The 72,089-nt window shown below is 38.2% G+C and overlaps 1 protein-coding gene across 1 annotated transcript; it reads left to right on the top strand.

The window, feature by feature from the left end:
- Window positions 1-15,974: 15,974 nt before the first annotated feature.
- LOC127083645 (anthranilate phosphoribosyltransferase, chloroplastic) lies at window positions 15,975-19,754 on the top strand. The gene is made up of 10 exons (XM_051023969.1): window positions 15,975-16,269; window positions 16,365-16,508; window positions 16,963-17,124; window positions 17,206-17,289; window positions 17,418-17,606; window positions 18,261-18,351; window positions 18,456-18,515; window positions 18,653-18,771; window positions 19,219-19,353; window positions 19,437-19,754. The coding sequence occupies exons 1-10, from the start codon at window positions 16,075-16,077 to the stop codon at window positions 19,455-19,457; spliced, it is 1,200 nt and encodes a 399-aa protein (XP_050879926.1). The 5' UTR covers window positions 15,975-16,074; the 3' UTR covers window positions 19,458-19,754.
- Window positions 19,755-72,089: the final 52,335 nt, after the last annotated feature.

The following is a 72,089-nucleotide window of genomic DNA, read 5'->3' as shown; positions in this document are numbered from 1 at the left end:
GTCATAGCTTATGCTTCGAGACAATTGAGGGTTCATGAGAGGAACTATCCGACACACGATTTAGAGTTGGCAGCTGTGGTATTTGTTCTGAAGTTATGGAGGCATTACTTGTATGGGTCAAGATTTGAGGTTTTCAGTGACCATAAAAGTTTAAAGTATTTGTTTGATCAGAAAGAGCTGAATATGAGACAGAGGAGATGGTTAGAGTTCCTGAAGGATTATGACTTTGGTTTGAATTACCATCCGGGTAAAGCAAACGTAGTGGCTGATGCATTGAGTCGGAAATCATTACATATGTCTATGTTAATGGTTAAGGAATTGGATTTAATTGAGCAGTTTAGAGACTTGAGTTTAGTGTGTGAGAGTACTCACAATAGTGTTAAATTGGGAATGTTGAAGTTAACAAGTGGTATTCTGGATGAGATCAGAGAGGGTCAGAAATCCGATGTGCTTTTGGTTGACAAGTTGACTCTAGTGAATCAAGGTCAAGGTGGTGAATTCAGAGTGGATGAGAATGGTGTTTTGAAATTTTGTAATCGGGTGTGTATTCCGGATGTTACCGAGCTTAAGAAGAGTATTCTGGAGGAAGGACATCGTAGTGGCTTGAGCATTCATCCTGGAGCTACGAAGATGTATCATGATTTGAAAAAGCTATTTTGGTGGTCGGGAATGAAAAGAGAAATTGCGAGTTTTGTTTATTCTTGTTTGACTTGTCAGAAGTCAAAGATTGAGCATCAGAAGCCGTCTGGGCTAATGCAACCGGTTGCTATTCTAGAGTGGAAGTGGGATAGTATCAGTATGGATTTTGTTTCTGGTTTACCGAGGACAAGTAAGAATTTTGAAGCTATTTGGGTGATTGTCGACAGATTGACAAAATCGGCTCATTTCATTCCGACCAGAATGGATTATCCGTTAGAGAGATTAGCCGAGTTGTATATTGAGAAGATTGTAAGTTTGCATGGTATTCCGTCGAGTATTGTTTCGGACAGAGATCCTAGATTTACATCAAAGTTTTGGGAAGGTTTGCAGAAGGCTTTGGGAACTAAGCTGAGATTGAGTTCTGCATATCATCCGCAGACTGATGGTCAGACTGAGAGGACGATTCAGTCACTGGAGGATCTTTTGAGGGCTTGTGTTTTGGAAAAGGGAGGTGCTTGGGATTGTTATTTACCTTTGATTGAGTTTACCTACAACAATAGTTTTCATTCGAGCATTGGTATGGCACCGTTTGAAGCTTTGTATGGTAGGAGATGTCGGACACCTTTATGTTGGTATGAGTCTGGTGAGAGTGTTGTGGTTGGACCGGAGATTGTTCAACAAACTACGGAAAAGATTAAGATGATTCAGGAGAAGATGAGAATTGCTCAGAATCGTCAGAAGAGTTATCACGACAAGAGGAGGAAGTCACTTGAGTTTCAAGAAGGAGATCATGTGTTTCTCCGTGTTACTCCGATAACGGGAGTTGGTCGAGCTTTGAAGTCGAAGAAGTTGACACCTCAATTTATTGGTCCTTATCAGATTTTGGAGAGGATAGGGGAGGTAGCCTATCGTATCGCTTTACCGCCGTCACTTGCGAATTTGCATGAGGTGTTTCATGTGTCTCAGTTGAGGAGGTACATTCCTGATCCGTCGCATGTAGTCCAAATAGATGATGTACAGGTGAGAGATAACCTGACTGTTGAAACATCACCTATGAGGATCGAGGATCGAGAGTTGAAGCAGTTGCGGGGTAAAGAGGTTGCTTTGGTAAAGGTAGCTTGGGGAGGACCAGCAGGTGGCAATGTGACTTGGGAACTGGAAAGTCAGATGAAGGAGTCTTATCCGGAGTTATTCGCTGGAGGTATGTTTTCGAGGACGAAAACTCTTTTAGTGGGGGAGAGTTGTAACACCCCGATAAAAATAAGATAATTATTTAAATTAAGTTAATATTATTTTTATTAATTTAATTAAATAATTGGAATCATTGGAATATTATTATTATTATTACTGGAATAATAATTATTGGAAAATATATATAAGTTGGAAATAAGGAAAAAGAGTTCCATTTTGGTAAAAAGAGTTTTCACGTGAAAGCAGAGAAGCGGCTGAAAAGAGGAAAAGGGCAAAGAGGCAGAGCAAGAGGAAGAAGGTTGGAGACGAGAAGAGCTTGAAGCTTAAAGATTCGCCGGATTAACTCAGGTAAGGGGGGTTTATCGTCGTTTAATGGGTATTATGGGTTAACATGTAATGGGTAGTGATAAACCGTTGAATTGACCCTAATTGGGATGTTGGATGCTGAAAAATTGTGAGAATAAACTGTGTTAAAGCTGTAATTGAATCTGTAATTGGATGGGTAGTGATTTTCCGAACGTATAGCTTTTTACGGAATCGGAATCGGAGGTCCGGAAGTCCTCCTACGGCGGAAAATGCGGAGAATTCTGCATTCTGCTTCGTGTTAGCGCAGGAACAGCTTTCTGTCTTGCGTTAACCGGTTAACCCAGGGTGTTAACCGGTTAACACTGTTATGAACTGTGAGGATATTGCTGTTTTGCTTGCGTTAACCGGTTAACCCAGGGCGTTAACCGGTTAACGCTGTTGTGATTTCTGAGAAATTGTTGTTCTGTCTGCGTTAACCGGTTAACCCAGGGCGTTAACCGGTTAACACTGTTAAAATTGGCCAGGAAGCGTGTTCTGTCCTGCGTTAACCGGTTAACCTAGGGCGTTAACCGGTTAACACTGTTGGAAATTGGAAAAAATTGATATTTTAATGTTGTGAACATAATTGGTGATTGGCCTATATCGGTGTGTGATATAGTAGGGATTATTTCCCATTGTTTTGAGTAGGATAGGTATTAGTAGAGTGTGCTAATACTGCGATTAAATTATTTGGCATGACATGATATGATTATGTGATAAATATGCTGATGATGTGTGAAAATATGCATAATGTTGTGAATGTATATATTATGCATGTGTTGGTGAATGGACTGTTTTATGGCTTAGAGTGTGAGCATATGTCCATTGTGGATTGTTGTTAATGATGTTGCATTGCTAGGTGAATTAGCATGCATATTGTGGCCTTTATGGTGGTAGCTAATTCCCATGGTGAGGAATTAGTGAGTAAATCATTGTAGATTGTTGTTGATGTTTGCATGCTAGGTGATTAGCGTGCATAGCATGGCCCTTGGGGTGGTAGCTAATTCCCATGGTGAGGAATTAGTGAGTGAGTCACTAAGTCTCAAATGAGTGGGACTAGTGGGCTTGGTAGCCGTATCTGGATTTGATCGGTGAGGTTGAACTATATGTTCACGAATAGTCGGTACCGCATGCATGGAGTCTCATTGCATAATGTATGTATGGCGTATAATATGAATGGATGTATTCCAATATTATACGTGTGTTTTGTGTTGGTGTTGAGTATGATGTTTGAGTTGATGTGCCGTTACTGGATGCGTGTTATGATTTAGGTGATGAAATGTGTTAATTTACTTAACATTGCATGATATTTTATAATGCTTATTATATCGATTGAGAAACTCACCCTTACAACTATTTTTCAGGTAACGAGCAGTGATTGAGTAGAAGCTAGTGCTTGGAGTCTAGTGTAGTCTCCTTAGTGGGTCATGCTCTGGTAGATGTAACATCGGGATGGGATGTTTTAAATGTTTTATTGTTGGTTGTGAACCAGTTTACATGTAATATGCTACATGTTTTGAATGATCGATTTGATCTCTATCCGCTGCGTATTGTGCAATGCTTTATGTTTTGAATTAAATAATGAGCATGACTACATATTATGGTGAATGGTGTGAAGTGTTTGTGTGACACCCTTAATTGCACATTTACTCTGATTTATATATGTTGTTATTTTAATTAAATATTTGGGGTATTTTAGAAGGGTGTTACATCATCCCCATAAGCAGAAAGATTTTAACCTTTCTCCTTTCCCCACTGAGTTATTTCCTCGTGGATGATTAGTATTTCAGTTTCCTCCCCAGTTGATTATCTGGATGAAACCACTCCCCTTGAGTTATATCCTCATTGGGTTGGGTCTTGATTGATCGTTTCTTTCTAGATCCTACCTAGATAGATGTTTTGGGTCCCCTAAGAGTTTATTACCCAGTAACTGGTAATATTATTCTTGGTTTGCAGTTTATTACTCCTTGCCCAATACCCAGCAAAAGTACCCCTGTTTTCTCCCTAGTGGAGTCCCCAGCGGATTCATTTTATATTTCTCCAGGAAGTATATCCTTGATATGTCCATCCTAACCGATGACGGATATTTTCTTCCCCTGTTGTAAGTTTATCCTTGATATGTTCATCCTAACCGATGACGGATACTCTCATCTTTAGTATTCTACCCAGTAAAAAGGTAGTTGTAATCCCTATTTTTCTCCCCCAGATGGTTAATCCTTGATATGTTCATCCTAACCGATGACAGGTTTTCTTCTCTTTGCGGTCTTCTGCCCAGTAACCGATAGTTATAAATCCTACTTTACTCCCCTTTGTAGAGTATATCCTTGATATGTTCACTTTAACCGGTGACGAATATTTTCTCTTTGGTATTCTATCTAGTAACTGATAGATATAATTCCTATTTCTCTCCTCACAGGGTCTATCCTTGATATGTTCATCCTAACCGATGACGAATTTTCTCTTTGATGGTATTCTATCCAGCATTCGATAAATGTAATTCCTACTTTTTGTTCAGTTGGTTTATCCTTGATATGCTCATCCTAACCGATGACGGATATCCTCATTGACATCCCCAGTCAAGTCTATCTTTGATATGTTCATCTTAACTGATGACAAATTTTCTTTCCTTTGAGTCTATCCTTGATATGTTCACCTTAATCGGTGACGGATATTCTAATATTTGGTCTTCTGCCTAGTAACTGGTAGTTGTAAATCCCATTTCTGCAGTTTTCCCCAACAAGGTTATTCTTACCTAGTAACCGGTAATGAATACACCCTCTTGGTGGTTCCCAGCGAGCCATCCTTGATATGTTCATCCTAACCAATGACGAATGTCCTCTCTGTCAAATCTTTATTATCTCCTTACCCAGTAACCGGTAGCGGATGATAAATTTTTGCTCCTCCTGTGTCGAAGTCTATTTCTTCCCCCAGTTGAGTTGAGTGCGCATTTCCTTAGTGAAATCATTGTTCCTGCATTATTCAAGTATGTCAGTTTTATCCTGATCTACTCGTGTCTCCTATAGATGTTTTTGTTTCCCCGGCTGAGTCTTTCCATTTTTTTGGAATTCCTCTAGTCTCCCAGCAATTTTTAAGTCATAGCCTGGCCTATGCATAACCATTTTATTCCCCCCAGAGTCTCTGTTTCCCCGGTGAACTTTCCTTACGAAATGCATTGTGCTTCTGCGGACTTTCGGTCGCTCTGATTTCTTTTCCTTTGTGACAACATTTCCCCATAGAGAATTTGATTTTACATTCATATCATATGCATCATGAGGTATCTTAGGGACCAAAATTTGTTTCTATATGTTGTTATTTAAGCCCATTCTACTGAGTCTATATGAAGATTTAAACCTTCACCTCCTCAGTTAGAATGTCCTTAAATAGGAGCAGCTGTAAGACCCCAATTTTGACCCTAAGATCCCTCATGCAATTTCATCATATGCACTAGCATTGGGATCACAGATTAGCATCCTCCTTACCCCTCTTTCATTGGGTTTGTTTTGGGAGAGATCACCAAGCACCATGTGATTGTATCATACTTGTATATTATCATTTTACTAACCTAAATACCAAAAATATGTCTTTGCATTTGTCTAACTCTTTTGTAGGGAGGACATGATCCCCATTGATCTATCAAGTTCATATCTAGGGTTTAAGACCCTCATGGCCAAGAGCACAACCAAGGAATGATCCACAATGTCTCTGAGCATCATATATGAGTCCCAATAATCTTTGCATGTTATTTTGATCAAGATTTGTTTTCAAGAATTTGGAGTTGGTTTGCCTTAGAAACCCTAGTGTGTCTGGGTATCTTGAGTAACTTCTTCAACAAGCTTCCTCATCAATTGATCAAATTTATCAATGGACACCTCAAATTTCATCATCTTATACATATATGATCTACCATGAGCCTAAAAAGTCAAGAGAATTGCAAGCTAGCAAGTTGGTCGATGGTGGTTGGCCAGATGAATTCATCTGATCAAAATTAGGTCTCCCTAGACCCTATCTCCTATAATTTTCATCCCATGAAAATGATTCCAAGAGACAATTTACTCTAAATTACATTCCAAACAACTTTCGTGTTAAGGTCTAGAGCTATTTTTGCTTGGAAAGTTATTTTCTATGTTGAAACATTATAGGTCATTTTGTCTAAACCCTAATTTGAAAGTCAACTTCCCAAGGCCATAACTTTCTCAATTTTTATGATATGAAATATTTCCAAGTTTCATAATCAAATTAAATATGTCTACTTAAACTTTTATGTTTGTAGTGAAAGCTAAATCAAATTTTATGAGCATGTGATATGAGGATACATTATAGGTCATCTTGGACCAATACCATTGAACAAGTGATTTTCCTCAACTCCAAAAATGCATAACTCTCTCATTATAAATCCAAATGATGTCAAATTGGTGACCATTTTGAAGATCTTTGAAAGAGATACAACTTTTATGAAGACACTTTTCTCATTTGGAGCTCACATAAAAGTTAAACAAGGTGGAACATTGAAGCATATGACTTGACACTTAGAAATTCTTTCAACATGTTGAAATTCCCAAACTTCCACCTTAAAATTCATCATGATCCAAGTTCCAAATGGAAAAATGTTAAACATAAGAGTTGTTCCTCTTGATCTAATATTTCTAAGGAGTCCTAATTCATTCATTTTGGTGGAGGTTTGCTAGGGATGCGCATGGTGTTAATAGGCATGCATCAATTGGAAAAATCAAAACTTCAAATGACCATTTCACTTTGCCTTGTCATTCAAGCTTCATTCAGACTTCAACACAGTTGAATTTGGACCTTAGTGCATTGCTTCATGGGCTTGTACACACCCATGCAAGGATGAACATGACATTGCCAATTTTGGAAGAAATTTCAAGTGTGCAAATAACACTTCAATTTGCTATAAATAGAGACCATCTGAGCTCATTTCAAAAGATCCTTGCGCACCAGCTTTGCCTCCACTCTTCAAACCCTCACAATTCAAAGGAAAACCTGATAACTTTCACTTGAAAATTGAGTTGGAATCTCACCATTTAGAGATTCAAAAACTCCAGGATCCAAAGCTTTGTACCAATCCTAAACCACTTCTACAAGCTATTGGAGTAAGATCAAACGCGAACTAAAGCAAGAAAGATCAAGTTCTGCACAACATTGAAGGTATTTTTCAGATTTTTTCTTCTCTTCGATTCTCACTCAATTTTCATCAATTCTCTTGGATATTTGGTTGTTTGAAGTCCTACCAATATAGGCAAGAAGATTGAGTTTCTTTGAGGTCAAATCGAAGCAACTCAGTTGACACACCTCAAAATTTAACTCCTCATATCTTTCTATATATATTTAGAGTTAGTTAAAATTGAGGTCAGATTCATGCTCCACGCCATTTTCTCTTTCAGATCATGTCCTTTTTTTTATTTTAATCATGGTGATGATTGAACCAGTCCAACGAGGTTCGCCTGAGAAGGTGACCGGCCTTTGGCTCCGGCAGTGAGGTGGTACGGTTCATAACCATTGATCCATTTCAATTTGTTTTAATCACAAGTGTTGGTTTTGATTACCACTTGTGTGGCGCGCCGACTGAGTTCCATCATGGAACGCGCGTTTGTGTCCACTTGATTTGCCATCTCAATTAATGAGGGAGATCAAGTGGTCTACGTTTTTTTGTAATTTCTGATTTTCATTTTATTCCTTTGATTTTCATTAATTCATATTAATTTTAATATTGATCCAAAAAACATGAAAGTTTCACCAATTTTTTTTAAATAAAATCCTCTTTCATATTCTGAATTAAAATTATTTTTTTGGATCATTATTAATATTTTTCATGATTTAATTGATTTTGTGATTATTTTTAATTGTTTAAAAATACTTTTAAGTTTCCAAAAATTCTGAGCATTTTTCTCCAAGGTCCTTTGACCTTGTTTGACCTATGATAAATCTCATGGATATTTCTTTGGTGTTTTGATGAGGTTTTAGGAATTTGACCAACCATATTTAAATTAATGCATTATTTTTAGTATTTTTTTAATTTGAATAAATGTCAAATAATTGTGTTGAGCCACTTTGATTGATTTTTGTAAGTTTGACTTGTGTTGTTGGGCCTTGGTCAAGGTTGATTTGACTTTGCTAGGTTAAGATAATTGGATTTAGGGGATTGATGGAATGTACATTCCATCTCCCAAAATGAATGGATCGATGATCTTAATTTGGTAAAAGTCCTCCTTTATCCAATTTGAGTTTGATCCTTTTCCCCTTCCTTTTTATCTCATTCCCCTTCTTTATGCATTCATGTCATGGTCCTATGATATCTTATATCCTAAGACTAGTTGATTGCAAAATCAATATGAGTATGAATGAGATTAGGCTACCACTTTTGCATATTCTTTTTGTGTGTGGTATGTTTCATGAGCATAGTCCATTATACTATGTCTCTAACATGCATTAACACCAAAATTATATTGCCCGACCTCAAATAGTTGTCACTTCTGCATAAGTCCAATTACGATTGCTTAACATAACGCTAAATTTTGACACAAAAGGCATAGCATTCTAGTTAGTGAGATTGTAAGTCTCCCCTCTTTCATGGTATTATGTGGAAACTTAGCCTTTTTTCCTTCCTTTGGAAGATGTCTTGGTTCAAGGATCTATGCTTGTGATAAGTGGGTTGAGCGTTCTCCAAAGAATGACTTAAAACAAAAGCAAAAGCAATACTAACTTCTAACTCATTAACAACTACTCCCTCCGTTCCTTTTTAAGTGTCATTTTTTGGCTTTTTGCACATACCAAGAAAGCTAATCATTATTGTTACTTTTTAAACAATAATTCTCCTTTTACCTATAATACCCTTAATTATATATTACATTTATTTTACTTTTTCTCTCTCTATAATAATTACATAGGGGTAATTTTGACAAAGATACATTTAATACTACCTTGAACTTTGCAAGTGACACTTAAAAAGAAACAAAAATTTATCAAGAAAGTGACACTTAAAAAGGAACGGAGGGAGTAACATTTAATTTCAAGTCATTTACTTTAATGTACTTTATTTTTAAGTCTTATTCATTTGCCATTATTCATACCATTCTAATTGTTTATGTTAATGTCATTTTCACTTTGTCCACTTAGACCATACTTTATAATATATTTTGCTTGTGTATAATGTGTCTGTTTGTGTGGTCTTTGACCATTAATGTACATAATAAGAACAAAAATCCTAAAAAATATCTTGTGTGGATTGTTGGTTTGATCTGAGACAATTGGACTTAGAATTTAGGCAACACTCCTTATGCAAAGGACTTGGCAAATACCAACTTTCATGTAACCAAGTACTTGTAGTTTGAAACTTCATCTGATACATAATTGAAAACCCATTTGAGTTCACCTGCAACATGATCATTGTGAAACTGTTATTTTGACCCTGTGACTTATGCATTGTGAAATTCATCTGCTACATGGACAAAATTGAAGAAGATCATGGAGTTACTAAGCTTGGATGTGGCTATCTTTATTTGATGCCTTGCTCTTCAAGTTGATATTTTGTGCATTTGTTGTTGCTTGATTCTAATGTCCAAGGGAATTTGGGTTTATATATGACATTATTGTCTATTGGATTGCAGCCCATTGGTCAGATCTTTTCAACTCTTAACTTTTAAATTTATGCTTAGGATTAGTCTCTCCATCTCCTCTCCATTTCTTTAATTTCAAAATCTCTTCCTCCTTTTTAAAAATATTCTTTGCTTGTGCTTATTTTCTAAACTTAGACTATATTGCAAACTAGAAACTTTGCCCTTAAGCCATTGCATTTTCAATTTTCTTTTCTTAATCAAACTTGTAAATAGACTTAACCATACTTGACTTAAAAATTTCAAAACCCAAAAATAATTAACATATTCAAACCATTTTTAGGCCTTTGTACCTTTCAAACTTAATTTTTTTGTTAAAAGCAATGCATTCACTTTTGAAATTGATATCACGAACTACGAGGTTTTGATCCCTCATTTTTATGTTGGTACGTAGGCACAAGTCCGAAGGTCTTGTCAAACACAAAAATATAAATTAATGTATTCTTTTCTCATCCCCCCATTCTATTTGTTTGTAAACATCAATTTGTACAAAAATACATATGCACACAAGAAAGGACTCCCTAGGAGTACCTAGGACACTTTGAGTGCTAACACCTTCTCTCTGTGTAACTAACCCCCTTACCTGTAATCTCTGCCATTTTATTAGTTTTGATTTGAAAACTTCTTATTTATGGGTTTTGTTCGTACTTTTCCCTTTTCCCTTGGAAACAATAAAAGCGCGATGGTGACTCTTGTTATTTGATGTCTAGCTTATCCATAGCTTGATGATCATGAATTTACCGCTACAGCTAACACTACTAAAATAGGCCTAAGTCGAAATTCTGTGTGAAGCAACATGCTTCGACACTTCGACACATCGACACACTAACACAACTCAATATACTAGGAGGTTCGGCACTTCCTTGTTCTGTCGAGCAACCTGCTTCGATACAAGGAATTACAATTCAACAGTTACAAACTTAATTGTGCAAAGAGAATATCATATGCTAAATTTTCGACAAAGTCACCTAATTGACGAAACTTTAGCGTTTTAGCAAGATTACATAGTTTCATAATGCACTTCTGATATTTTATTTGCTTAATAATTTTAATGAAAGTCATCACTCCAATGAGAGTTTGTCTCGTTATTGCTTTAAAATTACCTTAGATTAAACAAAGAAAATATGGAAAATTTTGTGTCATCTTAAATGATACAAAAATTAGGAAATGTCATACTTTATGATCATAATTTTGATTTACTTTAATGAAAAAATATTTTTATTATTCTCAATCATCAATCATAACCATATATGTGATTCCAAATATATTTAGCATAATATCTATTAAATAACATATCTCTCAAAGAAAATCAAAATTCAAAATTTTCATAAATACTTTTCTTTAAAAAGACATAAAGATTTTATCTTGAATCAAAACTTTATCCTATAATTAGCGAGTCAAATTCAAAACTTCATTTGATGGCAACAAATTACATTTGAATCAAATCTAAAATTTGTGATATATATCACAATAAAATATTTAATTTCAAATAAAAGATTTTGCTTCTAATATATTTCTTACTTTTTATTTAAATAATATTTAAATTCAAAATATATGTTTCATAATCGCATATCCACAAAAAAATATTTGAAGTTTAGTGGACAAATCTCAATAAACTTAACATGAAGACCTGCTCTGATACCACTTGTTAGAATTAAATCAATAACAATTATATATATATATATATATATATATATATATATATATATATATATATATATTTTTTTTTTTTTTTTTTTTTTTTTTTTTTCATATTAGGTCATATACTTTAGTGCTGAATGAAATAGATAATACGAACATGTATATAATTACATGATCTACGACATGTAAGTATATGAGAGAAGAGATTGCAAGAATACTTGAATCTATTGAGAAAATTTTATTAGCGATAATCCTAAAAGTTAGAAAACAAACGACGAACATCTGGTGGTGGCATGTATGATTTTTCTTCAACCGGTACTCCTAATTTCTTGAATATTATTCAGACGAGGAGAATAGATAAATTGTTTGGGTAAGGTATATTGGGGACCATAACTTATATATAGGATGATGATCAATTAGGATTTACATTATCCCAAATAAATCATTCTTTCACTCAGTCATATTTGAGCTCATATCTAATTAATTAATTAATTAATTATTAAATAAAAATCTAAATAGCCTTTTAAATTTATTTGACCACTTAATCATTTAAGACTCTTAATTTGATAAATAGCTAATATAATTAAAAAATATATATCCATATAATAATTATTAAAATACAATAATTAAATAATATTTAAATTATAAAATATTTCAACAACTATCTCTCTCTTCATATACTATGCATCAGAGCACCTTTCAAAATTTTACATTCTTTGAACATGATCATTTATTAAATGTTTATTTTTTCAAAGGAAATTTATCTATAATTTATTAAAAAAATTACAATGCTTTGAATTTAAAATCAACATACACATTTAAAGATTTATTCTTAAATTAAAATTAAGATAAGGATCCTTACATCAAAATACATCATCTTATATTTAAAAAAAGAAAAAATAATTATAAATAATAATATTTTTTTAATTATATTAAATTCACACTCAAAATCTCTAATTTGTGTGTGGAATTCTAATAATAAACATGAGTAATAGATAGAAGATAAAAATGAAAACATATGGTCAATTAAATTCCGCTGATAAAGTAATACTTTTATTTGGTCAAGAATAAAGAAATAATTTAGTGATAGATAGCCGGACAATTAATAAATATATTGTTTTAATTAAAATCAACTTTCTGTCCATTAAAATAAATTACTATCAACTTTTAAATATATATATTTTCTCCCTTCATTTTATTTTTTCTATTTTATTTTTTAAACATAAATAAAAAAATTTGAACCTCTTTTTAATTTAATGAAGAAAAACACATAAAAATGTTTAATTCTTAAAATACAAAATTTATCTTAAATAAAATATTATTATTTTATAATTATTATATGTAAAACATATTTATAATTTATAATTATTCTTTATTTTATAATTAAGTAACACATTTGAAATTGATATGAGTATCTAAATATATTTTATACTTTATCAAATTGGATATCACTCAATAACGTTGCACACAACTAATTTTTTATTTCACGCAGGATAATATCTATTTTATTTTAATAAAAAGTTGTTTTGAGAGACAAATTTTTTATTTTAAAAAGTGATTTTTTTTTCTCCATCTCACAAGTCTCTTATTTTTATATGATTATTTAATATAATTGAGTTTATATGATTATTGTTGATTTTACAATTAAGGAACACATTATAAATTAATATGTGTATCTAAAAACATTTTATAGTGTTTCAAATTAAATATCACTCTTTAATGATGCAGACCACTAACTTTCTATTTTATGGGTGATGACAATATCTATTTCATTTTAACTAACCATTATCTTTAATTGATAAATAAATACTTTATTTTCTAATATGATTTATTTATTTATTTCAAATTCATGTATCTAGACATAGTCTATATGATAAATAAATTTAGTCATATAAGTATATTTTGTTAGTGTTATAAGGAAATAATACAACAATATAATGTTCAAGTACAATGCTGAATTAGAATAAATATTAACCAGGAAAGAACTCGTGCGATTGCACGAAATTCATTATAAATTATTATATTATTAAGTGTTTTTACAAAATAAATATAAAAAAGAATTGTTTATTAAGAACCAGTGCATGAAATAAATAATATAATTGATAATATATTAAGTGTAATTAATAAATAATATAATTAATAATATAAATAAAATGTTAGTATGAAAGTGTTAGTATGAAATAAATAATATAATTAATAATATAAATGAAATAAATAATATAATGTGTTATTAAGTGTTAGTATGAAATAAATAATATAATTAATAATTAAAAATAATTGTTTTTTCTTATGAAATACCGCTATAGTATTCATTTAATCTAAATGATTATTTATGAAGATTAAGTTTTCCAAATTTAAAGTAGATTTAATTTTTAGGAAAAAATACATGTTTAAGTATTTATATAAATCTATTTTTTTTATATTTATCCCAGTTTTTTTTACGTATTAATGATATATACGTGTTTTGTATTTTGTTATTATATTTATCAATTGAAAGTTTGTATCCCGTATTTTTTATATTAATCAATAAAATCTATTTGCCCGGTATTTTTATATTTGTTCATGATGAATATATTTTAAATATTTTTTATGTATTTTTGTGTATGAGTGATAAATCTATGTCTTGTGTTTTTTATATATTAATCAATAGAAAAAAGTTTTTCTTTTCTTTTTATAAAAAAGCAATGTCTTCTTAAACTTATAAAATGTGTCAATGTCTTGTTTTATGAATAATTATAAATATTCTTTTTTATTATTTATAAAATAGGAAAAAGTATTTTTTTTACACAAAATAGACAAAAAAAACTAAAAACATGTCATTGTAAATAGTAAAAACTTCTTAAATTACTTTCAATTCTTTAAAAAAAATGTGAAAAAAATAAAAAATATATATAGTTAGTGTAATACAATTATTATAATTATTAAATTGATATTATTTTAAAACTAAATTAATTAATTATTTTGTGCATACATTTTTTTAAGAATATTTTTATCATAAATTGTAATTAATTTTCATTTTTAGTTTAAAAAAAAAACTAAATTTAACTTTAAAAATTTATTTAGTTTATTAATTATATATTCAAACGTTTTTTAAGGGACTCACTTTTTGAAAGATAGAGTGACGAAATTAAAATTAAATAAAAATTATTATTAATATATTATAATTGTTTTTAATTAAAATAAAATATTTGTCCCGTACACATTTAAAAAAAGTTTTAAGTGATTTAGTTTTAAAAAGTATAAAAAAGAATTATTATTAATATATTATTATAATTTTTATCAAAAATAACATATTTATCCCGTACATTAAACATAAATTAAAATTAATACGCAAAATATATTATTAAATTATTTACTAACAAATATAAAGATATGTATTACATATATTTAAATAAAATTAATTAAATTATATAAATATAAAATAAATCAACTTAATTAAAAAAAATTGTAAATAGGTGTCATGTTTTTTAAAGTGTTACAGGTGATAAAGTAGTAAAAGTAATAAATTCATACACTCTGCTATATATTGTCAGAAAAAAGGTATAGACACCATTAAATCAAATAGATTGTCAGAAAAAAGGTAGACACACCATAAAAGAAATATATATGATCAGAACAAAAATAGAGATACCATAAATATGATTTTTATAGTGTTATATATTTTAGTGTAAAAGAAATTTACAAAGAAATTTTTCATAAAAGGTTCAAATAAAAATTTTGTTTGAATAGTTATTTTTAAAATATTATTTTAGATATTTTATTATTTTATCGAAAAAAAAATTGGATATCAAAATTTCAAAAAATTACTTAATTTTGAAGCTATTTCAAATAGATTTTTCTAAAAATCATTTTTGAGATATAATTTTTTAAAAAAATTGTGATTTTGACTATGTTTTGATCTTTAATGTATATTTATGTTATACAATGAACAATTTAATCTTTTAATTTACAAAAAATAAATTTAAAAAAATTTATAATATTTTAAAAAACATTTTTGTAAAATCTATTTTCAAAAATATAAAAAAAAATCCATTTATTTAAAGGTACTGGCTGATAATAATAGTAATAGTTTAAATTAATTTACAAAAATGGATGACGACAATTTGTAGTGCTTTTCGCGTTCAACGTATAAAAAAAGAATCTCACAAAAATGCATGACGACAATTTGTAGTGCTATTCACGTTCAATGTATAAAAAAAAATCTCCCACCAACTCAGTTTACTACTTTATTAATATTTTCGAAACACTATTTTAAATAACATTTTAGTTTATAATTTATAATTTATTATATTTTCTTTTATTTATATTTTTATTATTTTAATAAAAATATTATTTTATTTTTTATAATTTAATTTAATTTAATTTAATTTAAAATATATATTAAATATTTTTTATATTATTTTATATTTATAAATTAATTAAATTATTGTATATTTAATTTATTATCTATCATCAATTAATTATCAATTATAAATTCTTAGTCATCAGTTATCATAAATCATCCTTTCTTTATTAATAAACAGATACTTAATCTATTAAATATTTCACTTATTTATTCCTTAGACTCTACACTCTTTCTCGCAGAACTATCGTTACGCCATTGATTTGAAACACAGAGAATCAAAGCCCAATGGCTCAAACCGTTTTCTCGTCCTCACTCTTTTCTCCTTCCTTTCCTCATCGTCATCTCCCGAACCTCAACCTCCGAACCTCTTCCCTAACCTATCCTCTTTCTTCTCCGATTCACCGAACCACCACTTCCATTGCAGCTGCTAACGTTTCCGTTGCTCCGAGTGCCGTTAAGCCGGTTCAGTCTGTTCCGCAGGTAGGTCAATCCATCATTTGTCAGTTTTTTTTAACTCTACAAAAATTGATTATGTTGCAGTTTTTTTTATTGATTTTTTTGTTGGTATTTTGTAGCTTATTGAATCGTTGATTAATGGTGTTGATTTGACGGAAGCGGAAGCTGAATCATGTCTTCACTTACTCTTGAATGAAGCCAGTGAAGCTTTGATTAGCGCTGTTCTTGTCCTTTTGAGAGCGAAAGGAGAAACTGTTGAAGAAGTAACTTTACTCCATTTCCTTTACTATATTTTCTTTGTTAACTATTGGAGTACTCAATGTTATGGTAAATTTTTTAGTGTAGTAGAATTGAGAGTGATTCATACTGTACAAGTGGCATTACAGATATAGTAAAACCAAGGTTTTAAAAAACGGCGTGTTGCCGCGAAAATGACCGCGGCAAAATGATATCAAAAGATGCTATACTGTTATTCACAGTTTTTACTATAAAGAAAAATTGTGGTTAATTCATACTGTGCTTATCGTAATCAATGTCGCAATACCTGTATTGACCGAAATTGCGAAAGCCTTTATGCGTCCGCAACGCGACCAAGGCCGTTTTTTAAAACTTTGGTATACACCACTAATAATATGAAAAAACTAAGAGTAAATCTAATGAATCTAACCAACCATATGTGTGGATGTTAATATTTTATTTAATTTAATGCGTGGATAGGTTGCGGGGCTGGCGAAGGCTATGATGAAACATGCTACAAAGGTTGAAGGTTTAGGTGATGTGGTTGACATTGTTGGCACCGGAGGAGATGGTGCAAACACGGTTAACATTTCAACAGGAGCTTCCATTCTTGCTGCTGCTTGTGGTGTAAAAGTTGCCAAGGTGTGTTTTTTGTTATTGATTGAAAATTTGAAGAGTTCTTGTATTTGGTCTCTGATGAATTTGGTTGATTCTTTGTTGCAGCAAGGAAGCCGTTCCAGTTCTTCTGCATGTGGAAGTGCTGACGTGTTAGAAGCATTAGGAGTTGCTATCGACTTAGGTCCTCAGGTTAATGCAAATCCCTCTTTTATTTGTCCTCTTTTATTTGTCCTCTTTGTTAACTTTAGAATTTCTTAAAAAACATTGTGTGAGTGATCAATGAATTAGAGTAAAAAACTTCTGTTATTGCAAATCAGGGGATTAAAAAGTGTGTGAATGACGTGGGAATTGGGTTTATGATGTCTCCAAGGTATCACCCTGCAATGAAGGTTGTCAGGCCTATAAGAAAGAAGCTCAGAGTAAGAACTATATTTAATATCTTGGGTCCAATGTTAAATCCAGCACAAGCGCCTTTTGCAGTTGTTGGTGTATACAAAGAAGACTTGGTAAGTTCTATTACTGAAGTTATTTGATCGGTCATCTATTCGATTAAACATACTTCCTGTCAAGAACATCTAATCAAGAAAAGAGAAATATTAAAGAAATCTTTTTGTTCATAGCATTTGTTGTGTGAAGATTGATAGTTGTGAAAGCAGCCTCATATTGAAGTAACTGGTTCACATTGAATTTTTAAAAATAAGTTCAACCTTTTTTCTTGTAGTTATATCAACCTATTTTATTGTCTAGTATCGACCTATTTTCGTTATTTTTTCCGTTAAAACATTTATTGTGGCAACTGAGCTCTGACTTTGAGGTTTTGTCTATTGTTTTTTCCTTAATCATTATGTTCGTATCCTTCAAAAGAAATGTATATTACAGTATCAATTTATTGAATAATTCATCCATGTTTGTTTGTTTATGTTCAAAATAGAACTTTTAAAATGCTTTGGGTCATCTTTTTTGTTGTTGGTGTGATTGTAGCAAAATACTGAAATTGACACGATTGTCAAATCCACAAACATATGTTTTTGTTTTATTTTTTTTATCTTCTCAAAAAGAAAAGAAAAAAAAATAGTTTGAAGAGCCGAGAATCTAATTCTTGCGATTGTTCTCCATCTTTGTCATCCCTAATAAGCTATTTGTCTCGGCCTTTTCGATAGGTCTTCAAAATGGCCAAAGCGCTTAATAAATTTGGTATGAAAAGAGCTTTAGTTGTCCACTCTGAAGGCTTGGATGAAATTACTCCTATTGGTGAGATCTCTTGCTTTGTGTTACATCTTGAAATTGTTTATTTGAATTGAAATATGTTGGCGTTTTAATCTGAATTGTGTGGTACCTTATGACTTTACCTTCAGGACCTGGTCTAGTGCTTGATGTTACTCCAGAAAGGATTGAAAAATTCTCATTTGATCCCTGTAAGCATATGTTAGTTTATGGTTTTATCTATTTCTGTTATGAAGTATATTGATACAACTCATATGCTACTAATTGGGTGCCGTAATGGATTTTTTACTGGACATGCACTCTTTACTTATATTGTTTATTGGAACAGTGGAGTTTGGCATTCCTAGGTGCAATCTTGAAAACTTAAAAGGTGGTGACCCAGAATACAATGCAGAGGTTCTCAGACGTGTTCTGGGTGGAGAGAAAGGACCTATTGCAGATGCTTTTGTAAGTTTCCTAGTTCTTACAATCATATAAAAAAGCTTATAGGATGGTATTTTTGTGTAAGTGATGGGATGATGCTTCCCATGGAATGGAAAATATAATGATACTTTTAATGCAACTACGGCTAGGAGTTTATGAAATTTTGGTTAAAATGGAATATACATTCCTTTCTATATTAGTTTAACCCTGTTTGATAAAATTTTATGCAAACTATTGAGTTTAACCTCTTCATTTTGTTATTGCTCGTGGCTCTGCCTTTGTATGAAGTAATTGAATGTAACATGAAATTATGTCAATAAGTTACCCGGACATTCTTTCTGTCTCATTTTTCCTGTAAAATACTGAAATTCATTACATGTCCTGCATTATCTCTTTTTACTCGAGTCACTCTTTATATAAGCATTAGTACTGTAAACACATTTTGATCATTTTGTACAAAACAATGCCTAGATTCTCAATGCTGCGGCAGCTCTCATGGTCAGTGGCTTTGTGAGGAACCTACATGAAGGGGTTTCTTTGGCGCGTGAAACACAACAATCAGGAAAAGCTCTCAAGACTCTCAACTTGTGGAAGGATATCTCAAATGTGAGTTAAATTGGATCCCACATCAACCAATTTCATTGCATTCACATGTCACTAATTTTCTTTTGCCTCGTTTGTTGTTGCAGCAAATAAAAGATGACGCATGACGCCGCCATATAATATGCCTGAATCATATTATGTAAAATAGGTTTGAGTTTTGGAAACTGGATTCATACAGGAAGGAGTCTGATACTGTACATGTATTTCCGAATAGATATACACAGAAATTTAAATTAGTATCAGCTGTAGAAGTGTTATCGTTTCTAAAAGTAGTTATCCTTCAAAACTGTGCAAAATGTTACATTCTCCTCTAGTTTGTTGGTGAAATTATACCTAATAAGATTATGGAATGTTGTAACTGTGTTTTAATTATAAATAATAAAAATGATTATTTCATTTCAGAAGTTGATAAGTGTAGGCTTTGACACTTATCTTTTTTTTTAGAATCTTGTAAAACTTTATTGTGAGATTGCAGTTAATGACTCAAAGATGAATCATTTTTGATTTTCATCTGATTTGAGGATGTTGGTATGGTTCGATGAAACTGTTCAGTACCAAACTATTTGACCACTTGCTCATTTAGAGTGCCTTCACCAGTTGGGTTTGACACTCCAGGGTTGTGTTTGATACCAAATATCCATAAGACTAAGCTCATACTACGAAGGGATATCCGAGTGAATAGAAACAAGATAGACCAACTGCATTTCTGTTCTGCCAAACAATCGAGCTAAGGATCAACTTTTAGGATGGTGATCTGACCAAATGAACATGTGAGTCCGTTTCCCAATGGCCGAATGACATAAGGAACAAGAATGAGCCCCTCTCACTTATATAAAAAGCACGAGTTGCCCTAATTCAGGTATCTCATTTTCTTACTTTTTTACTATATCATGCTGAGACTGACTTTGGCATCAAAGTGCCGTTTGCAGGTACTTCCCCTCTGTTCAGCATCACCACTTTAGAGATCATCCCCCACCATCAACCTTCTCGAAGTTGATTGATGTTTTCAGATGAGAACATCAGTCCCACCATGGGGGCTGCTGAGTCGTCAGACTTATCCACCAAGGGATTCGTGTAATTTCTATGGATTGCGTTGGGAGAAATCTACGTGGTAAAACTTTTCCTTGGGCATACATTTCTCTTCATCGGTGAGAGATGGGATCGATCTGTTACCTCTCCCAGTAATACCTCATCCACAGCCACACATCATTTTACATTTCATCGGAAGCTTCATTCGCAGGAAGTTGCTCAGACCACCTTGACGCTGGCTAGTGAAGATGCATCAGATTCAGATTCTCCATCTCAAGCTCTTCCTGTTGAGCTGTTGATTTTCACGATTGGAACAAGTTCCCAACGACCTCTGTGTTAGAGATTTCCTTTGCCACGGAGGGAGGCAAAGAGTTAAGCTATTTTTGTTTTGAAGTTTTGTAAGAAGAATATGTAGGCCGACTCTTCTCATCCACTCAAGATATTGGATATTATGGGGTGCTTTAATTTAATGCAAGAGTATGGGCCTACAATATTGAATTTTAATTGTTAACCATTTGATCTAGGATAATATTCTGGTTTTATAATTGTCAACAAGATATGTTAGTTTAAGAAGATCAAGTGGCAAGGTAATGGCTTGATATAGAGTTCAAACTATGGTGACTTGTGTTCATTTACAACATTGGCTGGCCTCAGTTTTGTACCAATTCCTGTGCATTGTTACCATCTGAAATTTTGGAATACATTTAGATGTGTTTTTAGATTGCTGAATCAATTTTGTGTCTTGTAAAAGCGACTATTTACCTTCCATTAAGGTGGGCACTTTACATTGCTATACATGAGTATTATGATTTCTGGTTTATTTCAAATCTCATTGCTTCAACTTCCATATCTAGCATTTCTTCTTGTTTCCTCCAAATCTTGTGGAAAGCGGAGTTTTTTTTTTTTTATTTGCTTGAAAACTATGTTTCCCTCTAACTTGTTGCTTTCAGCTAATTTGTCACCTATCTATAAGTTTTAGTATAAATTAGGTCCTATATTTTCTAACTCTTGTATAAAGTCCCATCCATGAATTATTATGAGGTATATGGTTCTTGGTTGTTTGTCTTTTTGGAATGCAATGTTTGATAAATTTTCTAACTGATGAGTGAAAACCATTTGCTTTGTGGTTTTCATTGAGTACCCTTGGTTTTGTAATATTAGGCAAGCATTTCGCTAACTTTTTTCTTAAAAATGTTTCGGTTGCACTATGTAAAAATATTAAAATATTTTTCAAATTTCGAAAATGCATCTTTAAATGCATTCCAAACATACACACTTCATCATTTTTGAGTCATGTCCCAATTTTATAAGTAAATTTATTACGGAAATTCATTTATTGAAATTGATTTTCAGAACCTACTAAATCAAAAAAAAAAAGCAGAATCTTATGTCTAAATCTCATAAATTTGGTCTAATTTAATGTCAGTGTGTAACACTAACATGGAGAAATATATGTATGATGATAGACATCTATTTTTTTGTGAAATTCAAATTTTGGTGAATCTTTTTCATTTTTTATGCTTTTTTTTTGTTCAGCCGATTCCTAAAATGTATTTTTGGAAACTTTTCGGAAATGCATTTCTAGAATAAATGTGTTCATAAAATTGGAGCGTGACTCAAAAACGAATGAAATGTGTGTGTATTGGATGTGTCCGGAGATGCATTTCCGAAATCTGTAGAACATTTTAGTATTTCCGCATGGTGTGTAAGTAACATATATGGTGCATTAAGAAATTCCCTTATTCTTTTAGCCATTCCTTGTGAAATTTGGCCTCCCTTGTCTTTTTCCTGAGAATAATGGCTGATAGCAAAAGTATTACCCGAATAAAGGGAATTGATTTTCTCATCATAAGCATTGCTCTCCTACCTTAGTGAAAAATCAAAACAATTTCTAGAATCTGAAAATACTTTTCGAACGCACCCCACCCCATTCACATTCGTTATAACTTACAGAGATGCATCTCCAGACGCATTTTCATATAACTTACAGAGATGCATCTCCATATAACTGACAGAGATGCATCTCCAGACGCGTTTTTAATTAAAAACACGTCAGTCTCTTCTCCTTTCTATTTCTCTTTTACTCTTTCAAATCTCCAAACTTTCAATTTACAAACTCTCAAACTCATTCAACTCATGTCTAATTTTTTACCATCAACATCCAATCAATTAAAGAACTCAACATCAAACTCACATTTGGTAAATTTTTAATTTCTCTATACATTTTCTATTTCTCTATACATTTGTAGAAATTGAGCATTATGTTATGTAATAGGTGGTTTAAACATGTTATTTAAATGAACAATGTGTTTGATACGAATGCATTTCTGCCATTTTCATTCTTCTTTGAGTCGTAGAACATTACATAATTGCATCTTTGGTTTTTTTCAACATTTTGATTTCCAGAATTCGGAAATGCATTATGTATTTTGTCTGTCTATATTGTTTGACTTTATTTCATTGTGTTTCATCTGTATAATGCTTGTGTGATTTAATTATAGGAATTGTGTCTGATAACCAAGATAGATTGAGGCATATTAGAGTTGCGCAACATGCACTTATTTAGAGGGAAAATGCCAATCATCGTAGGCACCAGTCGGTTCTAGTTCAGTTGATGCGGATGTGTCAACTTTTAGGGCCCACGCATCTTCGTCTTTATTTCCCCGTTAGAGGCATGTGTCACCTCCTGATGCTTCGAATGCCCCACCGGTATATGTTGTGGCACCGCAGGCACCTCATGGGTTTGGAGGATACCTGTTCAACTTATCGATGTTGCCTCTAATCGGAACCATGTTACCAGACATGTGTGGGACGGAGAGATAAAATCCAACTGTATTCATTCTATGAAACACATTTGTTATTGTTGTAAAATATTTTACTGATATATTAAAAAGTGATTCTTACATGTTACATCTACATGCTTTAAATAAGAGAGAATAGAAAACCTAATGGGCCTCATTACTAATAGAAATAATTACTATTTACAATCTAATATTTACAACACTCCCCCTCAAGCTGGTGAATGGATATCTATCATTCCCAGCTTGCAAGTAAGTTGCCTGAATCTTTCTGTTGGTAAGCCTTTTGTTAACACATCTGCCAGCTGCTGCCCGGAAGGAACGTAAGATGTAGTTATCAGTCCACTATCCAACTTCTCTTTGATAAAATGTCGGTCAATCTCAATGTGTTTAGTCCTGTCATGCTGAACAGGATTATGAGCAATACTAATAGCCGATTTATTATCACAAAACAATTTCATAGGACCTTCACATTGTATCTTCAAGTCTTCTAGAATTTGTTTCATCCACAATAGCTCACAAATTCCTAGTGCCATAGCTCTAAATTCTGCCTCGGCGCTTGATCGAGCAACTACACTTTGCTTCTTACTCTTCCAAGCTACAAGGTTACCACACAGAAAAGTACAATAGCCTGACGTAGATCTTCTGTCACTCACTGATCCGGCATAATTCGCATCAGTGTAAGTCTCCATAGTTAGATTTCCACCTCTTTTAAACAAAAGTCCTCTCCCTGGAGTTGCTTTAAGATATTGTAGAACGCGGTCTACAGCCTGCAAATGTCTCACCCTGGGATCATGCATGAATTGGATCACCACACTGACTGCATATGCCAAATCTGGTCTAATGTGTGCCAAGTAAATCAATTTTCCCACTAATCTCTGATATTGACCCTTGTCAACTTTGTCACTTTCCTCCTCAAAGCTTATCCTGTGATTTTGTTTAATGGGAACACTTGCAGGTTTGCATCCAAGTTTGCCAGTTTCCTACAAAAGATCAAGCACATACTTCCTTTGAGAAATAAAGATGCCTTGCTTTGAGTAGGTTACCTCAATTCCCAAGAAATACTTGAGTTGCCCAAGGTCTTTCGTCTCAAACTCTGTTGATAATTTCTCTTTGAGGAAATGTCTCTCAATCAAATCATCTCCTGTAACAATAATATCATCAACATAAACAAGAAGTACAGTCAGTTTTCCTCCTTGTGAATGTTTAAAAAATAAAGTGTGGTCTCCTTGACTTTGCTTATAGCCCAAACACATCATTGCCTTTGTGAATCTTCCAAACCATGCCCGAGGGGACTGCTTTAGTCCATATAAGGCTTTCTTCAATTTACACACCTTGTTAGCTCCATTCGTTATGCCAACACCTGGTGGAATCTCCATATACACTTCTTCCTCTAAGTTTCCATGCAAGAACGCATTTTTAACATCAAACTGTTGCAATTCCCATCCACATGAAGCAGCAAGAGATAGTAAAATTCGAACAATATTCATCTTTGCCGCTGGGGCAAATGTCTCCTCATAATCAATACCATACGTCTGAGTATAACCTTTTGCCACTAGTCTTGCTTTGTACCGATCAAGTGTACCGCCAGATTTGTACTTTACAGTATAGATCCATCTGCATCCAACTGGACTTTTGTCTCTTTTCCTTTCAATAATCTCCCAAGTACCATTTTTTTCAAGTGCTCTCATTTCCTCATCCATAGCTTGGACCCAATTTCTATTTTGCAATGCTTCTTCAACAGATGATGGGATTTTCACAGAATCAACAGCTGCAATAAAACTTTGATATTGTGTGGAAAGATGTTTAGTGGAGACATATTGAGAGATAGGGTGTCGATATAGGGAGGGACAAGATCTTTTATCCTTCCTCAAAGCAATGGGTAAATCAACTGGATTAGTGTCACAAGTATCAGAAATGGCACAATCATCACTAAAGGAATCATTTTCAGTACTTACCTCCGGTTCAGGCGATTGAATTTGTTTCTAGAGAAGGTCAGGTTTACTTCTTCTCTGATACACTAGAGTTGGTGCTGGAGGTGCTGATTCCTGTAAAACAGAAGGCCTTGAAGGACCATAAACACTTACTGGCTCAGATTCAGGTGTTGAACTAGGGCTCAAACTCAAACTAGGTGACAACTCGGGTTCAAGAGAGGGAACACTGATAGGTGTTCTAGGGAGGCTAGGACCAAGGATCAGAAACTCGGACTCAGACTCTGACTCTGACTCTAAGTCACTTATGTTCTCCCCCTGAGACTGAGAACGAGTGAAATATGACACATTTTCATGAAAGGTGACATCTTTGGAGACAAAGAATTTTCGACTCGGAGGATGATAACATTTGTACCCTCTTTTGTTGGGTGCATAACCCAGAAAGATACATCTGACAGCACGGGGATCCAATTTGTTGCGATATTGTTTGTGAACATGAACAAAAGCAACACAACCAAAAATGCGAGACTCAAGAGTGTGTAAGATAGGAACAGATGGAAAACGTGAAAGCATAAATTGGGCAGGACTTTTATTACCTAACACTCGAGATGGGACCCGGTTAATCAGATAGGCAGCAGTAAGAACTGCCTCACCCCAATAAGAGGTAGGAACAGACATTTGAAAAAGGAGAGATGTAGCAACTTCAAGTAAATGACGAGTTTTTCTTTCTGCGACACCGTTTTGTTGTGGGGTGTCAACACATGTGAATTCATGGAGAATGCCATGTTTACTAGTGAAGTTGGAAAAGGTATGATTGACATATTCTTTACCATTGTCAGAACAAATTCTTTTTATGCCTTTCCCAAATTGCATTTGTACCATATTATAAAATTGGATAAATATTTGTGGTACTTCGGATTTAGTATTCATCAAGAAAATCCAAGTTACCCGAGTACAATCATCAATAAATGAGATAAACCATTTTGCACCAAAAATATTAGAGGTAGGGGCAGGTCCCCAAACATCAGAATGAATCAAATCAAAAGGTTCATCACTTTTATTAAAACTGGAAGGAAAAGATACACGATTGTGTTTTTCCAACTGACAAACATCACACTTAAAAGACTCAACAGAATGGTGTAAGAACAACGACGAAAACATAGACTTAATTATATAAAATGGAGGATGACTGAGACGCTTGTGCTGAAGCCAAATTTGTGAGGCTGAAGAGGAAGACTAAGACTGGAAACAGGAGGACAACACCTTTGGATGGTCATCAGAGAAGTAGTATAACCCTTCCTTTTCCTTAGCAATTCCAATCGTCTGTCCCGTGGTAAGGTCCTGAAAAACACAATGGGACATAGAAAAAATTACTTTACAATTCAGATCACGGGTAAGCTTATGGATGGAAATTAAATTGTGGGAAAGTGTGGGAACATGAAGCACAGATTGCAACTGGAATGGAGGTTGCAAGTCAATATTTCCAGTGCCAACAACACAAGCATGAGAGCCATCAGCAACAGTGATATAAGGAATACTCGAAGGTGTGGTATAAGAGCATAATAATATGGAATCAAATGTCATATGATTAGTAGCACTAGAGTCAAGAATCCATGCATTCTTAGGAATATTACCACAAACAGTAAGAGATCGGGAACACAAACTCTTACCAGTAACTGCTAGAGACCCGGAACCAGAAGGCTTACTCATGGAGTCAAGCATAGACTTCAACCGTTCCACATCATTCTGACTGAAGGAGGAATGATCAGTTCCCCTCTTTTCAAAGCTTTCAGTATCCTGGACATGTGTAGCAACATGTGCCTGATCTTGGTGCATGTTGCGAGAACCGCCACCTCGGCTAAGAATCTGCTCCCTCCCATGAAGTTTGAAACACCTATCCTTTGTATGCCCTGATCGGTTGCAATGCTCACAATAGAATTTGTCACGAACATTCTTGGATGATGATGGTGGTGGTCCTTGTCTTGTTGTTTTGCTAGCTACTAATGCTGACACATCCGGGGGATGTTCATGAAGCATAGCTTGACGACGGGTTTCCTCACTACGGACAATGTAAAAAACTTCATTAAGATCAGGAAATTTTTCCTTACCCAAAATCTGCACCCGAATAGGGTCAAATTCAGCATTAAGGCCTGCTAGGAAATCAAAGATCCTATCCCGCTCAACAACAGTATTCAAGGTGGCAGTATCCTTGCTGCACTCCATCTTCAAATTCTGATACCGATCCAACTCAATCCAAAAACCATTGAGAACTCCAAAATACTCTGTGATCGAAAGATTTCCCTGCTTAGTGTTGAAGATTTTCCTCTTTAAATCATAACAAGCAGACATATCTTATTTCATGGAATAACTGCGACAAAGATACTCCCAAACTGCCTTTGCACTTGAGAGATACATGCAATTTCTACTAATTTCTGGAGATATGGAGTTCCAAAGCCAAGTAATAATAGCAGAATCATCTTTATCCCAAGAAGGGAAGTTAGGAGCAGTAACCAGAGGAGGATTTCCTTCAATATGATCAAGCATGTCGCAACATTTTAGAGTGTGTCTGATGAACTGAGACCATTGAAAATATTTTTTGCCGGTAAGCCAATAACCTTTTTGAACGACAAAATCCTTAGCATTAAATGGGGCTGGTGGATTTGTGGGAGGTGGAGGTGGAGGTGGAGGTGGAGGTGGAGGTGGTTGATCGTTAATAATCTCAGCCATTGAAAGGACAATCGAGAGAAAACAAACCAAGAAACAGGATGGGTTAGGGTTTCAAAGATGAGTGAACAAAAACAAGAAGCACGATGTGCTACAACACAAAACAACAATGACCCAAACACCCAAAAACACAACAAACTACAAACTGCAATAAAAAAAAGACTCCGCTACAAGGCGGCTAGGGTTTAGGCGGAAGCGAATCCCCCAAAAACGGGAGCTCTGATACCATGTTGTAAAATATTTTACTGATATATTAAAAAGTGATTCTTACATGTTATATCTACATGCTTTAAATAAGAGAGAATAGAAAATCTAATGGGCTTTGACTAATGGGCCTCATTACTAATAGAAATAATTACTATTTACAATCTAATATTTACAACAGTTATAATATTCAAAGTTTTTGACGATTATTTATTTTTCTGCAACATCATGGTGTTTTAAAATGCATCAACCATGGCCAGAAGATTTCAATCTGCTCGAGCCTAATGAAAAGTATTTTTAGGATGTGATGCAACTATCTGGGCTGCGAGACTTATGCAAGATCAGTTATATTACTATTAATAATGATATGGTGTTTGTGTTTATAGAGAGATGACACTCTGAGACGTAATATTTTCATCTTTCACATGGTGAGATGTCCATCACACTAGATAGTGTCTCATGCCTCCTGCATCTTCTGATCAGGGTGTCACATCCTTATATGACACCAGATGCTCCAGAAGATCCTCCTAGGTCAGCTTATAAGGAGATACTAAAGGAGGAGCGGAATAGGAAAAATCATGTTGTTGATGTCTTACCTAAATGTCGATGTATTATGGATATTGCGTTAGATGAGTATAGAGAGACGAGACTCACTTAGAACATATTTTGGTGTGAAAAGGGTGCATCCGAAAATGCACTTCCATATTCCGAAGGTCATTTTAAGATTTTCTTATAGTGCTTTTCCACCGGAGAAGCAACTCCCTAAATAAATATGGCATTTTATTAATTGAATCCACTTATTATTGTTACTTTTCCAGCTCCCTTGTTTTGCGAAGGCATGATATGTCATCGGATAATGTTTCATTGTAATTTGTTTTATATGTGTGCTTATTTATTTAGATGATTCTAAATATATATTTGTACGGTGTCAATCAATTTGAATATTTGGATATTTTTACTGTTTGGTTGGATGTTGTTTTATGTTGAAATTGTTAGGTCATTTGTTCAATGTACTCTATGTAATACTATCAAACTCCATAGAAGTCCGAAAATGTCATTTGTCATCGTTTAGAGATTGAAATTTGAATGTACAACAATACAATAAGTTTTTTCATCAGAAACACACCCCATCCATGTAAAAAAATATGGATATGAGAATTCAAATACACCTTTCGGATTTTGGAATCCCGAAACATTAGATAGGAAAACTAATTTTACATTACCTTGCATGGGTAGTGTTCTTCATGATAATAACACAAAAGCCTTAAACCCTTCCAAATATAGATAATTTGGTTTATTTTATGCAACATGAACGTAAACTTCAAAAAATGAAATTCGTATTCTAGAATGGTTGATCAGAATATTGAAATTTGAATTTGATGAATGGTGATTGAAATTGTCTTATTTTTTTATTGGTTGTAACTATGGTGCACCTTGATGCTATCAACAAAGCTATTGCATCTAAGGATGATATACTAGGCATTGGAAATTTATTTACCAATAACAAGATTTTACTATACGTGAACAAATGCTTCACTGAGTCTGCACGGAGACTTTCAAATTAGATTTTGGCATTGTTATTGGGAGAACGAACTCTGATTCAGTGGAAGACAAAATTTTGTTACGATGAGATACGAAAGAAGTATTCAATATAAAGAACTTATCAGGAAGTTGAAATATGATAACACAAGAACAAGCAAATATGGATTTCCTTTTAAGTTTTGCGGGTACCACAAGACGAATAATACATGAACATTTAATGTGATTTGCGTTATACATAATCAAGGATTGTGTCAAAAATTTGTTGGCCATCCGATTGTATGTTGTCTGAATCCTGAAGAGAAGAAACTTGTTTCTAACATGACATTGAACATGGTTCAACCTAAAAACATACTAAACTTTGAAAAGGAAAAAATGAGAGTGTGTATTAAATATTAGGCAAGTATATAATATTTGTACCCAAAACAACAATGTGGTAAGAGGTCCAAGATCTAAAATGCAACAACTGTTGAAATTATTGGATGATGATCATGATGTATCTACTTACATAGTGTGTGAGGATGGAAAAACTGTTCGAGATATATTTTGGGCTCATCCTGATTCCATCAAGTTGTTCAACACATTTTCCATTGCACTGATAGTTAATTCAATATATAAGACCAACAAGTACAACCACCCTCTTCTAAAAAGTATTGGTGTTACTCCTACAATGATGGATTATTTAATTGAATTTTTTTTATGATACAAGAGGGCCTAAGCCTTAACAAAAGGAACATTACACTCTAACCATTCTACTATAACAAACACCAACATGATCTGATAAATAAACAGAGTTAGGTCTTGTGGACAAACATCGTAATAGAAATCCTACCACCATGACTCGCTCTTAGTCTCACGAGAACATTTGTATAACTATTAGTCTCTTTATAAATATGATATATCAGAATCTCTCAATCCTGGTTAATCAAGGTTTTATTTTCTGAATCAACCCTAGACATATTGCCATCTTATGATTCTTGCCTATGAGAGCTTTGTGAATCTCCTTATTATCAATTTTCACTTCCATTTTCTTGTACCCTTTACTAGAAACTTGAACCAAGCCTTCATAGACTCCCCAAAGTCCCCCTATAATAATGGAACACTTTTCAATATGCTTGGAGAATCCTCATATCTAAACACCATATTTATCTCTAGTGACTCCTATGCATATTAAGTATAATCCTGAGAGAAGATATTGCTTAGATAGGTCCAATTACAATCTCCATTGTTGCTTGTCATATCTCCTACTGCCCACTGTCACTGTTTCTTGGTCCTCTCTATAATTGCTCATGAAATTTAATAAATTTATACATGGTGCTACCTAATAGTCAGTCCAAGCTCTTACACTTGTACCACTACTAATCTCCCAATATGCCATAAAATCCAATAAAGGCCTTAGACTTACAATATGTTTCCATAAGCCTGAATCATGGGACCTTTTCTACCAGCTCTCAAACTTTCCCATTTTCCATCTTCAACTACTTCAATAATTATGTGAGACAATTTGTCCATGCATAAAAATGTATAGGAAGAGATGGGATCTCATTGCCTCAACCCTTTCTGGGGGTTGAAATACTTTTCTCTCCATTACAAACAACACTCATTTTGAAAGTTGTGATTGATTCCACAATCACACCCTTGAGTTTAATAGGAATGCCTACTTCGGTCAGGATTTTATCAACAAAAATCCAACTGATCATGTCATAAGCTTTTTCTAAATCTACCTTGATTTCAAAGAATCTCCTCTTTCCTTTCAAATGATGCATACTATGTAACATTTCCTGAGCCACAATAATGTTCTTCATGTATGCTCTTTGGGATAAAGCACGTCTGATGGGGAGACCTATTTATCTATGCATATTTTGAGTATATTAACTATAACCTTACTCAAAACTTTATATATTAAGTTGCACATAGAAATTGGCCTGAATTTATGTACAAATTAAGGACTGTGGATTTTTGTAATCAAGCATAAGTCAATGAGATTTACCTCTTCTTTACTATCTAGTTTCTTCACAAGGCACTGATGAAGGTGCAAACACTTTCTCCTACGACATTCCATGAATTTTGGTAAAACCTTATCCGGGTAACCATCAGGACCCGGAGCCTTCCAAGGAGCAATGTCAAACAATGTTGTCTTGATTTATTGGTTCTTAAGATCTTCATTTAATTGGCTAATATTTTTTTCATCTAATCTTGGGTAGGAGTCCATAATGAAGGCTCAATTTATGTGGTGAAAACTTTATATTTCTTACAAATATGTAAGAAAGCTTTATTGTTAGCTCCTCTTTAGTTCCAAATGAAAATCTTAAAATTTTCACTATCCATAAACAATTATTGTGAAATTGTGACGAGCCTTTGGCACTGGCTTGGTGTCTCTTCAACAACATCCATGTGTGATTCATATGTTTCTTCCTTCAGCTTGTCATGATCTTTGATATTGCACCCTTTGTTTCATTTGTTAGTCTCAATTAATAATGTTTTAAACACTGTAATGCGAGGAAATGGATCCTTATTACTATTTCTAGAGGCATCAATATACTCTTGGGCTCGCATTTCTTTTGTGTCGAGTTGGTCTAGGTTATTGAGATTTTGTATGGTTGGTCCATTAGCTTTCCCTAACATCATTAGGCTTTCAATGCTCTACTTCAGTCCGTTGATCAAATCTCCAACAACTTTTTCATCTATCAGCTTATCTAGTTTAGACTTGTTTGTTCCACATGTCTTTCTACAATTTCTCTTTCATTATACCACGTGATCCAATAACCAAGGTTGTACCAGTATTTTTTTTTTGTTTTTAATTAGTTTTTAGAGCTTTATCTATCTCTCTTTCACGTGTTGAGTTTTGTCGCAACCTGAAAAATGGAATGCGAAAAAAAAACAACCGGCGAAGAAAGACAGGAGAGTCGCCACCGTGCGTTATTTATCCCAAAGGAGGGAAAGGAAACGCTCGAAGTAAACCTGGAAAAAGGAAAGGACAAAACAGGGTCTCGCAACCAAATCTTGGGTTCGGGAGTCGATTATGCGAAGGGAAGGTATTAGCACCCCTACGCATCCGTAGTACTCTACGGGATCCACTTTTATAGTTCTTGTCTAAAGGGTGTGGGTTTATCTAATGTGTTATTTACTAAAAAAAAGGGTCAAAAGAAAATGACTCGCACGGATATCGCATCCACTGCATACGTATCTCATCTGAATATGAGAATCAGAGTCTTCGTAGCTCGGCTACCTAGGGGTTAAGGGTAATTGTGCTCGCTAAGACATCGCGTCTTATGCCTATGTATCTCATCTGGAATAAGAATCAGAGCAAGTCGTAGTTAGGCTACCTAGGGGTTATGGATTGGGTTTTGGACGAACGACGTCACTACGCAATCTACCGGATGCTCGACCTTTGGAGACTTACTCGCCTGTAGTAGAAGGAGTTAACGTGTTGCTTTGGGTTTTAGGGTTTGGGGGATGCTTAAGGGAAAAAGGGCAGTCCTCGACGAGGGAACCGCGCTACCTGTGGGGATACGAATACATACAAAATAAACATGCATAAAGTAAATGAGCCAACAAGCTGTCGCATCACGCGAAAAAACCGGCAGGAAAACAAGAACAACAAAGCCGCCACCGTGCGTTATTTATCCCAAAAGAGGGAAAGGAAACGCTCAGAGTAAACCTGGAAAAAGCATGGTCTCGCGACCAAAGAGAATGGGATCGGGAGTCGGTTATGCGAAGGGAAGGTATTAGCACCCCTACGCATCCGTCGTACTCGACGGGATCCACGCACAATAAGAAGGAAAATGGTTGCTATAAACACTGCTCACACACACACACACACTGGCTGAAAGAGACATAAGAAACAAACAAGACTGAAACTGACTCGGCAGGATACCGCATCCTGGGCCTACTTAGTCTATCAGGCATAGACATCAGAGTCGAAGTAGTTCGGACTGGGGAACGACACATGCTCGCTAGGATGTCGCATCCTATGCATACGTATCTCCTTGGGACGAAGGAGAATCAGAGCATTCGTAGCTCGGCTGACACGCACACAAACAAACACAGGCATACACACATGGAGCCCGAATGCCAATCACTGGACTTACATCAGCATCCGAACCAAAACACACACACACTGGAACCCGAATGCCACTCGATGGTCTTACATCAGCTTCCAAGCACACAACAACACAACAAGTTAATAGGGAGTCGGGGACTCGAGCCTATAACTGTCAAGCACACACTCAAACAAACAGACAACAAATTGCTAAGGAGTCAGGCACTCGAGCCTAGCAACTGTCAAACAATACACACAAAAAGAAAAAGAAGGCGCCCGGAGAGATCAGCTCATCTCCTGCCTACGTACCTCATCTGGTATGAGGATCAGGGCGACGTAGTTCCCCTACGCAAGGACACAGGACTAGCCTAACCAGATAACAGAGGGAGACACAACTAGGGAGACTACGACTCAAGCCTAGATGTTATCATGCAAAATCATCCCTAAGTTAAGGTTTCTAGCTAACTGACACAGGGAGCCAGCCTATCCTAATCATGACTTGCACAGGAAGCAAGCCACACCTACACTTAACTTGCACAGGAAGCAAGCCAAGCAAAACCTAACTTGCACAGGAAGCAAGTCAAACAAACACACAATCACAAGTAACACACACTATATACAAGCAATGGGCTCAGACAAGGTTAGGTTTTAGTCGAGGGGTCATATCAACCTCAACAAACAAACCACTGGAATTGGGTTAAAAGTGCTCTTAACCTTGCCATTGAGGGGCTAAGGTGAAGCAGATGAAAGGAGATGAGGGGTGTGCCTCATTGCTCTTATCCCTGGTCAGGGAGAGCATTTGAATATCAGAAGGTGTGGGAGTTCAGAAAATGGGAACTCTTTCCACAAGTTAGACTCTATAGATCTTGGGTTTTTACTCACTATGCATCAACACAGGTAGTGTGAGCAAGGTGAGTGACACACAGACTAGTAGGGGATAGGTTGCATATCCCTTGGGTTCTGCCAATTGCCTCTTCACTTAGGAGGTCTTTGAATATGTACAGGGACAAAATTAAACATCCACAAACATTGCCTCTTAAGGAGGACTTCAGACAGTTGCCTGGCCAAGTAACAGGCCAGGTCTTCCAGACTACATGAAGATAGAAAGGTATACCTCAATGCAAATTTCTTATCAAGCAAAGCAAAGCAAAAGTTCACAAGGAACTGAGCAACTAAAAGCACCTGAAACCAGTCAGACAACATTAGTACACAACTTCAAAGTTAAAGCAAAAATGAAACAGAAGTCAACAGTCAACACAAACAGGCTAAGTGTGCAATGCACAAAGTTCAAGGCATGTGAGCCAAGCAACCTACAAAACAAATGGATTAGTCATAATAAACAAACACACACAACCAATTTGTATTGGTCTCATTGGTTAATTGTTGGTCAACCTGAAAACATGAACTCAAATGTGAGTAACAGGACCACTAGGACAAGCCTAGGGTCAAAAGGGGATGAAAAAGTTAAAACAGCAAATGGAAAGTATCCAAAATCAAGTTCAAACAATCAAGAAACAAACTCAATTGGGTTCATATTCATATCAATCATCATCATCATTTCATGAACAAATTAGGTCAAGGCATGGCATTTAGAAGCCCATAGAAGTCAACAGCAAGACTTGAATCAAAAGCAATCTTAGACATTCCAAAAAATCATCAAATAAATCATGATCAATCTCAACCCACAGCATGGTAAGCATGTCAAATTTCAACTCATTTGGACAAGTAGAAGGTAGTCAATGAAAATCAGAAAGGCAAGGCAATTTTAAGCATGCTCAAAGAAGTCAACCAAACATACATCAACTTGAAAAAATCATAAATCAGTGGTGGCATATGAGAAATGAATGGGACTAAAACCATGGTAAAGCTTAAGATGTCTACTAATCACATATAAAATTTCATGTCCATCTAATAAGGTATGAGAATTTCACAAATGAAATGGGAACAAGTGTCACAAAAGTCAACATTTTGGTCAAACAGGGGAGAAAATCTCAATCAATTAGGAAATGCCACAAATAATTCCAAGAAAAATCACATGTAAACTAGACATACTCAAGCACATTCATGCAAAAATTCAATCCAATTTGAGGTCAAGAGGCATGGTATTTAAAATCATCAAGTTGCATATCAATGGTGTGACACAAATTGTCACACCCTACTTCAAAAAATCATAACTCAATGACCAGAGATGATAAATTCATAAACTCTATACCAAAATCACCATGATTGTGTCTAGTTTGTGCACAGAAAATTTCAAGGGCAAAGGATAAAGCATCATCATTTCACAAATGTTTTGGCAAAAGGTACAAAATATGAGCACATGAACAAAACCCTAGCACCAATAAAAATCCATTCATCCAAAAATTCAGGAAAAATCATGATAAATAAGTAGAGATTGAGAGTAACACAATGCAAAAAGTCTCATGAATTTTGGATTAACAATGGTTGACTTATGATTTTTTGAAGTTGTGTAACAAAATGAAATAAAAATTGAAGAAATAAAATGATTTAAATGATTAATGAAACCGGCCGTGGCATTTTTGTAATTCTGGTGAAGTTCAAGTGAGACGCAGCGTATGAGCAATAAAAATGAAATAATGTGATTGGCTGTTGGCAATAGCACAGTAGAAACACATGCAGCACGTGAAAATAGTTCTGGGCAACACATGCAATTAGGGTTTATACTATCTACAGTACATCATCTTCAACACCAAGAAATCGTGAAAATAATTTGCGCCCAGAATTTCAAATTGGATACATCATTGGACTCAGCAAACATCACACAACACGAATCCATCATTCATTTGCATTGAATCAAGCCAAGCATCAAGAATCGAGCAAAAACAAATATGAACAACAAACTTTAAAACTAGATTTCTCTCAGCACAAGCAACCATTCAACACGATTCAAAGCTTAAAAGAATCAGCATGCAAGGATCTATAAGAAGCATGTCATGGTTTAGCAAATGGTGGAAATCGAAATCTTACTTGTTCTTGAAGAAAATGGAGAAACAGTTGTTGTTTGGTGATGCAAGCTCAAAACAGATGCACACAAAGCTTCCAAATGATGAATGCTTGAAGACCCTAGCTCAGCAATGCTTGGAATGACCTCAAACTCGAACTGCCATGGAAGTGTTCTTGGTGAAGCAGAGCTTGAAGATGCTGTTACAGCTGGAAATTCAGGCTTGAAATGTGCTCAAAATGGTGAGGAGTGATGAAGCAAGCAAAGGCCAGGTCGTGTGCTTAAAGTTTGTTGGCAGAAATTTCAAAATGAAGGAAGATGAGAATTGAGAGAAAATGATTTTTTCTGTGTGATACTGTGGCTGCTAGGGCTTCAATCAGAAAGAAAATGATCTTATATACTTCTGTTTATGATTGGTTAAGTGTGTTTAGCAAGGTGGTAATCCAAATTTGTAAAATGACCTCTTTTGCTAATTTTGCCAATTTCACTTAAGTGGTGAGGTGTATGATGGCTGCAGCTCGAATTGGGCTTAAAAACATGTTTCAAATGTCAATTCAGAATGTTCCCAATTGGCCAAAGTGATGAAAAATGTTTATTTCAAAAATTCATTTTTGTACCACACTTGAAATAATTCAAAGCCATTCCAAAAATGCCATTTTGATCTATGATGTTTTGGTGAATGATGATTACATTTTTGTAAAGAGGGGATCAAATGTGACTTGTTGCAAAAAAACCCCACCCAATTTGGCCAAATGGTTTGAGAGATATGGCCTTTTGAAGTTCAAAAATTTCTGAAAATGATTTGATCATATCTTGCCAACCATACATGGGAATTGAGTGTTCTTGGACTTTTTGGAAATGGGAGAACAAGATCTTCAACTTTCATGTTGGGCAAAAAATCATTTGAAGCTTGTATCATGATGTAAGTTTAGGATCAAGAAGTTTCCATTTTTGGCAAGTTTCAATTACAGGTCAAGTTTCTATTTTTGGAAATTTCTTGTCTGGCTTCAAATTCTTCCATGATGGTGTTTGATATGTTATGTGAGGCCTATATGGACATGAATAAGCCCTCTTAAACCAAATTCCACCATCAAAACCATAAAGTCAGGCCCAGTTGACCAAGGTTGACTTTTTAGGGTTTCTGGTAAACTGTGCATTGACTGATGACTTCTGAACATCCAATCTTTGGCCAAACTACTTCAAAATGATCCCCAAGTCATGTGAACATGTTGGACCAACCCTAGGGCCTTGGCTCAATGAAAATTGTACTTGCTTGCTTGATTGACTGACCTCCTGATCAGTTTGACCTAATTCTTCTGACTGGCTTGCACTTGAGGCAAAGGGACAATGCAATGTTATGCAGTGGACCATGTTATGTTATGACCTAATATGAGAATATATGTACAATGATAGGTTCAAATTTGAGGTGCTACAGCTGCCCCTATTCAATCAGCTGGGAACCCGAACGGATGATAGCAACGGCTGTCAGACTTTCAGGGTAAACAGGGATTGAATACCAAAGAACCGTAGAAATTTGCACCAACTGGATAAAATACAAGAGGAACCACGTCATTTACCGATGACGACTGCATGACAAACTTCAGAAAATCAAAACCATTTACCGATGGTTAGAAACTGGAAACTTGATATTTACCGATATCAACTTCAGCGAGACCCTTTACCGATGGCTGCTGGGAAAAACAACTTCTGAAAAATAAAACCATTTACCGATGGTTAAAACTTGATATTTACCGATATCAACTTCAGCAAGACCATTTACCGATGGCTGCTGGGAAAATAACTTTGATGTAAGAGGGAAGCAAGACCATTTACCGATGGTGGCTTCAGAGCAACTTGACATTTACCGATATCAACTTCAGCGAGACCATTTACCGATGGCTGCTGGGAAACAACTGGGAATTCGATATTTACCGATATCGAAGAAAACTGGGCCATTTACCGATGGCATCTCTGCTTGGGGAGGAACAAAATCGTTGTGGTGGAATCAGACCAGACGTTTACCGACGACTTCTGGGGATCTTGATCTTATTAACAAGAAAACAAAGCATGACCAGACATTTACCAATGACTGGGATGAGACTCGATGTTTACCGACATCGAAAGATGATGTTTACCGACATCAAAAGAAATGACCAGACATTTACCGATGACTGGGGATGAGAAATTTATTGGGGAGAGACAAACAAATATTCGCAACCGGAAACCAGATAGGACATTTACAGATGACTCTACTGGGGATCTAGCTGGGGAATTATCAGACATTTACCGATGACTGAGATGAGACTCGATGTTTACCGACATCGAAAGATGATGTTTACCGACATCCAAAAATGACCAGACATTTACCGATGACTGGAATGAGGCTCGATGTTTACCGACACCGAAACAATGGTGTTTACCGACACCAAAAATGACCAGTCATTTACCGATGACTGGAGTGAGACTCGATGTTTACCGACACCGAAACAATGGTGTTTACCGACACCAAAAATGACCAGACATTTACCGATGACTGGAGTGAGACTCGATGTTTACCGACACCGAAACAATGGTGTTTACCGACACCAAACAAAGAAAAACACGCGGGTGCTGGCATGACACTTACTGGTATCACAAGAACGACATCTTAGATACGTCAAGGCAAGGCTGATCACTTGCTGGGGGTCTCACTGAGGAGAAACAAACTTTCTATCACCAACGGGTGAGGAAATAAACCTCTGTGGGGGTATCAGTTCTGAATGCTGTCGAAGCAACTGTAGTAGGCTGTGCTGATGTTGAACAAAAATGATCCGCCTCTGCCGGGGATACGGTCTGATAGGGTTAACACATGAATGCATATGTTTGAATTTTTCTATGGCGTAATGCTCCATATAGAGATGGAAATGCTACGCAGTTTTGAGGATGCAATGATCACTACATGCAATGCAAAATGATATAAACTCCGCCGGAGAATACACAGGATGACTGTGCTGAGAAACCTTCAATACAATTCCGCTGGGGGAACAATACAACTGCCGTGGAATCATCCATACAACTCCGCTAGGGGAAAACAAAGCAACTCGCTGGGGAGTAAAGAAGCAACTTGCTACTGACAAAAGTACAATGCTGGGGATATCCCAATCAATTCACAAGTAAGATAAACTCCGCTTGGGGAAATAACTGCTCCGCTGGGGGAGATAAACCAGGTAACTCTCTTGGGATAAGGCCCATACAAACCTCAGATACGATAAACTTTGCTTTGGGAAATAACTGTTACTCTGCCGGGGACGACCCACATAATTCACAAGTAGAAACAACTCAGCTGGGGATGCAGGTATCGACCTGCTATGGAAACTCGCCCAATCCACTGGTAGGATGAACTCTGCTGGAGAAATGATTGCTTCGCTGGGGAAGACTTAACCAATCCATAGCTAGGAGAATAGCTCTGTTCTGGGAAATAACTGCTGGAGAATGTTCACAGGTGACGACCTGCACAATGGAATAACAGATGCCCCAGGGGGTACGTGGACAAGATACGCTCAAGTGTCCTCAACATTCAAAATGATTTTCAAATGTTTTAATCTTTTGCACGTTATTGTTTTAGCCTTCATGTTTTTTATATGCAATGTTTATCAAAAATTCGGACGTTTTTGCAAACAAAACAGTAAAAGTAAAAAAAAACAAGGGAGCAATTTATCTGAATAACGACTTTTATTGATTGAAAATGTGCCTGAAAAGGCAAATACATTGGGAAGCAATTCCTAGGAAGAGGTAATTGCACACAAAAGGAAAAGAAACTATCCTAATGGCAATGTGAACACGGCATCCACTATTTCCCAACTCTGTTATAGCTCATAGATCATCAGTTTTTCTCCCAACTCCTTGCTTTCTGAGAAGACTGACTGAACCGATCACATCTTTCGAGATGGCAGCTGACAAAGCGTGATGAAGTACAGATAACTTAGACTGTAGTCTTCGCTTTAATCCCTCTTTTGGCTGGATCGCCCTTTCGGGTTTTCAATCCACCGGGATACCCATTTTTGCCTAAGCCGCCCTTGCGGGTTTTCGACTTACCGGGTGTACAATTTTTTTTCATTTTATCCCTAATTTTTGCCCGAACCTTTTCTTTCTGTTTTTTGGTTCGCCGGGATGCCCATTTTTGCCTGGACTCTTTTATTCTTTTTGTCCAGCGGGTCAATTTATGCGAAGTATTTTTTGACTACGTCTGAGTTAACAGGGGAAGGAAAATCTTCACCATCCATTGTTGTAAGCATCAAGGCTCCACCAGAGAAGACCTTCTTCACAACATATGGACCTTCATAATTAGGAGTCCACTTGCCCCTGTTATCTGTACCGGGAGGAAGGATCCTCTTCAAAACCAGATCACCAATTTGAAATGTTCGGGGACGCACTTTCTGATCAAAGGCTCGCTTCATCCTTCTCTGATATAACTGCCCATGGCACACAGCTGCTAACCGTCTCTCTTCGATAAGGCTTAACTCATTAAACCTTGTATGAATCCACTCGGCTTCGTCCAGCTTGACATCCAATAATACCCTCAGAGAAGGGATCTCCACTTCAACTGGTAGGACTGCTTCCATACCATACACAAGGGAGTAAGGGGTTGCCCCGGTCGACGTACGCACTGAAGTACGGTACCCATGCAAAGCGAAAGGCAGCATCTCGTGCCAATCCTTATACGTTACGACCATCTTCTGCACAATCTTCTTGATATTCTTATTTGCTGCCTCTACAGCACCGTTCATCTTCGGTCTGTAAGGAGAAGAATTGTGATGTTCGATCTTGAAATCTCTGCACAGTTCCTTCATCATCTTGTTGTTGAGATTTGAACCATTTTCAGTGATGATTCTCTCAGGGACTCCATAACGACAGATGATTTCTTTCTTGATGAATCGGGTAACCACTTGTTTGGTGACACTAGCGAAAGAAGCTGCTTCTACCCATTTGGTGAAGTAATCAATCGCGACCAAGATGAAGCGATGTCCATTAGAAGCAGTAGGCTCGATCTTCCCAATCATGTCGATGCCCCACATAGCAAACGGCCAAGGCGAGTTCATGACATTCAACGGGCTTGGTGGTACATGCACCTTATCAGTGTAAATTTGACACTTATGGCACTTCCGAGCATATTTGAAGCAATCGGATTCCATAGTCATCCAGTAATAACCGGCTCTCAGCAATTTCTTGGACATTGCATGACCACCAGCATGGGTACCAAACGAACCCTCGTGCACTTCTTGCATCAACATGTCTGCTTCGTGTCTATCCACGCATCTGAGCAAGACCATGTCAAAGTTTCTCTTGTATAGCACATCATCCTGATTCAAGTAAAAGCTTCCAGCTAGCCTTCTCAGGGTCTTCTTATCATTCTTTGATGCACCTTCAGGATACTCTTGAGTCTTGAGGAAGTTCTTGATGTCATAGTACCACGGTTTCTCGTCAATCGCAATAGACTCGGCTGCAAACACATACGCAGGCCTCTCGAGTCGATTCACCGCAACATGTGGCACATGATTCCACCAATGAACTTTTATCATGGAAGATAAAGTAGCCAAGGCATCAGCCATCTGATTCTCATCCCGGGGGACATGATACAACTTCACCTTCTTGAAGAACGTCAGTATTCTTCTGGTGTAATCTCTATATGGAATCAAATGCGGCTGGTTCGTATTCCAATCTCCATTGACCTGATTGATCACTAGAGCTGAATCTCCAAATATGTCAAGTGTTTTGATCCTCAGATCAATGGCTTCTTCTATCCCCATTATACAAGCCTCATACTCAGCTTCATTGTTGGTGACGTCAAAAGTCAATCTGGAAGCGAAAGGTATATGAGCACCTTTGGGATTGATCAAAACTGCCCCAACACCGTTACCATTCATATTCACAGCCCCATCAAACATCAGTGTCCACTTGTCATCAGGATCCGGTCCTTCCTCGACAGGTGGCTCTTCACAATCTTTCGTCTTCAGGTACATGATGTCTTCATCAGGGAATTCAAACATCATAGGCTGATAATCGTCAATTGGTTGCTCGGCAAGATAGTCTGACAGAATACTACCTTTGATGGCCTTCTGCGACGTGTACTGAATGTCATATTCTGTTAAGATCATCTGCCATCGAGCAACGCGCCCGGTGAGAGTCGGCTTCTCAAAGATGTACTTGACTGGATCCATCTTAGAAATCAACAGAGTAGTATGGTTCAACATATACTGCCTTAGTCGGCGAGCAGCCCAGGCCAAAGCACAACAAGTTTTCTCGAGCAGTGAGTATCTTGTTTCACAGTCGGTAAACTTTTTGCTAAGGTAGTATATGGCATGCTCTTTTCGACCAGACTCGTCATGCTGCCCCAATACACACCCCATCGAGTTCTCGGTGACTGATAGGTACATTATCAATGGTCTCCCAGGAACTGGAGGAATTAGGATTGGAGGGTTCTGTAAATACTCTTTGATTTTGTCAAAAGCTTTCTGACAGTCATCATTCCACTTGATCGCCTGATTCTTTCTAAGCAGTTTGAAAATTGGTTCACATGTGGCAGTTAGGTGAGATATGAACCTTGCAATGTAGTTCAATCTCCCCAAAAACCCACGGACTTGCTTTTCCGTCTTCGGTTCAGGCATCTCTTGAATAGCTTTGACTTTCGCTGGATCAACCTCAGTCCCTTTCTCAATGACAATGAAGCCTAAAAGCTTCCCTGATCTCACCTCAAACGTACACTTGTTCGGATTCAGCCTCAGTTTGAACTTGACCAATCTGTCAAACAACTTCTGTAGATTAACCAGGTGCTCCTCTTCTGTCTGCGACTTCGCAATCATATCATCCACGTACACTTCGATCTCTTTGTGCATCATGTCATGAAAGAGAGTCGTCATTGCCCTCTGATAGGTAGCACCGGCATTCTTCAGCCCAAATGGCATCACTTTGTAGCAGAACATGCCCCAAGGTGTAATGAATGTCGTCTTTTCCATGTCCTCTGGCGCCATCTTGATCTGATTATAGCCCGAGAAACCATCCATGAAAGAGAATACCGAGGACTGAGCCGTATTATCAACCAATACATCAATGTGAGGTAATGGGAAATCATCTTTCGGACTCGCTCTATTCAAATCCCGGTAGTCGACACACATTCTGACTTTGCCATCCTTCTTTGGCACAGGAACAATGTTGGCCACCCACGGTGGATATCTGGTAACAGCCAGAAAACCTGCATCCCACTGTTTCTGAACCTCTTCCTTGATCTTGACAGCCATATCAGGACTTGTTCTGCGAAGCTTCTGCTTGACCGAAGGACACTCTTCCCTGAGAGGTAATCGATGCACCACAATGTCTGTATCCAACCCAGGCATGTCTTGATATGTCCAAGCGAATATTTCCACATATTCTCTTAGCATCTCAATCAGCCTCCTCTTGACAGAGTCTTCTAAAGCGGCCCCAATCTTGATCCCTCTTCTGGCGTCCTCAGTACCCAGATTAACAATTTCCAACTCCTCCTGATGAGGTTGGATGACCCTTTCCTCTTGTTTCAGTAATCTGACCAATTCTGCGGGGAGTTCACAGTCTTCCTCACTCTCCTCTTCAGCTTGGTAGACGGGATTATTGAAGTCATACTGAGCTATAACAGGATTGTTCACAGTGGATGCCAACATATCACTTCTGCATGTTTAATGTTTTGTTTTTAGAAAAAGATTTCAATAAAGTCACAAAAACAAAAACATTGCCATTTTTATTATTTTGAAAAAAGTGAAAGCAAAAATAGAAAGACAAAGATCTCAAAATTTGATTGCAAAACGTCCTTTATTTATGATAATCATTGAAACATGATGAGGCCCTACAATGAACCACTACGCCTTGGGCAGAACGTAGGGTTTTCATGCAAAATGAAAAAACAAAGGAAAATTACTCTGTCAGAAGAGTAACTTGGACCACTTCTTCAGCCGTCCAATTGTTGATAGACTCCCCTGGTGCACAAGGGCGGACCCAGATGTCCAGATCACAATCATTGTCACGGTCTTCACCAGTTGCAAAGACGTCTCTATGATTCATCAGCCCAACGCTGGTAAAGGTGCTCGGACCCACACTCTGCTCTGCTTGGAGAGGCTCATAGCCGATACCGAACTTGTCTTCCTTCACAGGCAAGTCAACCATCTTGCCCCAGCCCTCAGCTCTGCCGGAGTCAACCACCTCCTTGGCTTGCTTGTAAGACGCAATCGAAGCACCTGGCTTTCTCTGCTCAGCGTAGGCCACCTTCTCAATAGCCACGGTTTCAAATGCCTGGCATAAAGTTTCGTGGATCTCGCCATCTACCTCGACGTACTTGAACGAGGACAGGTGACTCACCAGAATCTCTTCTTCGCCGCATACGGTCACAATCTGACCGTTCCAGACATACTTGAGTTTTTGATGGAGAGTCGACGAGACTGCCCCTGCTGCGTGTATCCACGGACGCCCCAACAAACAGCTATAGGCGGGCTGAATGTCCATCACATAGAAAATGACGTTGAAAACTTCGGGACCTATCTTCACCGGCAATGTAACTTCACCAAACACAGACCGCTTGGATCCGTCAAATGCTCGCACAATAAGGTCACTGGGAGTGAGCACAACTCCCTCAACATCAATCTTCTTCAAAATTTGTTTTGGTAGGACATTCAAGGACGACCCTGTGTCTACCAACACGTGAGACAGAACAGCACCTTTGCACTCCATAGTGATGTGCAAGGCTTTGTTATGATTACGACCTTCAGGCGTTAAGTCTAGGTCAGTGAAACCTACACCATGCCTGGTGCTCACGTTAGCCAGCACACCCTCCAGTTGGTTGACGGAGATCTCTTGCGGTACGTATGCCATGTTCAACATCTTCAACAGAGCATCACGGTGTGCCTCGGAGCACAACAGCAAAGAGAGAATTGAAATTTTAGACGGAGTCTGGTTGAGCTGATCTACTATCTTGTAGTCACTCTTCTTGATTATCTTCATAAATTCCTCGACGTCTTTTTCAAAAGAACCCTCAGCCTCCTTCTGAGCCGGTTCCTCGTCAACCACAACCTGTTTACCCTTAGCCCTAGCAGATGCCTCAGCATTAGCATCTCTCAACGGCTGAGGAGCAAACAGTCGTCCACTCCGGGTAAAACCTCCTGGTCCCCCAACATTGTCCACCACAGGACTTGCAACCACAGGAGTTCTAACCGGTGCACTGATTGTTACGGGCGCTTGACCTGCTGGTCTCATCTGATTATCAGCCCTCCGATTGCTGCGATAGGCATTGTCATACCTCCAAGGAACAGCCCTACTATTCTCAACTTGTCTTCTGCCAGACGCAACGATAGTAGTTGGGGCACTAATAGTTACCGGAGCGGGGATAGTAACTGGAGTGGAAATGGTAACTAGGGTACCACTTGCTGCAGATGAACTTACGACCCCTTGTCCTCGTCCTTCAGACAGTTTGAAGTAGATGGTGACAGTAGACACCGACCCATTATCTCTGGCAACCCGACTGAACTGGAGACAACCTTCATCAATCAGCTTTTGAATACCAGTCCTCAACTGGTCACAACCATTATCAGTCTCAGCACAACCCAAACAAACTTCACCACAGCCTGGGTAGACACCCCCTTCAACAGACGGCCCTTTACTACCAGTAGAGAAGTCTGAACATCATCAACATCATCAACCAAATCTTCAGCTTCTCCCCCTTCAATATTGTTTACCCTATGCCCACCATGTTGAGGCATAGGATTGTTCACCACATTCGGTACCGGAGCAAAGTTGATCGCCTTGGCATCGATCAAGTCTTGTACCTTGTGCTGCAAAGCCCGGCATCTCTCAGTATGGTGGCCTGGTGCCCCAGAATGAAAGTCACAGCGGACGTTCGCATCATACCCAGGCGGCAATACTGTTGGTGGAGCCATGGTACGCAACTCCACGAAACCCAATCTGAGCAACTCAGGCAGAAGCTCAGCATATGTCATGGGCAGCGGGTCAAATCTTCTATCAGGCTGCAACCTCTGCCTCGGCTGATAGGGACGTTGCTGTTGTTGTTGTTGTTGTTGTTGCGGTTGTTGAACCCTTTGTTGTTGTTGTTGTTGACGAGGTTGTGGTGCAGGAATGGTCACTGCAGCCACTGGACGATATTGATCTCTGTTTACATTCCCTCTGTACACATTCCCACGGTAGACAGCATTGGTCTCTCCTTCTCTACGGCGAGGTGCCCCAGAGAAGGGTTTCTTCGACGACGAAGAAGAACCCACATCTTGAATCCTACCGGCCTTGATCAGACTTTCGGTTCTCTCGCCACAGATGACGACATCAGAAAAACTTCCGAATGGGCAGCTTCCCATCCGGTCCATATACACACCTTGAAGAGTGCTGATAAACATGTCGGTCAACTCCCTTTCCAGCATAGGGGGTTGAACTCTCGCAGCAAGCTCGCGCCATCTCTGGGCGTATTCTTTAAAGCTTTCATTGTTTTTCTGACACAGACTCTGCAGCTGAGTCCGGGTCGGTGCCATATCCATATTATGCTTATACTGTCTGAGGAAAGCTTCACCCAGGTCCCTCCAGCATCTGATCGATTCTCTTTTTAACTCCATGTACCAATCCAAAGACGCCCCAGATAGGCTGTCTTGGAAAAAGTACATCCACATCTTCTCATCATCAATATATGCGGATATCTTTCTGTAGTACGCCTGCACATGAGTGCGAGGGCAGGAAGTACCGTTGTATTTGTCGAATGACGGTGCCTTGAATTTGTGCGGGATTCTCAGACCTTCAACTAATCCCATGTTTGTAACATCAAAACCGAGGGAGTTTTGACATTCCATGGCCCGGATTTTCTCAGCAAGGGCCTCAACTTTACGATCTCTCGCATCATTTCTACCCAGAATGTCTTCGTCTTCACTGAGTAGGGTAAACATATCCTCTTGTCTGTCAACAATCGGAATTCTGTTACGGGCCGGAGCATGGATGACTCTGGCATTAGCAGCATCTGGAGCAATAGGTTGACCATCAACTCGGATACCCCTCAACTCTTCACCTACAGCATAGTTGTTGACGGGAATAGCAGCAGCAGGAGTGTCATGAACTGGGTTTCCTTCTTGCAGAGGTGGATTGACTGGTGGCAGTGCAGCTTCTTGCCTCTGAACCAGAGCTCGGAGTTCTTCTTGTCCTTGCGCAACCCCTTGCATCATATGTATGAACTGGGCCATGTTAGCCCTCATCTCTGCTAACTCAGCTTGTACTTGATCCATACTCCTCTGATGGTTGAGTCTCGTTGAGTAGCGGTGCGGTCTTTGATCAGCTATCCTGCCTGAACACAGGAACCAAAGTGAGAAGTCGGCACAAGAACACCTGTTATGCAAATAAGATGAATATGATGTTAAATGATGTGTATGATGCACATGATATGCTCATTTCCCAGGCATTCAAAGAGCCTGATCCATCTTCAAAAGATGGCAACCTGCAGCAACAAGAGAACAACAGGTACAAAGAAAAAAAGAGAACAACAGGGAAATACCAACATCCTTATCTATCAATAAGGGTAAAAAGATCATACAACCAAGAGTCAACAAAAATCTGAACCGGAGTACAAACAAATGAATCCCTATCCAACAAGCCTGGAGGTGATTCTCAACAACAAAGATCCAAAAGACAGAGTACAAACAAATGAATCCCATCCAACAGGCCTGGAGGTGATTCTCAACAAATACATCAAAAATACAAACTAAGACAGACGGTCTTCCGGAATGAGGGTCTTCAGGTAATGGCACTGGTCTATCAACAGTGTGCATTCTGAACATTCCGGTAGAGGGGTAATCTTCTCCTTCAATTATCTTCTGAGCTCCAAGACTTCTCCTCCAAGATAGTCTTCTGATGTCTGTCTCAAGTCTATCTCCTTCTTCAACTGGACGTCTTTGTCTCTGAGTTGCTTCTCCAGGTCTCTGATCTTCTTCTGATAGCTGGCTTCAGCTCTCTGCAGCCTTAAGCACTCCCTATGCTCTGCATCTAACATGGATTCCATCTCCTCATATGATCTCTTCTTGCTCCTTTCTCTGCTAGCATCCTCTCCTTGCACTTCCCTGAGTTGATGGGCCAAGTGCAACCTATCCGCTTGGGCTTTGTACAACTCCATCTGGGTGTCTTGCTCCTTCTCCCTCAAACGGCGACTTTCCATCAGAGCTTGCTTATAGTGCTCAGCAGGCACACTATCAGCAAGAATCAAGGGTGGTTGCTCTTGCAACGGCTTCATCCTATCGTAGGGTAGCAACAAAGTTTCCGCTCTCTTCTTTACCCAATCAGTGTAATCGGGCATTGCAATGGCAAACTTCTTCCCTAAGACGGACCCATCCTTCACTCCAACAGATCTCCAAGCTCTTCCTATCTGCTCCAATCTAGTTGGGTCACTCTGCTTCTCAAAGTACACACTCTCAGCTACCTCAGCTTCAAGTGGTTTTCCCTTCATTACAAACCCTAACTGACGGAGAGACAGAACTGGATTATAATTTATGCAACCCTTGGTCCCCACGAGTGGCACATTCCGGAATTCTCCATAGCTCATGATAACATTCTGTACGTCCATCCGGTATGACTGCCATCTAATGTCATAAGAAGTAAGTGACATGACCCTCTGAGTCCACTTAAGAATGCTCTGGGTATCCACGAAGGGTCCACTGACGGGCAGGAGTGACATAAACCATCTGAACAGGAGAGGTAGACAGCACCTAATGGCTCCGCCCTTACCATGCCTACTGTGAACGGCATAGTAAGTGTCAGCTAAAAGGGTGGGGACTGGATTCCCTCCAATGAAGATAGTGATAGCAGCATGGTCAATGAAATTAGGCATACTTGGGAATAAGATGATCCCATAGATCATGGCAGCAAGCTGGGCGTGAAAAACTTCCCAATTCCCCTTCTCTGCTTCATCTCTAGCCACTCTCAAAAGAAACTTCAATGGCAGACCCACTACTCCCCCACTGGGCTTCCAATTATCACTAACTTCCTTGACACTCAACCGGAGAGCTCTGGCAACAACTCTGAAGTCAACCTCCTTAGGCACGTCCAAGAAGGGAATCTGATGCTGAATCGGGATGCTCAACAGGATAGAATACTCCTCGAGAGTAGGTGCCAACTGATAGTCTTGAAATGTGAAACATCTGAGCTCCGGGTCATAGAACTGAAGAAGTGTCTGCAGAGGCACCGGATCAACTACTGTCTTCAACACTGTCAGGATATCTCCAAACTGTCCAACAAAACTCTTCAGACGATCACCGGCCACGAGGCCACCCAACTCTATCAGTGAAGTCAACGGCTCACGATGAAAGCTGTAAGAACAGGTCTTCCGCTTCAGCTCTGGGACTGTTGCCATCTCTATCAGTGGACCAAGCTCTGGAATGTACCTGAGAAATGATATGCATGCAGAGATTAGTTTCTTTTTTTTTTCCCTCTTTTTTGCTTTTTTTTTTTTTGATTGCGTATCTTTTGAAAAATAAATATGCTATGATGCAAATGATGCAGACTGGACTGGCTGGTTGTGCAATTCTGATCACTAGGTCGAAGCTTCAGTCTAAACTCGGAATCCAAATCCAACTTGAAACCCAAAGTCAACTGAGACAACTGTTGTCTGAACCCAAAGTCACCAACAGAACCACAAGTCACCAACGGTACCTGTAATAATGAACCCTTCCCCACTCACGGGTGTCGTCTAGGCCAGGGTAAGGTCGAGAGAAACACAGCATAAATAACCTTTCGCAGAATACCATCATATACACACCTGAAGTATGCAACGACAATATCCCACCAGGGTCTGAGCTGTTCGTGATATCAATGTTCCGCTAAGTGGCGCAATACCACCCGCTTCCCATGAATCACTCTATTCCTAAGCATCCTAGATTTCACTCATGGTCTGGGTATTGGACCTTTTACCTCAAGTGACTCCCACCCCAACAAAGGAAAACAGACAACCAGCCAGGCAGATGAATAATGAATGAATGCAAACATAATTACACACATAAATGCAAACAATAGACAATGAATGCAAACAGTAAATAATGAATGCGATAAATAAACACAGCACAAAGCAACCAAAACCCTAACCTAGAGGGCGCTAGGAGAGACTCGCTTAGGGAAGATGGACCAGCACAGGTCAACTTCTATTAGAAATCCCCAGCAGAGTCGCCAGCTGTCGCATCACGCGAAAAAACCGGCGGGAAAACAAGAACAACAGAGCCGCCACCGTGCGTTATTTATCCCAAAAGAGGGAAAGGAAACGCTCAGAGTAAACCTGGAAAAAGCATGGTCTCGCGACCAAAGAGAATGGGATCGGGAGTCGGTTATGCGAAGGGAAGGTATTAGCACCCCTACGCATCCGTCGTACTCGACGGGATCCACGCATAATAAGAAGGAAAATGGTTGCTATAAACACTGCTCACACACACACACACTGGCTGAAAGAGACATAAGAAACAAACAAGACTGAAACTGACTCGGCAGGATACCGCATCCTGGGCCTACTTAGTCTATCAGGCATAGACATCAGAGTCGAAGTAGTTCGGACTGGGGAACGACACATGCTCGCTAGGATGTCGCATCCTATGCATACGTATCTCCTTGGGACGAAGGAGAATCAGAGCATTCGTAGCTCGGCTGACACGCACACAAACAAACACAGGCATACACACATGGAGCCCGAATGCCAATCACTGGACTTACATCAGCATCCGAACCAAAACACACACACACTGGAACCCGAATGCCACTCGATGGTCTTACATCAGCTTCCAAGCACACAACAACACAACAAGTTAATAGGGAGTCGGGGACTCGAGCCTATAACTGTCAAGCACACACTCAAACAAACAGACAACAAATTGCTAAGGAGTCAGGCACTCGAGCCTAGCAACTGTCAAACAATACACACAAAAAGAAAAAGAAGGCGCCCGGAGAGATCAGCTCATCTCCTGCCTACGTACCTCATCTGGTATGAGGATCAGGGCGACGTAGTTCCCCTACGCAGGGACACAGGACTAGCCTAACCAGATAACAGAGGGAGACACAACTAGGGAGACTACGACTCAAGCCTAGATGTTATCATGCAAAATCATCCCTAAGTTAAGGTTTCTAGCTAACTGACACAGGGAGCCAGCCTATCCTAATCATGACTTGCACAGGAAGCAAGCCACACCTACACTTAACTTGCACAGGAAGCAAGCCAAGCAAAACCTAACTTGCACAGGAAGCAAGTCAAACAAACACACAATCACAAGTAACACACACTATATACAAGCAATGGGCTCAGACAAGGTTAGGTTTTAGTCGAGGGGTCATATCAACCTCAACAAACAAACCACTGGAATTGGGTTAAAAGTGCTCTTAACCTTGCCATTGAGGGGCTAAGGTGAAGCAGATGAAAGGAGATGAGGGGTGTGCCTCATTGCTCTTATCCCTGGTCAGGGAGAGCATTTGAATATCAGAAGGTGTGGGAGTTCAGAAAATGGGAACTCTTTCCACAAGTTAGACTCTATAGATCTTGGGTTTTTACTCACTATGCATCAACACAGGTAGTGTGAGCAAGGTGAGTGACACACAGACTAGTAGGGGATAGGTTGCATATCCCTTGGGTTCTGCCAATTGCCTCTTCACTTAGGAGGTCTTTGAATATGTACAGGGACAAAATTAAACATCCACAAACATTGCCTCTTAAGGAGGACTTCAGACAGTTGCCTGGCCAAGTAACAGGCCAGGTCTTCCAGACTACATGAAGATAGAAAGGTATACCTCAATGCAAATTTCTTATCAAGCAAAGCAAAGCAAAAGTTCACAAGGAACTGAGCAACTAAAAGCACCTGAAACCAGTCAGACAACATTAGTACACAACTTCAAAGTTAAAGCAAAAATGAAACAGAAGTCAACAGTCAACACAAACAGGCTAAGTGTGCAATGCACAAAGTTCAAGGCATGTGAGCCAAGCAACCTACAAAACAAATGGATTAGTCATAATAAACAAACACACACAACCAATTTGTATTGGTCTCATTGGTTAATTGTTGGTCAACCTGAAAACATGAACTCAAATGTGAGTAACAGGACCACTAGGACAAGCCTAGGGTCAAAAGGGGATGAAAAAGTTAAAACAGCAAATGGAAAGTATCCAAAATCAAGTTCAAACAATCAAGAAACAAACTCAATTGGGTTCATATTCATATCAATCATCATCATCATTTCATGAACAAATTAGGTCAAGGCATGGCATTTAGAAGCCCATAGAAGTCAACAGCAAGACTTGAATCAAAAGCAATCTTAGACATTCCAAAAAATCATCAAATAAATCATGATCAATCTCAACCCACAGCATGGTAAGCATGTCAAATTTCAACTCATTTGGACAAGTAGAAGGTAGTCAATGAAAATCAGAAAGGCAAGGCAATTTTAAGCATGCTCAAAGAAGTCAACCAAACATACATCAACTTGAAAAAATCATAAATCAGTGGTGGCATATGAGAAATGAATGGGACTAAAACCATGGTAAAGCTTAAGATGTCTACTAATCACATATAAAATTTCATGTCCATCTAATAAGGTATGAGAATTTCACAAATGAAATGGGAACAAGTGTCACAAAAGTCAACATTTTGGTCAAACAGGGGAGAAAATCTCAATCAATTAGGAAATGCCACAAATAATTCCAAGAAAAATCACATGTAAACTAGACATACTCAAGCACATTCATGCAAAAATTCAATCCAATTTGAGGTCAAGAGGCATGGTATTTAAAATCATCAAGTTGCATATCAATGGTGTGACACAAATTGTCACACCCTACTTCAAAAAATCATAACTCAATGACCAGAGATGATAAATTCATAAACTCTATACCAAAATCACCATGATTGTGTCTAGTTTGTGCACAGAAAATTTCAAGGGCAAAGGATAAAGCATCATCATTTCACAAATGTTTTGGCAAAAGGTACAAAATATGAGCACATGAACAAAACCCTAGCACCAATAAAAATCCATTCATCCAAAAATTCAGGAAAAATCATGATAAATAAGTAGAGATTGAGAGTAACACAATGCAAAAAGTCTCATGAATTTTGGATTAACAATGGTTGACTTATGATTTTTTGAAGTTGTGTAACAAAATGAAATAAAAATTGAAGAAATAAAATGATTTAAATGATTAATGAAACCGGCCGTGGCATTTTTGTAATTCTGGTGAAGTTCAAGTGAGACGCAGCGTATGAGCAATAAAAATGAAATAATGTGATTGGCTGTTGGCAATAGCACAGTAGAAACACATGCAGCACGTGAAAATAGTTCTGGGCAACACATGCAATTAGGGTTTATACTATCTACAGTACATCATCTTCAACACCAAGAAATCGTGAAAATAATTTGCGCCCAGAATTTCAAATTGGATACATCATTGGACTCAGCAAACATCACACAACACGAATCCATCATTCATTTGCATTGAATCAAGCCAAGCATCAAGAATCGAGCAAAAACAAATATGAACAACAAACTTTAAAACTAGATTTCTCTCAGCACAAGCAACCATTCAACACGATTCAAAGCTTAAAAGAATCAGCATGCAAGGATCTATAAGAAGCATGTCATGGTTTAGCAAATGGTGGAAATCGAAATCTTACTTGTTCTTGAAGAAAATGGAGAAACAGTTGTTGTTTGGTGATGCAAGCTCAAAACAGATGCACACAAAGCTTCCAAATGATGAATGCTTGAAGACCCTAGCTCAGCAATGCTTGGAATGACCTCAAACTCGAACTGCCATGGAAGTGTTCTTGGTGAAGCAGAGCTTGAAGATGCTGTTACAGCTGGAAATTCAGGCTTGAAATGTGCTCAAAATGGTGAGGAGTGATGAAGCAAGCAAAGGCCAGGTCGTGTGCTTAAAGTTTGTTGGCAGAAATTTCAAAATGAAGGAAGATGAGAATTGAGAGAAAATGATTTTTTCTGTGTGATACTGTGGCTGCTAGGGCTTCAATCAGAAAGAAAATGATCTTATATACTTCTGTTTATGATTGGTTAAGTGTGTTTAGCAAGGTGGTAATCCAAATTTGTAAAATGACCTCTTTTGCTAATTTTGCCAATTTCACTTAAGTGGTGAGGTGTATGATGGCTGCAGCTCGAATTGGGCTTAAAAACATGTTTCAAATGTCAATTCAGAATGTTCCCAATTGGCCAAAGTGATGAAAAATGTTTATTTCAAAAATTCATTTTTGTACCACACTTGAAATAATTCAAAGCCATTCCAAAAATGCCATTTTGATCTATGATGTTTTGGTGAATGATGATTACATTTTTGTAAAGAGGGGATCAAATGTGACTTGTTGCAAAAAACCCCACCCAATTTGGCCAAATGGTTTGAGAGATATGGCCTTTTGAAGTTCAAAAATTTCTGAAAATGATTTGATCATATCTTGCCAACCATACATGGGAATTGAGTGTTCTTGGACTTTTTGGAAATGGGAGAACAAGATCTTCAACTTTCATGTTGGGCAAAAAATCATTTGAAGCTTGTATCATGATGTAAGTTTAGGATCAAGAAGTTTCCATTTTTGGCAAGTTTCAATTACACGTCAAGTTTCTATTTTTGGAAATTTCTTGTCTGGCTTCAAATTCTTCCATGATGGTGTTTGATATGTTATGTGAGGCCTATATGGACATGAATAAGCCCTCTCAAACCAAATTCCACCATCAAAACCATAAAGTCAGGCCCAGTTGACCAAGGTTGACTTTTTAGGGTTTCTGGTAAACTGTGCATTGACTGATGACTTCTGAACATCCAATCTTTGGCCAAACTACTTCAAAATGATCCCCAAGTCATGTGAACATGTTGGACCAACCCTAGGGCCTTGGCTCAATGAAAAATTGTACTTGCTTGCTTGATTGACTGACCTCCTGATCAGTTTGACCTAATTCTTCTGACTGGCTTGCACTTGAGGCAAAGGGACAATGCAATGTTATGCAGTGGACCATGTTATGTTATGACCTAATATGAGAATGTATGTACAATGATAGGTGCAAATTTGAGGTGCTACACAAGGCAATCAGAATAAATCTCCCAAATGGTATCCCACGAGCAAAGTGGAATATCCAGCGAGTTATCCGTGCAAAAGTCATGTGAGCCTTCACAAAAACTCAACAAAAGGGTTAGTGAAACACGATAAGGATTAAGCATTCAAGGCATTATTTATACATTCATATACATTTAAAATCCGTGTGCAAAAACCTAATGAGATTCATCCATCATACCTCATACATTCAGATGATCCAAATTAAGAGCATAAAGGTAATGGGACTAAGGGCAAACCTGATTAGAGAGATAGATTGAAATTGAGTTGCACCCGTGAGGTTTATAAAACAATCTTTAGGGTTTATGTGAGGCAGAGGTGATTCTGTGCAGTTGAGTTCCCTTCAGGGTTTGGAGGTTGCTCTGAACTCTGTCAGGTTTCTCTCCAGGTTTTGTCCAGGGTTTTGTTCCAAGGAAACCTCAGCGTATTTTGCTTCTCTTCCTTTTTCTCTCTGTTCTCCCTCTTTTTTCTCAAATGAAGCCTTGGTATTTATAGACTAATATTAGTAGCTTAGTGGGCTTTTGAGAGAGGTCCAAGTCTGAGATTTTTTTTTAAAAAAAATTATTTATTTAATTAATTTTTTATTTTTATTTCCGTTTTTTTTTTCGTTTTTCGTTTTTTTTTTAATAAATTTTTTAAAAAAGTGTCCTGGATGATGTTCAAGCTTCTTGGAGCTAATCCCGATTGACATGATAAAATGCAATGTATCTAATATTAAATGACCTAAAAATGAATGCGTGAATAAGGAGGGCAAATTTTGGGGTGTTACAGCTGCCCATATTCAGTCATCAGCTAACCCGAGCAGGATGAAAGCGAACAGCTTATCAGACAAACAGGGTGAGCTGTGATTGAATACCAAAGACAGACCGAAAATTTGCGCTCTGAGAACACCACAAAAATGCTGAAATACACCGCGCTGTTTATTTCTCTTCCGATCCTCTGGCTGAATCTGAATCAGTCTTCTGACTTAATCTGGAGTTTCGATCCTCTGGCTGAATCTATACTCAATTTAGTCCTCTGGTTGGATGTTAATTTTGATCCTCGGGCTGGATACGGTTTCAATCTTCTGGCTAGATCTTCTTCGATCTTCTGGCTAGATCTTCTTCGATCTTCTGGCTAGATGTCCTTTGTTTCGCTTCTCTGGCTGAATCTATTTTCTTTGATTCTATGGCTGAATCTACTTCGATCTTCTGGCTAGATCTGAATTGTTTCGATTCTCTGGCTGAATCTATTTCCGGTCTTCGGGCTAAACCTGACTTCGATCTTCTGGCTAGATCTTCTTCGATCTTCTGGCTAGATCTGAATTGTTTCGATTCTCTGGCTGAATCTATTTTCTTTGATTCTCTGGCTGAATCTACTTCGATCTTCTAGCTAGACCTGACTTTGATCTTCTGGCTAGATCTGGATTGTTTTGATGATAAATTCCCATCATCAGGATCTCGCATCTGAGGCATGCGTTGGTTGACCCTCTTTCGAAATCTACAGTCTTCATGTTAGATATGCAGCTTCGAGAATATCCCACTTTTGGGCTTCGTACATATTCTTCAGGCTAGAACATGTTATAACGACTTTTCGATTAGACTTTGTTTTTAAATTGCGATCCGCGGGCTGGATCCTCTTGTAAGCTGATTTTCTGTTGAGCTGTCAATCTATTCCTCTAGTCGGCTTGCTGGGGAAATAACGCTCGTAGTCGACTCTCTGGCTGAATCTTCAAAACGAACCTTAGGCTGACTCTTGGGAAAACGATTCTCAGGCTGAATCTTCAAAAATGACCCTCAGGCTGGATCCCTGGAAAACGATTCTCAGGCTGAATCTTCAAAAATGACCCTCAGGCTGGATCACTGGCAAACGATTTTCAGGCTGAATCTTCAAAAATGACCCTCAGGCTGGATCACTAGCAAACGATTCTCGGGCTGAATCTTCAAAAATGACCCTCAGGCTGGATCACTGGCAAACGATTCTCAAGCCGAATCTTCGAAAATGACCCTCAGGCTGGATCTCTGGAAAACGATTCTCAGGCTGAATCTTCAAAAATGACCCTCAGGTTGGATCATTGGAAAACGATTCTCAGGCTGAATCTTCAAAAATGACCCTCAGGCTGGATCACTGGAAAACGATTCTCAGGCTGAATCTTCAAAAATGACCCTCAGGCTGGATCACCGGCAAACGATTCTCAGGCTGAATCTTCAAAATGACCCTCAGGCTGGATCACTCACACTTGATCCTCTGGCTGGATCTCATGACTCTGGTTATAAAGTAATTCTTCAGTCCGCTTTAAAGAATCTGTTTATCAGCTTATGTGTATGTTTGATATGCATGCAAATGCAAATGTAAATGTTATGCATGGTGCAAAAGAAAAAAGAAATCTGCTTGGGGAAGCAACTCTGGCAGGGAGCGGATCGCTGTATCAATCCTTGAATGCTCTGTGGGGAACGATCTGTCTGTCGGGACCGGGGAGCCACCGAAAATAAATCGGCCTTTTTTGAAAAGTTGACCTTGCTGGGGAAGTATCAACTATGGGAACTTTGTTTGGCGAGGCTCTGCGAGGAGAGTCTGTGAGGAAAGCACTTCCTGGGGAAATGTCGTAGGAATCGACCTTTGCTGGGGATATGAACTTGCTAATCATCCTCAAGCTGGGGATTAAAACAAATTTGTTTAAAAAAATAATCTGCTGGGGGCGAGATGAACACTGGGAACACCACCCTCTTGTCTGTTGGGTACGCGACTACTCCGCTGTTGATGGGAAGATACAGTCTGGCACTGTCGACTCCGCTGGGGATATACAGTCTGGATACTGTCAACTCTACTGGGGATATACAGTCTGGATACTGTCAATTCTACTGGGGAACCTGCTTTGCAGAGGAGAGGCTTTGTCAACCGCTTGGGGGTGAGGATTCATGACTTGGCATTCGGTTCCTGTGACCTGTAACCATAAAATACACGTATGCCCCCGGGGAATTACTAGGTTTGAATTCACCGTCCGGGATTAAGCATATTCAAAGAAATTTTGACTATTTTCCTGTGCAAGTCATCTGCAAAAGCCACCATTACATTCAGATGCAATATGTTTCCTCAAGAATTCAGACATCTTTTGCAAACAAACTGATAAATGAAAAGTAAAGAGGCTTTTTAACTGAATTATTCGACTTTTGTTGGTTGAAAATTTTGTGCCAGGAATAGGCGAGTACATCAGGAAGCTGATCCCTGGAAAGAGGCGATCGCTATAAATTGAACAAGAGAAACTATCCTAATGGCAATGTGGAAACGGGGTCCCACCGAGTTCCGACTCTGCTATGGCTCGTATGTCCTCAAGACGCTCTGCTCATCTTGCTTTCTAAAGTGGATGATTAGTCGATCTTTTACCTTCGAAGATTGTCGGATTGAATGAAACGGTGATATAACACGGATGAACTTAGATCGCAGTTATTCGCTTATTCCCTAACTTTTGCATGGACCGCCCTTTTGGGTTTTCAATCCACCGGGATACCCTTTTTTGCCTGAGCCGCCTTTTCGGGTTTTCGACTCACCGGGTGTACATTTTTTTTTATATCCCTAATTTTTGCCCGAACCTCTTCATTCTTTTTTTTTTGGTTCGTCGGGATGCCCCTTTTTTGCCTGGACTATTCTTTTTACTGTCCAGCGGGTCTATTTTATGCGAAGTATTTTTTAACTGCGTCTGAGTTGACAGGGGACGGGAAGTCTTCGCCATCTATGGTTGTTAGCATCAGAGCTCCGCCAGAGAAAACTCTTTTAACCACGTATGGACCCTCGTTGTTCGGTGTCCATTTGCCCCTGTGATCTGTGTTGGGAGGAAGAATTCTTTTGAGTACCAATTCACCGACTCGATACTCCCGAGGGTGCACTTTCTGATCAAACACTCTCTTCATCCGTCTCTGATATAGCTGGCCATGGCATATAGCTGCTAGTCTCTTTTCCTTAACTAGGCTTAGCTGATTGTATCGAGAACGGACCCGTTCTGCTTCGTCCGGCTTCATTGTTGGTGCAGGGAAAAGTTATTCTGGCACAAAATGGCATATGAACCCCCTCCGGTGTGATCAACACTGCACCAACTCCGCGACCATTGACGTTGACCGCCCCATCAAACATCATAATCCATTTGGATTCAGGGTCAGGCCCCTCCTCCGGGAGTGGTTCCTCGCAATCTTTCGATTTGAAAAACATGATGTCCTCATCAGGAAAGTCGAACCTCATAGGTTGGTAATCATCAATCGGTTGCTCGGCAAGATAGTCTGACAAGACACTTCCTTTGATGGCTTTTTGTGAAGTGTATTGGATGTCATACTCTGTCAGCATCATTTGCCACCTAGCAACCCTTCCGGTAAGCGCTGGCTTTTCAAAAATATACTTGACTTGATCCATCTTTGATATCAATAGAGTCGTGTGAGTCAACATATACTGTCTTAGTCGGCGAGCAGCCCATGCCAAAGCGCGGCAAGTTTTCTCGAGCAGTGAGTATCTTTGTTCACAGTCGGTAAACTTTTTGCTAAGGTAGTATATTGCATGCTCTTTTCGACCTGACTCGTCATGCTGACCGAGCACACAATCCATTGACCTTTCTAACACAGTCAAGTACATGATCAACGGTCTTTTCCTCTCGGCCTATAGACTGGCCCCGATCTTGATCTCTTTCTTGTCGTCTTCGGTACCAATGTTGATGGTCTCAATCACCTCCTGATAAGGTGTGATAGCTCGGTCCTCCTGTTTCAACAACCTGGCTAACTCCTCAGGCAATTCACAATCTTCCTCAACCCCTTCTTCGGCTTGATAGATAGGATTGTCGAAGTCATACTTGGTCATAGCAGTGTCGTTAGCAGTGAGATCCGGGTGATCAGTTTTACGAGGTGTTTTTTTGGAAAGAAAAACGAAAAAGAAACATGAAAAAGAAACATTGCCGTTTTTGTAAAAGTAAAAATAATTGAAAGACAGAGAACACAAAATTGTTTGCAAAAGCTGTCCTTTATTGATGATGAAAATAATTGCGAAATGTAACTAAATGGATGGCCCTACAGATGAGTCATTACACCTTGGTCAAAGTGTAAGACTTTATTATGCATGTGATAAAAGGAAAATAATAAAAATTACTCCTTCAGTAGAGTAAACCGGACGACTTTTTCAGACGACCAATTGTCGAGCTTTTCTCCTGGGACACACGGGCGAATCCAGCTATCTAAGTCACAGTCGCTGTCAGCCTGGTCTTCATCTGCAGCATTGACGGTGTGGGGAGAAACCAAACCCCCGCTGGAGAAAGTACTGGCTTCATTCTTCTGAGACCCCGGAGTATACCCCAATCCAAACTTGTCTTCTTTTATGATTGGCTCCACAAATTTTCCCCAGCCTTGGGCATTACCAGCCTTAACCACTTCAACAACTTGCTTGTATGAAGAGATAGAAGTCCCGACCTTCTCAGACTCAGGTGAAAAGACAGTTTCGGGCGCGACCTCACTGATGTTTATGGCTTCGAAGCCCTGACACAACATCTCATGCATCTCGCCATCCATCTCCATATACTTAAATGTAGACAGGTGGCTAACAAAAATATCCTCTTTACCACAGACAGTGACGATCTGACCTTCTAGTCCATATTTGAGCTTCTGATGAAGAGTAGAAGTAACAGCACCGACAGCATGAATCCAGGGTCGACCTAGCAGACAGCTATAGGCAGGCTGGATATCCATCACATAAAAGGTACTCTTGAATACCTGCGGTCCAATCTTAACTGGAAACTCAACTTCGCCACAAACAGCTCGCTTAGAGCCATCAAAAGCCCTTACAACTAAATTACTTGGCCTCAGGGTGGCGTCATCGCAATCCAACTTCGTTAAGGCTTTCTTTGGGAGAACATTCAGAGAAGAACCTGTATCAACCAAAACATGGGAAAGCACCGTCCCTTGCATTCCATTGTGATATGCAAGGCTTTGTTGTGATTCCTGCCCTCAGATGTTAGGTCATAATCGGTGAAACCTAGCGCATGGCTAGTGTGTACATTCGAAACTACCGACTCCAGCTGGTCAACAGTTATCTCTAGGGGAACATAAGCCATATTCAGTACTTTCAACAAGGCTGCTCTGTGTGCCTCAGAGCACATCAATAGTGAGATAATGGAGATCTTTGAGGGTGTCTGATTTAGCTGGTCGACTACCTTGTAGTCACTTTTCTTGATAATCCTCATAAACTCATCCACTTCCTTCTCGAATGCGGTCTTAGGAGGAGCTTCCTCGGTAGTAACCTCTTCGGTGGATACCTGTTTTCCTTTAGCCTTGGCAGCTGCCTCAGCTTCAGCATTCGTGCGCAATGTTGATGGTGCAAATAGGCGTCCACTACGAGTGAAGCCACCAATTCCTCCAACATTATCTACAGCGGAGCTACCAATGTCAATGTCTTCTTCGTTAACTTTCTGCCCCTAGCAGTAGATATCAGCCCCATAGTGCCACAAGATAGCACTGTCTTTCTCATACGGAACAGGTCCTGGTACCGTGATGGTGACCGGGCCAATCAAAGTCGGTTGAGGGTTGTCAGAGTAAATTGGTGCTGGACTTTCTGGGAAATATATTGTTGTCGAAGCGGGTCTCTCGGGAACATATATTTCTTCAGGAGTGAAATAAAACGTTACTGTCGACACATCATTCTTCACTGGACGAGTCTGATCGAACTAAAGACAACCTTCATCTATCAGTTGCTGAATACCCCTTCTCAAACTATCACATCCGTTCTCAGCGTCTTGACAATTTCTGCACTCTTCCCCACAGCCTGGGAAAATCTGTCCTTTCAAGAGTCGGTCTTTAACCACCGATAGCGAAGTCTTCACTTTAGTCACATCAGAAACCAAATTCAAAGTTTCCCCACTATCAACAACATTAATCCTCTGCCCGCCATGAGCTGGCATCGGGTTTTGGATAACATTAGGCACCGGAGAAAAATTGATGGCCCGGGCATCTCTCAAATCTTGTACCTTTAGCTGGAGAGCCTTGTAATTATCTGTAGTATGGCCAGGTGCGTTGGAGTGAAAAGCACATCTGGCGTTGACATCATAACCTCTAGGCAGATTGTTGGGATCGTTTGGTGGAGCCAGAGTTCTCAACGTAACCAGATTCATGTCAATCAGCTTGGGAAGTAATACAGAATAAGGCATTGGGATTGGCTCAATGACCCGGTCCACCTGCCTTGGACGTTGTTGATAGGGTCTCTGCTGACCCGGATTACCTCCTTGTTATTGATTGTTGTACCTGGGTTGCTGTTGCGGATGATACTGTGGTTGAGGAACAGGTGTTGGAATAGTGATTGCGGCCACTTGATCTTGATAATAATTAGGGCGTCCTCTGCCCCTGCCTCTACCGGCATATACAATGCTCGTCTCACCTTCTCTTCTTCGCTGACTGTTACCAGCAAACGGTTTCTTGGGAACTGATGAGTTGGAAGCACTGTTGTCTTGAATTCGGCCCATCTTCAACAGACTCTCGATCCTTTCTCCAGCAATCACTATCTCTGCAAAGCTGATTGACGGGCAAGCAGCTAATCTCTCGATATAATTGCCTTAAAGAGTGTTCATGAACATGTCCGCCATCTCCCTTTCTGACATAGGGGGTTGGACGGATGTAGCAATCTGTCTCCAACGCTGAGCATATTCTCTAAAGGTTTCCTTGGCAGTTTGAGACATTCCTTGCAACAAGGTCCGATTTGGAGCCATGTCCAAGTTGTATTGATATTGCTTGACAAAAGCCTCTGCCAAGTCTTTCCAGCTCTTGATGGTAGTACGAGACAAATGAGAATACCATTCACGAGAAGCTCCAGTTGAACTGTCTTCAAAATAGTACATCCACAGCTTTTCATCTTCAGTGTGAGCTCCCAACCTTCCCAGATAAGATTGGAGATGAGTGCGTGGGCAAGAAGCCCCGTTGTATTTCTCAAAAGTAGGGGGTTTGAACTTGTGAGGGATCCTTACTCCCTGAACCAGACCAAGATTGGTGACATCAAAACCTAAGGAATTTTGAGACTCCAAAGATTTGAGCTTCTCAGCAAGCTCATCCATACGGCGAGTGGTCTCGAGGGCCTCGTCGTGCAACAAAAATTGATCATACTGACAATCTTCAGTAACGGGGCGCCCGTTAATCCGAATTCCTTGATTCACATTGTATCTTCCACCAATACCATTCCCAACATTTCCCGTGTTGCCAATATTACCCGGGTTTCCATCAGCATTTGCGTTACCATTGTTCACAAGGTTACCAAGGTTCACAGGGTTATCAGCGTTCCCAGGGTTACCAGGGTTCCCAGGGTTACCAGGGTTCCCCTCAGCACTTGGTATTTCCACCTCTGGATCGGGCCTCGGTTGCTCAACCAATTCCTTCAGCTTCGCCTGGCCTTCTGCCATATCAGTCATCAATGTCATGAACTGATCCATCCTTTCACGCATATCAGCCAATTCTTTCTGTATCTGGTCCATTGCTAGTCATGGACGGTTTTCCTTTGTCGGGTACCTGTGAACTCGCTTGGGACCAATAACTGCCTGCAACAGGGAACAAACATTAGACACTGCGGTGACACCTGCAAAACAAACAAGGGTTAGTATGTATGGTATGCGATGCACTGCTTATTCGATTTTAAGGCCCCCCCTTAAAAAGGGAATACCCTGCAAATGAATAAGCATGAGATGTTGGATGCAAATATGCAGATGATGTTATGCAATGCAATGACATGTCAATCAGAATTGCTGGATCCGCTTGAACATCTGTCAGGTTGCACTGCCTGGAGAGAAATTACGAGGATCAAGCAAAGCACACCAAACAAAGGTCATGGGATGGATCATGTTATCCTTAATATCAACCATCCATTTTTTGGTGGATTATGGTTTACACCTTATCAACACCTAAGTTTCATTGATATTAAGGGTACCTGAACGGATCAACCATGAATCAAGGGTTTGTTGTAAGTCACAAGCATGGAGTTTAGGTTAAGAACCACCCAAAGGGAGTGTACTAAGGTTTAAACCTGCCAAACATGTTCTACAAAAGGTTCCCATAGTCATAATCCCATCTTTAGGATATTATCGGAGGAACGACTACTCGTATTCCAAAAATATTCTCAAGAGGGACTCTTATGAGTGTAGTATTGCGTAACAATCGTATCAAATCTTACACTTGAACGACTTTCGCACTACGTCTTACGAATAGGCCAAGATGGGTTTGGTAAACTAAGGTCCTTGGCTTCTAAGGTCTATATTGGAAAAATTAATGTCTAACCACAACTTACTTGTGTGACATTATTGATCCTAACATGACCTCCACCAAGTGAATGGGCTTGCAAGTCAACTTGTTAAGGAATAACTCCACACAAGTCAACAAGACTATGCCATTCTCCTATCCTAAGTGCACTCGAGTTCGGGTATAGAACTCATCTCACAAACAGAACCAGCAGATACAACAGTCATATGTACACAATGCAATAAAGCAGGTAAATGTTGAAAGATAAATAACTGTACAAAAGAATAAACACCCAATAAACAAACAACCTACAAAAGCTAGGAGGGACTCGCTTAGGGAAACCGGGTCCCCAGCAGAGTCGCCAGCTGTCGCAACCTGAAAAATGGAATGCGAAAAAAAACAACCGGCGAAGAAAGACAGGAGAGTCGCCACCGTGCGTTATTTATCCCAAAGGAGGGAAAGGAAACGCTCGAAGTAAACCTGGAAAAAGGAAAGGACAAGACAGGGTCTCGCAACCAAATCTTGGGTTCGGGAGTCGATTATGCGAAGGGAAGGTATTAGCACCCCTACGCATCCGTAGTACTCTACGGGATCCACTTTTATAGTTCTTGTCTAAAGGGTGTGAGTTTATCTAATGTGTTATTTACTAAAAAAAGGGTCAAAAGAAAATGACTCGCACGGATGTCGCATCCACTGCATACGTATCTCATCTGAATATGAGAATCAGAGTCTTCGTAGCTCGGCTACCTAGGGGTTAAGGGTAATTGTGCTCGCTAAGACATCGCGTCTTATGCCTACGTATCTCATCTGGAATGAGAATCAGAGCAAGCCGTAGTTCGACTACCTAAAGGTTATGGATTGGGTTTTGGACGAACGACGTCACTACGCAATCTACCGGATGCTCGACCTTTGGAGACTTACTCGCCTGTAGTAGAAGGAGTTAACGTGTTGCTTTGGGTTTTAGGGTTTGGGGGATGCTTAAGGGCAAAAGGGCAGTCCTCGACGAGGGAACCGCGCTACCTGTGGGGATACGAATACATACAAAACAAACATGCATAAAGTAAATGAGCCAACAAGGCAATCAGAATAAATCTCCCAAATGGTATCCCACGAGCAAAGTGGAATCTCCAGCGAGTTATCCCTGCAAAAGTCATGTGAGCCTTCACAAAAACTCAACAAAAGGGTTAGTGAAACACGATAAGGATTAAGCATTCAAGGCATTATTTATACATTCATATACATTTAAAATCCGTGGGCAAAAACCTAATGAGATTCATCCATCATACCTCATACATTCAGATGATCCAAATTAAGAGCATAAAGGTAATGGGAATAAGCGCAAACCTGATTAGAGAGATAGATTGAAATTGAGTTGCACCCGTGAGGTTTACAAAACAATCTTTAGGGTTTATGTGAGGCAGAGGTGATTCTGTGCAGTTGAGTTCCCTTCAGGATTTGGAGGTTGCTCTGAACTCTGTCAGGTTTCTCTCCAGGTTTTGTCCAGGGTTTTGTTCCAAGGAAACCTCAGAGTATTTTGCTTCTCTTCCTTTTTCTCTCTGTTCTCCCTCTTTTTTCTCAAATGAAGTCTTGGTATTTATAGACTAATATTAGTAGCTTAGTGGGCTTTTGAGAGAGGTCCAAGTTTGAGATTTTTTTCTTTTTATTTTATTTTATTTTATTTATTTATTTAATTATTTATTTAATTAATTTTTTATTTTTATTTCCGTTTTTTTTTCATTTTTTGTTTTTTTTTTCGTTTTTTTTTTAATAAATTTTAAAAAAAAGTGTCCTGGATAATGTTCAAGCTTCTTAGAGCTAATCCCGATTGACATGATAAAATGCAATGTATCTAATATTAAATGACCTAAAAATGAATGCGTGAATAAGGAGGGCAAATTTTGGGGTGTTACAAGTTTGTTTTGGCTTGTTTGAATTCTTCATGTTTTGCTCCCCTCTTATTTTCATGCATTCATTTTGAAAATTGTTACTTTACTTAATGATATTATCATTCTCCTCAATGACGATATTATCATCTTCATCATTAAGAGCAACGAATCGTGATCCCATGATCTTCTCATCTGCACTAATTATTTTCTTATCATTGAAGTTTCGCTTCCTTTCACCGTAGATTTGTCATTCTCTGATTTGCTTCCCATCATGTTTTTCTGTGGCCTTCTTGTATTTTGTACTATAGTCCAAGGCCTTAACTTTTCTACTATAATGTTTTCCTTGTGTCCTCCATTCATTCCTCCATTTTCTTCGATTTCACCAATCCTAGTTATTGTAACTTCACATTTGTTCACACACCCTTCAAAGTAATGCCTGAACCTACCAGAAGTTAGACAAAGAATATTAAGTCCCTCATAATCTACCTTATAATGCCTACCTTTGATAGAGAACATCGCCAAAAGGGGTTTAGTCATATATACTTGAATGCCCAATCTTGCATATTTTCCTATTTCTCTAAATAGTTTGTTTTTGTTCACTTTGACAGTCTTACCTATACGATTACTAATAAAAGTAAGAACTCTATCATCATAATACTCATTTGAAAATCTAGAGAACCTAACCAGAAAAAAAGTTGTTCTATAGCATAATTTAAAGGATAAGTATTCAGATTTCATTATCTCACCGACAAATAATGATCATATATCAACCATGGACCTTCCATCAGTGCAACGTACAAATCTTCTTCACTTGTGAAGGTGACTAGATAATACTCTTGTCCCGGGTCCATAATGTTAAGCACTCCTCTTCTTGCACACATCTTTTGAAGTCGATTCTCTAATGTCTTATAACTTATTCTCCTGCTAAGCATTTTAACTATCACACCTTATCTCTAGGGTTTAACGATATGTCTTTCTTCCTTCTTTGAAAGTATGAACTTTGGGCAGTGATACTCACCAAAAAAATTCTCTTCAATATGCAGTCCTCCATTAATATCACTTTCTTCGTCCAGATCTTCCTCTTCTTGTATGCTTCATGGTTTATCTTCTATTTCATTCAATTTATCTCATGTAAACATCTTCTTGTAAGTAGTGTTCACTCTATTATTAACCTCTTCAAAATGATCGTATCCATTTTCTTCATATACCAAAGGCAACATTGATGATAGGGAGAAGTTTGTGTATCCTCTTTTGACACGTATTGTGCTTTGGTCTTTCAGGTCATCTTCTTCATTTTGATTCGTGTGGTTTGTAACACCCCTTCTTCTACCCCAAATTATTTAGCACATAATCAGAGTAAATAAGCACGCATATAAAGAAAAGGGCGTCACATCGACGTTTTCGAAACTTAAAACTTTCAAAAACCAACAATACACCTGGTCATTCAAAATAACACATTTCACTCATCATGAATATTCAAGCAATATGCGTTCGCAGCGGAAAATAAAGAATACTCATGTATTTCATAATATGATCCATGTCCCATACCATGATCACCTCTCAATAATCACTTCAAATAAAATAAAACAATTAATGACATAAAGCATATCAAAATAAGATATGAGTTCAATACCACTAATCTACCCAGTGTTACATGACCAGAGCATTGACTCATTACCTAAATTCAAACTAAATACGGAAACTCTCCAGCTATTCTTGAGCAAGCTACCGTCCACCTACTCCAGCAATACTACTCTGTAGTATCTGCACGATACCCATGTAAAGGTAACATTCAAACAGAAAGGGTGAGAATTCAAAATCATTATGAAATAGCATAATAAGGCACAATGAATTAAAACACAATTTAAGAATTCATCACACTTGGTATCCTCACGTCAATAATATTAATCAACAATCATCTCACATATTTCAAACGTACATCGCATTCACATCAATACATGCATTCAATGATCACATAACTATAGACGACTCAATGCAAGACAATGTGACTCCATGCATGTGGTACCTCAATGTGAACTCAAAGTTTCATCACTTTCCGATTCAATATCTAGAATCCAAGCCACGCTTCCGATCCGGACAAGACCAAAGCCCTACGTCTGTTTCCAATTAAGGATCACCGCTTAATACTACGCCTAATCCCAATTAAGGATTAACGTCTGCTACGTCTGTTTCCAATGAAGGATTACCGCTTAAATACTACGCCTAATCCCACTTAAGGATTAACGTCTGCTACGTCTGTTTCCAATGAAGGATCACCGCTTAACCACTTCCACAATGAAGTCAACCATGCTATGAATGAATGCGCACATACCAACACATATGCAATTAAGACCATCTATATACCGTCTTAACATCCCACATATCACCATGACTCATAATTGGTACATATACACATTCATCACAACACATCAATTACGATTACATATACACATCCATAACCATAAATCATTCACAATTCAATAATGGTATACATACACATTCATACAATATATTATTCACCAATATAGGCCAATCATCAAATATGTACACATAGATTTCATTCCAAAACGCACACAACATTTAAATATCAATTTTTCACTTTTCAAACAATGTTAACCGGTTAACGCCCTGGGTTAATCGGTTAACGCAAAACAGAATGCGCTTCTTGGCAATTTTTAACAGTGTTAACCGGTTAACGCCCTGGGTTAACCGGTTAACGCAAGACAGAATGTAATTTTTTTCAATATTATAACAGTGTTAACGCCCTGGGTTAACCGGTTAACGCAAAACAGAATGCTGTTCCTGCGCTAACACGAAACAGAATGCAGGTTTCCCCGCATTTTTCATCGTTGGAGGACTTCCGGACCTCCGATTTCGATTCCGTAAAAAGCTACACGTTTAGAAAATTATGACTCATCCAATTATATATTCATTCACAGTTTTAGCATAATTTAATCATCACAATTCAAGAGTATTTATCAAGACCTAATAATTCCAAACAATGCCAATTAAGGGTTTCAACCTAAAACATGTTCCTACCCATTGACCAATCATACTAACCCATAATAATAAGGATTTCCCCCCTTACCTTGTCAATTTGATGGAACTCTTGACTCCTCTCATTTTTCCTCTCCTCTTTCTCTATTGCCTTTAGTGCTCAAGTGAATTCTAATTCTCACCTCCTTCACTCTTACTATTTATAATAGTATTCTAGTTGGGCTTAAATCATCTAATTTAATCACTAGGCCCAATAATACCTAATATTTAAATACCTCTATTTAAATTTAAATAATTAACCACTCACTATGCAACCAATTTAATTAATTAATTCAATTATTTACTTATTTCTTATATCCACTAGATAATGAATTAATACTCCACATAATTAAATTAAAATATCATAATAATAGTATAATAAATAAATACTTAAAAAAATGGGCTGTTACAACTCTCCCCCACTTAAAAGATTTTCGTCCTCGAAAATTTACCTCAAACGAACAACTCCGGATATGATTCCCTCATCTTATCCTCGAGTTCCCACGTAATATTTCCATTGGCGACTCCGCCCCATATCACTTTTACCAACGGAATCTCCTTACCACGAAGCTTCTTCACTTCTCGATCTTCAATCCGCACAGGTGATGTATCAACCGTCAAATTATCCCGTACTTGCACATCATCTAATGGAACAACATGCGATGGATCCGCAATGTACTTCCTCAATTGAGACACATGGAATACATCATGAAGATTAGAAAGTGATGGTGGTAATGCAATCCGGTATGCCACTTCACCTATCCTCTCGGAAATCTGATAAGGACCAATGAAACGCGGCGTCAACTTACGCGACTTCAAAGCTCTACCAACACCCGTTATTGGCGTAACTCGAAGAAACACATGCTCGTCTTTCTCAAATTCAAGAGCTTTCCTCCTCTTATCATGATAACTCTTTTGACGACTCTGAGAAGCCTTCATCTTCCCTTGAATCATCTTAATCTTATTTGTAGTCTCTTGAATCAGCTCGGGTCCAACCACAGCACTCTCTCCCGATTCGTACCAACATAAAGGAGTTCTACACCTTCTGCCATAAAGGGCCTCAAACGGTGCCATTCCAATACTCGAATGGAAACTGTTATTATATGTAAACTCGATTAAAGGCAAGAAACTATCCCAATTTCCTCCTTGTTCCAAAACACAAGACCTCAAAAGATCTTCAAGTGACTGAATAGTCCTCCTCGTTTGACCATCAGTTTGCGAATGATATGCTGAACTCAAACGCAACTTCGTACCCAAAGCACTTTGCAAACCTTCCCAAAATCTCGAAGTGAACCTTAGATCTCTATCCGAAACAATACTCGACGGTATACCATGCAAACACACAATCCTCTCGATATACAACTTAGCAAGTCTCTCCATCGAATAATCCATTCTCATCGGAATAAAATGAGCACACTTCGTCAGCCTGTCCACAACGACCCAAATCGCCTCACAATTACTCGACGTTCTTGGTAAGCCCGAAACAAAATCCATATAGATACTATCCCACTTCCACTCGGGAATAGATAACGATTGCATCAACCCAGACGGCTTTTGATGTTCAATCTTTGACTTTTGACAAGTCAAACATGAATACACAAATTCCGCTACATCCTTCTTCATACCTTGCCACCAAAACATCTTCCTCAAGTCTTGGTACATCTTAGTAGCACCAGGATGAATACTTAGACCACTTCTATGCCCTTCCTCAAGAATCCTCTGTCTCAAATCCATACCATTCGGAACACACACTCGATCACGACACCTCATGATACCATTCTCATCAATCCGAAAGTCACCACCTTTACCTTGGTTAATCAATGTCATAACATCGACTAACTTCAAATCTGACCTCTGACCTTCTCTAATTCGTCAAGAATGTCACACATAAGCTTCAACGTCCCAAGCTTAACACACGAAGACGTTGTAACACCCCGATAAAATAAGATAATTATTTAATTTAAGTTAATAATATATTTATTAATTTAATTAAATAATTGGAATATTATTATTGGAATTAGTATTATTGGATTATTATTTTTAATGGAATAAAAGTTGGAATTAGAAAAGGTCCCATTTGGTAAAAAGGGTTATTTTCACGTGAAAAGGGAAAAGAGACAGAAAAGTGGAAAAAAGAGCCAGAGAACAAGGGTTGAAGAGAGGAAGAGCTCGAAGCTAAAGGATTGCCGGATTAACTCAGGTAAGGGGGTTTATCGTCGTTTAACGGGTATTATGGGATAACGTGTAATGGGTAGTGATAAACC

This window comes from Lathyrus oleraceus, chromosome 5 (genome assembly GCF_024323335.1).
Source record: "Lathyrus oleraceus cultivar Zhongwan6 chromosome 5, CAAS_Psat_ZW6_1.0, whole genome shotgun sequence".
In the NCBI taxonomy this organism is placed as follows: domain Eukaryota; kingdom Viridiplantae; phylum Streptophyta; class Magnoliopsida; order Fabales; family Fabaceae; genus Lathyrus; species Lathyrus oleraceus.
Note: the sequence above shows the minus strand (reverse complement) of the source record. Positions and strands in the feature narration are given on the sequence as shown.

Bases quoted from the DNA above. Each gene is read 5' to 3' on its own strand.
- LOC127083645 (XM_051023969.1), top strand. From the start codon at position 16,075: ATGGCTCAAACCGTTTTCTCGTCCTCACTCTTTTCTCCTTCCTTTCCT. The intron at 17,125-17,205 runs GTGTGTTTTTTG...TCTTTGTTGCAG, and splicing joins GTGGTGTAAAAGTTGCCAAG to CAAGGAAGCCGTTCCAGTTC. The intron at 18,352-18,455 runs GTGAGATCTCTT...CTTTACCTTCAG, and splicing joins GGATGAAATTACTCCTATTG to GACCTGGTCTAGTGCTTGAT.